General features: G+C 51.0%; 1 protein-coding gene, 1 long non-coding RNA gene and 1 pseudogene across 7 annotated transcripts; 1 reads left to right on the top strand and 2 right to left on the bottom strand.

Annotated features, from left to right (window-relative positions):
• The first annotated feature begins 17,800 nt into the window (after positions 1–17,800).
• CHIT1 (chitinase 1) lies at positions 17,801–53,343 on the top strand. 6 transcript variants are annotated; one of them, XM_019822012.3, is made up of 13 exons: positions 36,619–36,788; positions 36,880–36,964; positions 40,695–40,771; positions 42,294–42,323; positions 44,855–45,056; positions 45,654–45,710; positions 47,048–47,213; positions 47,442–47,566; positions 48,273–48,396; positions 50,265–50,450; positions 50,768–50,881; positions 52,212–52,338; positions 52,897–53,343. In XM_019822012.3, exons 4-13 carry the CDS (start codon positions 42,311–42,313, stop codon positions 53,130–53,132), a joined length of 1,350 nt encoding a protein of 449 aa, XP_019677571.2. In that variant the 5' UTR covers positions 36,619–36,788; positions 36,880–36,964; positions 40,695–40,771; positions 42,294–42,310; the 3' UTR covers positions 53,133–53,343. The 6 variants fall into 6 exon arrangements, with proteins under 6 accessions (XP_019677567.2, XP_019677571.2, XP_019677569.2 ...); XM_019822010.3 differs by having other exon boundaries at positions 40,695–40,800; XM_019822008.3 differs by lacking the exons at positions 36,619–36,788; positions 36,880–36,964 and adding an exon at positions 17,801–18,551.
• Positions 28,847–29,864, bottom strand: LOC101081949 (annotated as a pseudogene).
• On the bottom strand, positions 51,398–68,280 carry LOC102899274. The gene is made up of 4 exons (XR_442273.4): positions 68,035–68,280; positions 57,968–58,088; positions 57,129–57,850; positions 51,398–51,523 (listed from the first exon to the last, which is right to left on the bottom strand). It is a non-coding gene; the product is annotated as an uncharacterized LOC102899274 (long non-coding RNA).
• Positions 68,281–70,352: the final 2,072 nt, after the last annotated feature.

Here is a 70,352-nt window from a genome sequence, read left to right as displayed (position 1 = left end):
CTGCTGGCTTTTGGCAATGCTGGTTTCCCTCCCCGGTTTAACTGGAAGGGTCATCTCAAGCAAGCTCACTCACCACTTGCTTACTAACCAGACACCCCAAACAGCCGTTCACAGCCTCGGGATCCAGGGAAAACACAGGTGACGCTGTTTACAAAACTTAGACTTTTCAACAGGGTCAAAGGGCCTTCCCAGAGCAGCTGGGTGAGGCCCCAGAGAGGCAGGTTCTAGAGGTTGAGTCAGCATGTGGACCTCCCTCTGCTCCTGCCTTCTTCAGAAGGGGCATCTGAACAGGTTCTTCCAGGGCACAAAGTGACCATCATTTTGCACAAGGCTTCACAGTTTACAAAGCTGTTTTGCACCAACAAGTGGAAGGCTCATCTGATCCATAAGGCAAGTATCCTCTATACTTTATGAGCAAGGAAAGTGAGCTTGGAGGCATCAGGAGGCTGAAGGTCAGCCAGCGGAGGCAAGGAGGTCCTTCCCACTACACACACTGGCCTCCACATCACAGCCTTGGACTTCAGGGACACGGGGAATTCAGGAACTGAGTGCATCCATTAAAGGCCAATTCCTCCTCTGCATTTCAACCTAGCTGTGCCCCTTTCATCTGGAGAAGCCCAAAGAGGGACGATGCAGGGAGCTAACGTCTGGGTGACAAGACTGCCCGCCTGGGCGCTCCTGCTCCGGCTCTGGCTCTAGCTCTCGAAGGAAATAGAAATGCCACGTCCTCTCCCCAAATTGGCTCACCTTTGCCCCAGCCTGGGAGCTGTTTGGAAGCGGAGCGCCTGGCTGGGGATGGGGGCAGCTGTCGCCCGGCCCCTCCGGAGTCTACACCCATATAAGGGCAGAGCTTCCAGTCGGCAGGGGCTGTGACGCGCCAGCGGCCACGTCAGCGGGCGGCTGGTAGGAGCGGGTGCCTCGGCACGGCACGAAAACAAGTGACGCTGAGCAGACTGACGAGGGGCAGGGAGGGGAGGGGGGGGCGGTGGAGGGGGAGCGGGGGGCAGGTTAACCCCTCTAACCCCTGCGGGGCGGCCAACCCGGAGCATCCAGCATCGGTCCTTGGGTGTCGGTGTAAATGTGGGAGCGTGGGTACTTTCTGTCCCCGGGTGGTGCGGGTCCGGGGCCGACCAAGTGCGTTTGCTGATTGTTTTGTCTCCAAGTGCATTTCACTTAGGATGTGTATTTCACTTACGATGATGGTGCCTATTCTTACTCTGGAGACAGAAGAGGAGCTTTGCCGCGTGTTGGGAGACCATCGCATCTCCTTTTTCTCTTAAACAAACAACACGGCTCACACCCCTTGTGCTCCCCGAGACCCCCCCAAAAGCCTCACGAGGGGCGCTGCTGTAAGGGACTGGTTTCCCTTTTTACCAAGCCGCCTCCCTCCCACCCTCGCCAGAGCCAAGTCAAATAAAAAGAGGTCTGGCCTACGGGCTGACGGAGGATAAGCCTTAAAAAGGAAGTTTTCGGGATGCCTAGTGCTAGGCAGAGGCCTGGAAACCACAAGGAGAGAAACTCAGGCCTGGCATTTCCACCAGGTTTCTCGGGGAGCGGTGGGGGGTGGAGGTGCTCCCGTCTGCGTCCGGCTGTGCTCAGGTGAAGCCTGCTGGCGCGTGGCTCTTAGAGACCTGCCTGTGTCACACGAATTTGTGAGGGAGAGGGTGAGGGCAGTGAGGAGTAAGGGTCCCAAGAAGGAGGGGAGGGGCTGGGAGGCAGAGAGGGTGTGAGAGAAGTTGGACACAGGGGAGAGAGCCAGAAACTCAGGCAGAGGCTGAGCTGCGGTTGGGTAACTTGGCTGGCCCTTCTGGGGGAGGATCTCCGCCCAGGGGAAAGTCCCCAGGGCTTCCCAGACTGTCCCTTCCCGCCCACAGTGCTCACCCACCCACCCTCCCGGCCCTGTCTAAGGCCCACTTCCGCTCTTTACTTCCCCCGTGGAGGATTGCTGGTGGAGAAGTGCCCAAGCTGCAGGCGTAGAGAGAGAGAATGGGGGGCAGGGGCAGAGATAGCGGCCCTCCTTTGCGGGGGATCTGCCCAGGATTCGGCCAGTTTGCCTTGACTGTGGACACCATCCTCGATGCCCAGGCTCAGGGTGGTTAGTCGAAAACGGCTTTGAGGCTGGGAATTGAAGACAGTGCAGAACAGAGGCCTTGCTTCCTTCAAGGGCCAGCATCCTGGGGCTGGATAAAAGTGTCCTGCACAGTGGTTATGAAGGTGGACTTTCTTGGCTCTGCCGAACCTCTCTGAACCTCAATCTCCTTGTCTGAAAAATAAGAATACGGGTTCGAGGGGCACCTGAGTGGCTCAGTCGGTGGAGCATCCGACTTCGGCTCAGGTCATGATCTCGCGATTTGTGAGTTCGGGCCCCGCGTCCGGCTCTGTGCTGACAGCTCAGAGCCTGGAGCCCGCTTCAGATTCTGTGTCTCCCCTTCTCTCTGCCCCTCCCCTGCTCATACTCTGCCTCTCTCTGTCTCTCAAAACTAAATAAATGTTAAGAAAAAAAAATTTTTTTAAAAATACGGGTGTCGGGGCGCCTGGGCAGCTCAGTCCGCTGAGCATCCGACTTCGGCTCAGATCACGATCTCCCGGTTCGTGGGTTCAAGCCCCATGTGGGGCTCTGTGTTGACAGCTCGGAGCCTGGAGCCTGCTTCGGATTCTGTGTCTCCCCCTCTGTCTCCCCCTCCCCTGCTTGTGCTCTGTCTCTCTCTCTCTCTCAAAAATAAGTAATCATTTAAAAAAAAATTTTTTTTAAAGAATACAGGTGTCTATCTTACTGGTTCTTCGGAGGATTCAAAGTGATTGTGCTTATAAAATATTCATCTCTTGCACACTATATGTGCAACTGACACGTAGAAGCAACAAGTCGTAGCTGTTACTACCTTTCGTAGCAGCAGCGGTGACTGAACAAGCCCTCTCTAGGACGCCACGGGGAAAGTTAGCCAGCCAGAACTGCCAGGTGTTTGGGGTCCCCCCCGCCCCTAGGCTCTCTTGTTCCCCTAGCGCCTCATCACCTCGGCCACCCCTTCCTCCACCCGGGGCCCAGCCTGGCCTTGATGAAGGAGCAGTGAGTGTGGAAACACCACAGGTGTTCATGTCCCAGCTGTGCCTCAGTTTCCTTACCCCTGAGACGGGGAGTATACTTTCTGGCTGGTTTCTCTTCTCGTGAGAGGCAGGGGAATAAACATGTGTCAAAAGACGCTGGGTGGCTCGGTCGGCCGAGCGTCCGATTTCGGCCCAGGTCATGATTTCACGGTGTGAGTCCGAGCCCCACATTGGGCTCTGCGTTGATCGTGCAGAACCTGCTTGGGATTCTCTCTGTCTCTCTGTCTCTCTCTGTCTCTTTCTCTGCCCCTCCACCACTCATGATGCACACGCTCTCTCTCTCTCTCAAAAGGAGTAAATAAACTCAAGGCCCCCAGCTACCCATTCTCTACTCGATGACTTCTCCCTCCTGTTCCCGTTCTCCTGGACCTGAGTCTGTCTCTTTTCACAGCTGTGGGCATTTTGTGCACGGCTCCGTCGATGGCTTTCCCTTCAGACCTCAGGATTCACGGCTGTTTAATTCTGGCTTCCCTGGTGGACAGCTCCGTAGGGCGGGAAATCTGTCTGCCTCATTTCCCCAGTGTCCAGGGCAGGGCGCCTAGTAGGGGCTCAGTAAAAGCTAGTTTCCTTTTCGTCTATCAGCAAATCCTAGGGACGGAGGCCAAGGCAGGTGGCCCCAACAGAATTTGGGGAGGCGGACTTCTGTCCCCTGGGAGGGAGGGGGTGGGGAAGAGAGGAGGGCAGAGGAGGGAAGGCACCCTTGGGCCTCAGGGACCCCTGCCCTTCCCAAAGCCCAGGATCACCCCCAGCGGTCGTGCTGAGTGGTGTTGCTCTAGGTTCCCAAGGCTGGGAGAAGCCTCTGAAAGCCTCCAGCCTCCGTGCTCCCCTCCTCCTCGGGAAGAGGGCAAACATAAAAGAATAAAAGGGAAGTGCTCGGGCCACATAAAAGGGATGTGCTCTGCTTCCTCCCAGCTGCAGCACTAACCCAAGCCCTCCCGGACCCACACAAGGCCAGGCCACCTGTTCAAGAGGCACAAGGTGCTGGCTCGGGAAACAAAACAGCTGTCCTCCTGCCGATCGGTTTAAAATGAGGCGGGCTGTACCGTGCCCTCACCTCTGGTGACTGAAGACCTTGGCACAGCCCGCCTTCTGTCTGGCTAGCCCCTGCCCCTGGGCTGGCTGGAGCCCCACCCGTCTCCCTGGGGTGCCCCGCCGGCCACTGGGCCAGACCTGTCCTCACCCTCCCTGGGCGATCAGCTCCCGGCTGCTCACAGCTGCCTCTGTGCTGCCTGGACACCAGCCCTCATCAGTGTGGCCCTCTACACACTCACTTCTTACCACCCCAGGTCTGGGGCGGGCCTTGCCCGAGGCCGGGAGGAAGCTGCTTCTGCAGAAGCCAGGCGTTCACCCTCCGGGAGGGCCGGCTTTCCACGTAGGGGAAAGGATGTGAGTCAGCAGCCCTGCCTTCACGGCCACTCAGCAACCTCTCTGAGCCTCAGTTTCCTCCCCTGAGGGTGGTGAAGCCTGCTTGCAGAGTGGCCGTCAGGATCGAGATGAGATGTGGCTTGCGTTATTTCCACCCGCCAGCCCCACCGAGCCCAGGTCACTACGACCTGAACGGCCGACTCTACAAGGGGCCGTCCTTTCCTCAAACCCAAGTAGTCTTCCCTCCTTGGGTAGCTGAGTGCATCTCACTCAGGGCCCATTTACTCAGGCTGTGCCACAGAGAGGTACACCTGTTTCTTGTGGGGTGCGGCACGTATCCTCAAGTGTTTTCCGTGGTTTGTGCACCTGCCTTAACTGCTCCTGCCCGCTCCTAGCGTCATGAGAATAGAAGCTTGTTCCTTGTTGATCCACGGCCGGCCGGTGCCTCTTTGTTGCCCCGCAGCACAGGACAACAATAAGTGTAGGGAATCAAAGTGTGCAGTTTGGAGAGGACCCACCACCAGACAGCTCCTTGGGGCAAAACTTTACCGCTTAGGACTTGATGGACAAATCCCGCTCTGGCTATAGAAGGGTTTTGTGTATCTTCGTCATGAATCGAGCGAATCTGGGATTCACGGGGCTCTCGAGAGGGCAGCTGCCTGCCCGAGGAGCCCAGAAAACCAAGCAGAGCCGGGCCCTCAGGAGAGGGGCTGCAGAAATCTCTCCTTTTAAATTTTTTTTTTTAACGTTTATTTATTTTTGAGACAGAGAGAGACAGAGCACAAACAGGGGAGGGGCAGAGAGAGAGGGAGACACAGAATCTGAAACAGGCTCCAGGCTCTGAGCTGTCAGCACAGAGCCCGACGCGGGGCTCGAACTCACTGACCGTGAGATCACGACCTGAGCCGAAGTCGGACGCTGAACTGACCAAGCCACCCAGGCGCCCCGCGGAAATCTCTCCTTTTAGAGAAGGACAAGGGTCTCAGGTTTTCAGCTCTCAGTGGCTGTCCTGCCCAGCTGGTCTCTTCTCTCGGAGGTGTGGCAAAGGGCAAGCAGCCCAGCACCCGGTGGCTCCCTGTCTGAAAGCTGTCACTGCTGTATCAGTGCGCTGCCCGTGTTGCTGGGGCAGATGAGCCCTTGAGGCGGGAAGCCCTATTCCAATAAACACCCTAACCGCCCCGGGGAGCAGAAGGTTCTAGAAGACACAACATATCTCTATGCCTAGCTTATCAAGCAGACCCGGAACTGGATGGGAGAGAGATTTGAATCTCCCTCCAAAGGTCCAGAGAAGTTTCCTCGGGCCTGATCATTGTAACAAGAGCTCCCCCTCAGGCAGCGGGCTCCCCAGAGTAGTCAAATGGAGACAGCATTGTGTAAGGAGGAGTCAGGGCTTTGGGCTGCTGAGTCAAACTGCCTGGGTTCAAATCTTAGCTTGAACAAGTTCCCTAATAGTCTCTGTGCCTCCGCTTCCTCATCTGTAAGGCGGGAATTACACATATCACACACGATTGTTTGTGACTAATGAGGCCACGGGTCTCAACAACACTTCGGGCTCAATAAATAGTGTCATTATAGGACCTCACTCAAGAGGCCTTCTAATCTATTTCTCTGCTATTATGAAATGAGGCTCTCTCCCTGATTCTGATGCCACTGAAATCAAGCCAGCATGTATACAAGTATTTCTTCTGGCCTCTGAACTCCAGGTCTAGCAAGAGGAGAAGGCTCGTCCCCTGTGGACAGTGAAGGCCGCAGGAGGGTCCACCACCAACAAGGGGGTGATAACAGCTAGTCTGGGGGCCCGGAAGGTGGAAGGCCTGAGAATTTCTTCAGTGTGAGAAACCTGCCTGGCCAAGTGTCTCTGACCTGACTCATTCAGTCCCTTACCAGCCAAATATGTTTTATACTGATAGTGTTTATCTCCCAGAACTTTCGCATTTAACTTTCATGATATGTGATTTAATCTTCACGATGATCCCACAGAATAGGCTGGACTCCTCAGAAAGGCTGGCTGGGCCTGGATCTCCCACTCCTGACCCCTGCTCTGGCAGGCCACTCAGGGCTGAGGAGGGGCCCATCCGGCTTGGCCCCTGGGCCACCCCACTGCTACTAGGTGGCTCCATGGAGGTAGAGTTCAAGGTCCCACAGTGACAGGGCGACTTAATAACAGATTGATTCAGTGGGTGATTTGGGGCAGCGTGTAGGGAAAGGGCTCATCCTCTACCTTCTTCCAAGACTCCCTCCTAACGCCTGACCTCCCAGAGTTCAGAAGTACCGGGTGCAATTTCTAGAACCAAGACTCAAAACGAGCTGAGGACCTTTTTATCCTGCAAACAGGAAACTCTGGGTGCCCCGGGGAGGGGGCGCAGAGGGCACAGTGCTGGCCTGGACATCCAGAGAGAGCTACCTGGCTCCAGGATCACGCTCAGCTGACTCTGTGTGACTCTGTGAGGTCAGTCAAATCACCCCTCCGGGCACTGGGGCAAGGAAGAGAGTCCTGCCCTATTCACAGGCGAGGGCTGAGTGCCTCCTGGCCCCAGCCCCAGCTCTCCAGCCCGGAGCCAGGAGTCGGGGGCCCAGTGAAATGTTGGGCTCCGCGGCTGACTCGCGGGGCCTCAGTCCCCTCCATTATGAAGTAGGGGTGTCGGACCATCCGTGAACTTGGGCAGCCTGTGATGACCTTCCCTGTGCCACAGGATCTCCGTTCCTTCCGTCTTTGGACATGTCGTCAACAAACCTTCAGTTTGTTGGCCTCATTTGGGTCCTTTTAAAGGCTTTTTTTTTTTCTTTCAATTTTTTTCAGTTTCATTCAATTTAACATTCTTCAAGCAACTAGTCTATGCCAGACATTACTGGGAAATCAGCAGTGGTCGAGATAGCTGTTTTTCAAGGTTCTTGCTGTTCGGTGGGGGAGATAGACAAGCACACCTGTCAGGGTCTCTGGAAGGTCCCACCCACTCCGAGAGCAGCTCCCTGAGGACACTTCAGCTTGGGGAGAAAGTCAGCCCCTTCCCGGAGAAAGGAGAGAGGGGGCTCACCTTCAGTAATCATCTCTGTTGGCCAAACACTGTGCCGGATAACTCATATATGCTACTGCAGTCCATCCTTATAAAGACTTTTAGATAAGAAGTAGGTCCATTTTACAGATGAACAAAGTAAGACTCAGGGTGCTGAAAGCCATGCTATGGGGTCAAACTAAGACCCAAACAAGGATGCCTGATGCCAGAGCCAATCCTCTTTCCACCCAACTAATAGAACGGGAAGGGTGGGAACAGCGAGCCTTGGATCTGGGTCCTGCTGGCCTCTCTGGGTCCTCCTGGTCCCTCCGTCTCGGCCAACTGGAGAACTGCCACTTTAAGAGACACAGCCCCTTTGCAAGGGGCTGGTTTCCATCCATTTTTAATGGCCCAGCTGCTGTGGTCTCTCTGCCTCCCTGTGGACTGACCCGGGAGTTTCTCCCTGCAACCGAGCACCACGCTCAGGCCTGTCAATGTTTAATTGCAGCAAGACTCTTATCTTGGTTACCCAAGTCGTTTAGATTACCCCGGCAGGGCCCTGGGCATCGGGGGAGGCGGCAGATGGGAGATTCTGCCCTGCAGAGGGAGGAGGAGGGATTATTGGAGCGAGAAGGGCAGGAAGGCAGGAGGTGTGGAGGATGGTGGGGGAGATACTGTAATGGGAACAGAACATTCGGCTGCACTTGTACGTGGCCCTGGCCGTGTCTTCCTCCACCCCGCCTCTTCTCAGCCACCCCCAGCAGCGAGCACTCGGGGTCTGCCCACTGAACTCTCTCAGAGCCTTCCTGGGAGGCCCAGAACCCAGGGGCAGGAGTGAATGAATATCTGTAGGGCTTACACAGGGACCTCCTTTGGGATCACTGTAGTGACCCCTGAGCATCTGGATTCGGTCCTTTTCAGGGGGAAAACACAACAGTATTTGTCACTCTTACGAACTGTTGAAAACAGGACTTTGAGTGCTCCAGGGACACAGGCCTGGTGCAGAGGTCGCTCTTACCATACCTTCGGCAGAACCCTGCCATAAACCCATGAGCTGGGGGTCCCCATGCCCCCAAGCCCTGTAAAGTACCCTGAGGGGGAGGAACAGGTTCCAGTGCCTCCCCCCAGGGCCCACGGAATGCCTGGAGCACACAGTCAAGGTCTATTTGGGGAGTAGAACGTCATGGTTCAGACATCGCACCACAGGCCACTCAGATGTTATTTACAGACCCTGTCTAATGACCCGGCCTCCAGGCTGGGAGGGAGGGCATGGCCTTGCTGCCATCTCCGATTTCTCCTGCTCTCTGATTTTCTCACACCCTGTCACAATCCCTCACCTTCCCACCTTCTTTTGTAGCCAGGAGCACCCGGTGCCCCTGTATCTGATGTGTCACTCACAGCTGGGAGCCTGGAGAGAGTGGTCTCAGGACAGAGGCAGAGGTCTGGGAGCAGAGCAAAGGCCAGAGGCCCAAGAGAGGTTCCTAGTCTTGGGGTTGGCACCGCAGGGAGGGTGGAGAGGTCTCCCAGAGTGAAATTGACCTGGCCCTGCCCTCTAGGGGAGACCTCTGGGGGAGGCTGTGGGGAACAGGGACAGGGAAGGGAGATTGCATTATTATTTTGCTTCCAATTCAAGCGAGAAGCCGAGTGGTTGAATGGACAAGGAATGGCCAGCGTATCATGTGAATATTCACAAGCCTAGATCCTTGCTTCCCGGGTTCCGTGTTTGAAGGTTGAGCTTGTAGAGACTGGGGAATCTCAAAGGACGCTCCAGAGACCCTGTGGTATCAGGATCGGAGGCATGAGAGACATGGAGTTAGGTCTCTCTGCTCGGAAAAACTCATGGGACTTCGTGTGAACCGGGGGTTTCCCTGCTGGTGGAGTCCCCTCCTCTCCCCCCATCTCTTCCTTTGCCCCCTCGGCGTCCATGCTGGGGCTTCCCCCAACCCCACCAACCACTTCATACCCTCCATCCCCACCACGGCTCAGGCCCTGACTGGCGTGTGATGTGTATAATAATAGTCGCTGCCCCAAAATGGTACGAGAATTAAATGAGATAATCCTTATGGAATGCTTAGAACGGCACTTAGCCCACGGTCAACACTCAATAAATGTTGGCCCTTATTGCCAGAGGTAGTGGTCAGAGGAAATAGGCAGGTGCCTTAGCCCCAACATCAAGGCACGTCGCTGTGACTCCCTTGCTTCACAGTTAACCCCCTGTATGATAGAGCTGCTGTCGGTGGAGGAAACCCCTCTGGTGGGTGCCCACTGGGCCCTAGCATACACAAAGCCCCGGACATGACTGTGTTCCATGGGCTTTTTTTTTCCCCCCAGAGCCACAGACTCATGACTTACTGGGAACCTTCTGGGTTGTAGGTTCTGGCCAACGAAGGTGAATAAGATAAGGTCTGTGCTGTTGGCAAACCCGAAGTCTATTCAGGGAGGCAGGAAGGATCCTGGGAGGGGCCCAGTGACGATACTGCAGCCCCGCTGGCCGCCGACCGTCGAGCGCTGGCCGCTGGTGCTCCTTAGAGCCAGGGGAAGGGGGAGAGCAGCCCAAGGAGGTCTGCTGGCTGGAAGAGGGCCTAAGGAGGGGCGGGAGTGGTAAAGGCAAAAGGGAGGGAGTCTTGGGAGGCGAAAAGCGTGCAGCTCGTCCCCGGCTCCATTGTCCCTACTCTGTGCAAGGTGGCTCAATATTCAGGTAGCAGGTGGAAGCTGACTCAACCCGAGCTCATGTGAGATTGTTGGGTCTTGCTCTGCCTGGGGCCTCGGAGAATCCCGGGAGGGCAGGGACAATCTTACTGATCTTCAAAGGATCGCTGTCTCCCTCCCTGTGCTCCCCCTCCTTCACCATGAGAGCTCATCAAGGAGGGCTTTGTTCATTCAACAACTATTTGCTAAAGCACTTACTGTGTGTTGGGCATTGTGGTAAGCACCGGAGATACAACAGTGACTAAAACAGACAAAACAGCCATTCCTAGCGTGAGGGGTGGGGGTGGGCAGGGGAAGGTCAGATACTACACAGGATAAGTAAGGGAATACACACATACTGTATCAGATTGCATTGTGAGAAGTGCTGAGGAGGAAAATGAAGCAGGGGAGGGGGTGAGATGTGAGATAGGGTGGCTGGAATGTGAGAAGGTCACCGTCTGGGCTCCAGGAGGTCACCTTCGTGGCTCGTTTGAACCTCCAGGGGGAGCTATAGAAGGCAGATGCGGGAGTGGGGGGCTGGGGGGAAGTGTCACCCCCGGGACTCTCATTTAGCAAGCCTGGGGTTGGGGTTGGGCCCAGACATGTGAAGCCATGAGTGTGGTGCTTTCTTAGGAAACCGAGTCTAAGAAAGATGGCACTGGTTTTTCCCCTAGGAAGGCCCTGTGGGAACCCCAGGAAAACTGGACAGGGGTGGCTATGGCAGTGCCCCCCAGGTTTCGAGCTGTGGGGGATCCTCACATGCCCTTTCCTCTTCCTGGGGCCCAGGCCCAATGCCCAGCCTCTCCAGGGAAAAGGATGAGTTTGGAGTTCCCAGCCAGAGCCTCTACCAGATGCAACTGGGTTGGGCTGGAAGAAGGGGAAAATCCAGTTTGAGGACAGAAGCCTCATTTGGGGTTCTGCCTCCTGAGTCAGTTCTGCCGCCCAGGGGCAGTGAGGAGGGGCCCCGGCCCAGCCCAGATGCCGCTGTCCCAGTATTTTACAGCAATACCAGCCCTCAGCGGGGGCAGTCTGGGGGCCCCAAGCTCCGGCGACAGAGGGGGAAACTTCCCCTCTAACGAAAGTTCCTGGGATGATCTGTTTATTCCAGAGAGCACTTACTTTGTGCCAGATCCCGTTCTAGGGGCTGAGCACACAGCGGAGCGCAAAACAGGCAGAGTCCCTGCTTTCTTCGAGCTTACATTCCATTGAGGGAGACAGACCCTGAACAAGATGATAAATGAAATCTAGATTTCCGGTCATGATAAAGGCTAACAAAGAGAGAAGGGAGTTAGAATGTGTTGGTAGCAAGCATATGATTGAGAGGTTCAAGGGAAGGGGGTGACAATGTCCCCCCTCCCCTCCCCCCGCCCCGTCCCAACCAGGGCTGCACGGGGAAGGTGATCTGAGTGAAGGCTCCAAGTAAGCAAGGGAGTCGCGGGAGTAGAATTCCAGGTCGACGAAATGACAAGTTCAAAGGCACTGGGGCCGAGCCGTGTGTGGCAGGGTTGAGTTACAGCACGTTGGCCAGTGTGACCGGAGCGAGCAGCAAAAGAGGGAAGGCAAGGAGATGGAATCAGAGATCGCATTGACTAATCACAGAGGGCCCCACAGGCCCTATCAAGGACTTGGGTTTTTACTCCCAGTGAGGTAGGAAGACCAAAGGAGAATTTGGGCAGAAGAGTGACCAGATGTGACTTACATGTTTAAGGGATCTCCTCTGGCAGCTGTGTAGAAAACAGATGATGTGGGACAAGAGTGGAAGCAAGACCAAGGAGGAGGCCATCATGTCCGTGAGAAATGATGCTAGCTTAGAATGGGCTGTTAGCAAACGGAAGATAAGAAGTGGCTGGATATTTTAAGGGAAGGGCCTACCGGATTTGCTGACAGACAAAACGAGGGTTGTAAGAAAAATTCTACGTTCACACATACCAGGTGCTACGTGAAATCCTTCATGTGCCAATCATTCAGATTTTGCAATGATCGTCTAAGTGAGGTTTGATTGGTATATGCACTTTACAGATCAGGAAACCGAGAGAGAGGCTCAGTACCTTGAAAACCCTCAAGTGCTGTTGCTGGTCTTTAAGCCCCATCTTCCCCCGAAAGCAAACCCTCAGCCCTTAGCAGCTCCGCTGTGACCGTCTTATCCATTCGTCCCCCTGCAACTCTCTGCTGCACCTCTACCCTGCGTCGGGCAGCAGACTCGATGTCGGGGATGCAAAGATGAAGAAGAGACAGTGCTTGACCTTGGAGAGTGCATGGTTTGGAGGAGGAGACAGATAGGAGTGGAAATAACTAGAGTTATAAGAGATGCGTGAGTTATAACTCTCTTATAAGAGTTATAAGAGATGCAGAGTCCTAAGCCCTCAGAGGACCGGGCTGCCATACGAGGGGTAAGACATGTCAGAGGGGAAGGTGTGGGGCCGGGGCTGGAGTAGGGGGAGAAGAGGGGACCAGAAGAATCGGGGATGGAAAAGCATTCCTGGCTGAGGGCCCTGTGTGTGCCAAGGCACAGAGGTAGAAAGTGGTCTGGCACACCCAGAGAAGGACACGAAAGGTGCTTTGGTTTGGGAAGAGTGTAGAGAGGCCCGGGAGGCTGGAGTGGAGCCGTGGCACTTTGCCGGGCCTCAGGCCTGCCCAAGAAAGAGCTCCTCCTGAGAACCAGGGGAAATCACCGCAGGGTCCCCAGGGGCAGAGATTCGGTCAGATCTGTTTGCCAAAGATCATGGTGTGTGTGTGTTGGGGGGGGGGGGGTTGGCGTTGGATGCCCGGGGCAGGAGGACGTGGTTTTCCCTGCTTCGGGATGACGCTGCTCGCCATATCTGGTAAGACCATGAGAACCAGTACGTGTTTCCAGGAAACAAACAGTACTCTCCCGTGCATGTGTATCTCCGCGTGTGGTGCCTATAAATAGACTCCGACACGGTGCTTGGCTCGAGTCTCACGCAGGGCCATGGCAGCGTCTTGCCACAGTCCCCGAGCTGCCTCTGCTGCTTCCTCCCCTCCCCTGGCAAGGCTCAGCCCCATCAAGCACCACCTTTCATCACCCAGAGGGCAGGGCCAGGATCTGACCTATCTTACCATGTTCCCCCTAGGACTCCAAGGCCAGTGTCTGAACTGCCGAGTAAAGGATGTGAGTTTGGCCAAAGGGGGAGATATGGAGACTGTGTGACTCCCCCGTGACAAGGGTGAAAAGGAGAAGTGGGTTTGAAAACCTACCCCCCCCCCCCAGTGGTTCAGGGACCATCCTGGTCAGAGGTAGTGAGTGGATACGATGACCCTCGTCCCATCCATGGGAAGCTCTATGACCTTTATGTTAGATTAATAAGGAGAGAGGAAACAGAGGCAGAGAAAGACAATATATATGTATATGTATATGCATATCTAGAGATACACACGTGTATATGTAGATACAGTATATACAAATATATGTATATAAATATATACATGTATACCCACATATGTGTATATATGGAGAGAAAGACAAAGAAGGCACAGGAAACAGGGACAGAGACAGACAGACAGACAGCTAGAGACAGAGAGATGGGGCAACCAACTGTGGGTTTTAACCATAGCGATTTTCAAAGCCCCAGCTAGAGCAGACCTGCTAAAATAGGGCAGAATCGATGCTGAGGTGCCACGGAGTCCAGCCTAGTTCCCCTTCCACATCCCCAGCTCAGAAATTTACATCGGTTTCTCCCTCTCTTGTCAACTCTGGGGAAAAAAAAGCAAAAAGCAGGGAGACAGCAAAACAGAGAAAACCCAGACTCACAGGGATTCGCAGAGTGAAGCCCCCCACCCCCCAACGGCTTACTAACCCCTTCTGCTCCAGGCTGAGGGGGAGCCCACGTTCTTGGCAGTTCTTTGTGAGGCTGAGCCCTGTCCCAGAGGTCAGGGCCTGGATCGGGGAGGGCACTGGGCACCCGCCTCTCCTCTGGAGCACCAGGACCTGGCATGTCTCACCAGGCAGCCAAGTGGAGCTCAGTGTCAGCCAGGCCGCCCTCCTGAGCCACCCAATTCATCAGGAGCTGCAGGGACCTTGGGAGACTCCCTCACCTTGGGAGACAGCAGAGTCCTGCTCTCCACATGACTTCCGGTGGAGAGATATAGTCCTTTCCCTCTTGGGCCTCAGTCGCCTCATCTGGAAAATGGGAACAAAACTCCTGCTACCGTGTGATCTCCCTTATACATGGAACAACAACAGAACACCAAGCCTGTAAATACAGAGAACAGACTGGTGGTCGCCAGAGGGGAAGAAGGGGGCCGGGGGGAGTGGGCAAAATGGGTGAAGGGAGCCAAAAGGTACTTCCAGTTATAAAAGAGATAAGTTATGGGGATGTGATGTACAGTATGGGGCTGGCTGCAGTTAATGCTACTGCATTGTATATTTGAAAGCCGCTAGGAGAGTGGATTTAAGAGCCTTCATTCTAAGAATAATTTTATTGCAACTACATACGGTGACGATGTTAACTACTCTTATCGTGGTGATCATTTTGGGATATAGACAAATATCAAAATCATTACGTTGTACACCTGAAACTAATACATTGGATGTCAATTGCACCTCGATAAAATTTAGTCTTATTTATTTTTGAGAGAGAGCACAAGCAGGGGAGGGGCGGAGAGAGAGAGGGACAGAGGATCAGAAGTGAGCTCCGCGCTGACAGCGGTGAGCCTGATGCGGGGCTCAAACTCACAAGCCACGAGATCATGACCTGAGCCGAAGTCCAACAGTCAACCGAGTGAGCCACCCTGGCGTCCCCATAAAACATTTTTAATCAAAAAAAAAAAAAAAAAAATCTGCTCTCCCATTTTACAGATGATGCAGCTGAGACACAAAGAGGTTGGGTAACTGGCCCATGGCACTATCTTCCCCAGGATTTGGGCCAGGCAGTCTGGCTCTAGACCCTGTGCCTTTCGCCACATGTCTTTGCTGCCTGTCTGCGTCACCAGCATCGCGGGAGGCCCGCCGCAGCGCGGTGAGAGATATTTGTTCAAGCGTGTGAGGCTACGATATCTGCATAAGATCATCCACTTTGACTCTAAGCTTGAATCCCAGTTCCCACATCGGCACTGAGTTCGGGTTGAACGACGGTGGTGGCCTCTGTGTCGAGGCTGGTGTGGGGCAAGTCTGCAGGTTGCGGGGTCTATACCACGGTACGAACTCCCCTTCCCCGCACCAGAGAAAACGAGGAAGACAGTAAAACTCCCAGCCTTAGCAAAGTGAGACGGTTGAATACGATCTAGAACGTGGCAGGATTCTAACGAAACGCTCAAGAGCTGAATCACTACGCATTGGGCACTTTTCAAAAAACCCCCTGATTCTCGGGGTTTAGGGACTACTAATAAAAGTTTCTGAAATGCCCAACACAAACGAACAAACAAACAAAACCCCAAACCAAGCATCTGCTCTGCTTCCCCCGCAGGCCCGCTGTGAGCAGATATTAAGGTGGCAGCATTGTGGGGATTTTGTAAGCTGCGCATGACTGGCCCGTGTGCTCCAGGCTGATGCATGCTTCCACGGCCCCCCCCCCCGGGGCTCCTAACCGCAGCAGGATGGAGACCCAGCCTGAGTGTGCTTTCTTAGAGGGTGTGTCTGAATCGGGGCTCCCCAGGAAGACCCGTTTGGGGACTGCCTGTCTCCCTCAGGGGTTTGTGTACAGAATGTGGGGTAGGGATCACCCTCGGGAGGGGGCCATCAGAGGACAAGAAAAGACCTTTTTCTTTTCGTGCTCAACCAAGCTACCCACAGCCTCTTTCCTACCCAGCTACCCCAAATCTCCAGACTCCTCAGGGGCCCTCAGATCTTCCGGGAAGGAGCACTCCGGGAAGGAGCACTCTCCAGGCAGGAAGCACTCCGGGGAGTGTCGGGGAGCAGACCACTCTGCGTTGCCCAGCTCCCATACCCGGAGTGCCCAGAGTGGACCCTTGGAAAAGCTCTGTGCACTCAAGCTGGAAACGGGGACCAGCGGGATTTGAGGGAGGACCCGGGAGGGCAGAGGCGCGCGAGGACCTGTTTCCAGCGTCTGTGGGAAGCCTCCCGCCTCGGCCTGTTTGTGAAGTTGGTCTTTGCCGCCCCTGGGCTATAACAGCCATCCATTTATGAGGTCTCGTCATCCTACACCCTCGCTGCGCCATAGTTACATGAATGAGGCCCCTGAATTTGACACTTCTAAAATCCACATCACTATGATAACAAAACAGTTACCATTTACGGAGTCCCGTCTGCACGCCGGGCAAGGCGTCAGTCACCTAACACAGCTCAAGTCTAATCCTCCTCACAGCCTCAACTGAGTTGGGGCCCCAACTGAGAGGTCGGGAAGCCGGGTCCCACAAGGAGAAGTCACGTGGCCGAGGTCACGCCCAGTAGCATCATCCAAGTCCCAGCCTCGGAAGCCTGCGTTCTTGGGTAATGACCTCTCCAGGGAGGGCCTATGATTGGCCCCTCCACCTCCTGTGTGTTTGGTGCTGTAAGCCAGGCCCCCCAGAAGTTAACCGACCCTGGTGCCTGAAAAATCAAACGAAAACGAGTTCTAGGCCTGTCAAGCTAAGTCAGGCCCTGTTGTTCCCACCCAGGTTCTGCCTCGGGCGGTTGGGGCGGTGGCAGGGGCAGAAGCTATCGAAAGAACCAGTCAAGGCTTGGGACGTGCAGTCAGAGCTCCTTGCTGTGTGTCCTGAGGTAAGTTAGTTAACTTATCTGAGCTCCATTTTCTGATCTACCTCACAGAATAAAGGTAGGTGTGCCTGGTCGCCAGCGCCACCAGATGTGCCTGCCTGACCCACTGGTCCTAAGTCCCTCCAGGACAGGAATCACAGTTGGGCCTCGTTCCTGTCACCGGCCTCGACAATTTCTCTGCTTCCTTCAGGTGTCCTTGTAGCTGGCCCTCCCTGGTACCTTTCCCATCAAGGGGCTTCCTCAGGGCCTGTCACTCTGTGGTGATTGTCCAGCGCCAGCCCTGTTCTGTAAGCTCTTTGTGTCCCCAACTTGGGAAGGATGGTCACACAGTGGCTTTTCAGGAAGTGTTTAAAAGGGGACACTCTGAGGAGTCGGGAAAGCAAGAAGAGAGCCGGCCGCTGACTGGGTGGTGGAAAGGCCCTGAACACTTCGTCTACTTGGCAGGCCGAGTTCGCCTTCTCTGCCCCCGTGGGGCCTCAGGCCTTTCTCGAAACAGTCTGACTCGTCTTTGGTAGAATTGCATCCTGCAAGCTGTTCTCTCCTGCATTTCCTGTGGAGCCGACAGCATTTCCCCCTCAGGCCAGAGCCCTGGGGCCCAGGCCATGCTTCTGAACCTGTCCCCGTCAGTCAGACGGGCCCACGCAGGCCGGTCCATTCCCAGGGCTCACCGCTGACAGAGCCCAGGCTGGCTGATTTGACTTGAGCAATTTCTGGCCTCGGGGCAAGACCGTGATCTCGCTGGGCTTTTCGTTTTGTGTTTTGTTTTGTTTTGTTTTGCCTTCTTGTCCGAGAACCTGAGAGCTCTTTTGCAACCTTTAGTCCCTTTCCTCTGGCAAGAGAAGGAAGGGAGACTTCTTCCATCCTGGGCCCATTTATACTGACTGGGGAGCGGGAGCGAAGGTGTATGTGTGTGTGTGTGTGTGTGTGTGTGTGTGTGTGTGTATGTGCCACAGGGGTCACCCGCCGGGCTGCCTCCAGGGGCTTTCTCTAGAGGACATCCGAGCGGGTCCTTCCCATCGTAGGACCTACAGAGTGACTCCTTTCTGGACTGAACACAGAGGCAAGGTGTTCCAGACCCTTGCCCAGCACCGGGGACCCCCTCTCCAAGCCCAGGAAACAGGCTGCCTGGCCACTGCTTGGAACCCGGGACATGGGCTGACGGGAGAAGCCCCTTCCCTCCACTCAGGACAAACCCAGGGCCACACGGAGCCACTGGCCCCGCATTCAGCTTGTCGCACGCCCTGTGCACTCAAGTACTTCCATCTACGCACCCACCCAGGGGAATCAGCCGGTGAGATATGGTGACTGGCTTTAAATAAACACCGTCAGCTATTTTAGGCCCCTGGGACCGGGTGCGTTTTCCTGGCCTGACACGCCTTCCAGGAGCAACACCTGCGGAGACGTGCCCAGCTCCCAGCCTGACGGCGTAGACCAACACGGAGGCCCGGCTCCCCCTGCTGGTGAGTCTGCAGTGTCTTCTCGTCTCCATCGGCCAAGGCCTCCCCCTTGCCATGTTCTCCCTGGCTGCACAGTGGCCAACGCCACACCGCTGACACCATCGGGCTCCACGTGACCTCCCTGAACAGCAGCTCCTCGTACTCAGTGGTGTGAACACGCCTGAGGTGGCTGTGTGACACGGAAACCTTCTTTGAAGGAGGCTGAGGAGCCATTTCTACATCCTAGGCCCACTCGTGAGCATCTAGGCCAAAGGAATTACTGATGTTCAACAGGTAAGTGGTCAGACAGGGGCAGTGGGACAAGGCGGGCACCCAGCACTGTGGAATAAGTGCCTAGAAGGTAGAGGGTCCTGTGGTAGGAACCAGGGGTCCAGGAGAAGGAGCCTGCCATGGCCCTCCTAAGGGGGGAGCTCTCAATCATGGGAAAAGCAGGCCAGATGGACCTACCAAGAGATCGCATCCTCAGGCAGGGAGCCACACGGAATTTACACGCGAAGGTGAAATGGCCCCAAAGGTGAAGGTTGGGGGACTCCTGAGGCTGAGGCCAGGATGGTGTCTCTGGCGGGGAGCCAGGCCTGGATCATTCCCTCCATGTCAGGAGTCTCCTGTATCATCCTCTCCTCGACACCCAGCCTCTCCGGGATTACAAGGGGCACTTACTAGTCTTTCTAGCAAGGGGCCCCTCTTCTGCCTTCTAGAGAGCCTACAGGTTGAGACAGCATCCATGTTCTTTCTGCTTTTCTTGGGCCGGGACCACCTTGGTGTCCCTTCTCCTGGACACCCCTGGATTTCAGGCTGAAATAAATTCCTCATGACTGACTGCAGCTCCCAAAGAAGCTTTTCCTTTTCAGAGTTTCTGCCTAGGGATCCAGGACACTCTCACTTCTCCCTGGTCCTGGCTCTCTGCCCTTGAGGCCAGGGTGATATGAAGAGTGTATGGGTGAGCCCCAAGCTGATCCCATGTTATTAGTCATAGCACCTCTCCAGCCTCCGGACTTCTTGCTAGGTTGATTTGGTGGTAACCACTGGGGTCGATGACCCCACAGTCCCCCAAGCTCGATCTCCTCACCTGCGCCCAAGAGGACTTCCTTCACGGCACACCCTACTTACCCATTCTGCTGTGTGGCCAAGATCCCTTAACAACAAGTTCCAGTATGGGCCGTGGGTTACCCCTGTTTACTGTAGCATAATTACAGGACCAGGATTTGGAACCAGATAGACTGGGATCTGAATCCCAGTTCAACCTGTTACTCTCTGTGTTACCTTGGGCAATCTGCGTAACCTCTCAGAATCTCAGTTTCCAAATCTGGCAGCGAGGATAACACAGTTGACTGGACAGCATGGTGGGGGGGGGGGACGATTAGGCACCAACCCTCCACACAGTCAAAAATTCGAGGGTAACGTTTGACTCCCCAAAACTTAATTACTAAGAGCCTACTGTTGGCCAAAAGTCTTACCGAGAACATGAACACTCGACTAGCCATTATTCTGTATCCTATATGTGTTACATACCGGATTCTTACAAGAAAGCTAGGAAAAAGAAAATATTACACGGACCGGTGCAATGCAAAACCCATGTTGTTCAAAGACCAAGACGCCATGGTTATATGGCATGAGGATGTGCAGGAAGGGAAGAGGATAATGCAGCGACTCCAAGAAATACGTACGCTGGGCCAAGGCCAGATGAATCTGAAGGAAAAACATGGTATATCTTGCTGGAGAGTTAATTTAACCGGAAAAAATTTAGGGAAATATATTCTGAAGGAACCCAGCAAAATGTACGCCTCGAGTGCATTTCAAAGAAGCAAGAGGAGGCTGGAAGAAATGCTTTTACTTATGGCCACTTGCTTTGGGTTACGCTCTAAACTTGGGGGTCGGGGGAGCATCTGGTTAAGGGTCACGCTCTCAGCCTTTGGGAGTCTTTTGATAGAAGAGTCTGATGCGTGTGAGGAGCGGGTCCCTGCTTGTGCACAGGGAGACCTCGTCAGGGGAGCTGCCCCAGACTTTGTACAGGCTTTTGCACCTCTGAGATCTTTCCTTGAATAATCCTGACTCTCCCGGGCTTCAGCCACCAGCACCAGGACACGAATCTGAGGCTCCAGTGAAGGAGCTGCGACCAGTGTTCTCTTGCGCAAAATCGCTAGCTGATTAAGAAAGGTGGGTGGGGAGAATCTCTTTTCACAGATTCCAGGGGGGTAGGCGGGAGGATGAGGCAAGTCACTATTGGCTTATTCTAGTACTCTGAGGCCCGACCGCAGAAGCCCTGGGAAATTTTTGGGCTGACCCTGGGAGTCAGGTTGGGGATAACACTCAGAAACTGGTTACAGGAGCCCTGGCCACATTTGAGAGGAATTCCAGAAACCACACATTCCAGAACCCTGGAATCAGAGAGGAGAAAAAAAGGAGGTTGTGCGCAGCATGCTCCGGGCTCTGGGCTGGATGGTTTGCACGTGAGGTTTCAGTTACTAGCAACAGCTTGTATGAGGTAAGATAGCATTATCTCCGTGCCCAGAGAGGTCGTGAGACTTGTCCAAGGTCACACACCTTCCGTGGTAGAAGCTACTAGTAGTTCCCCAATAGTTGTCTACTACTTGTCTAGGCAGTTAGAGCTGCCTAGAAAGGAGACTACATTTCCCAGCCTCCTGTGTGGTTAGGAGTGGTCATGTGACTGAGTTCTGACCAGTGAGAAGTAAAAGTCTTGTGGAAGTTTCTGGGAACCTTCCTTAAAGCACAGTTTGTTTTGTGCCCTCGGCCCCTTCCTCTTGGTTCCTACTTCTATTTTGCTGCTTGGCAGCTAGGTGCCACCTTGAACCGTGAGGACAAGGGCCTCCCACTAAGAACAGCAGAACAGTGATCTGGAAGAAGACTACCTCTAGGCTTTTACGCGGGAGAAACATGAACCACCTTGTTAAGGCCACATTGGTGCAGGTTTTCTGTTACCTTCATTTGTACTTCACCCTGACCGAGATACCTAGTAAGTGATGGAGTGGGAGTGTGGACCTGAGTCAATGAGATCTTAAACCCACATTCTTCTACCACAATATGATGTTTCTGGGGCCCCCATGTGTGTTCCAGCTGTACTGCTATAAGGTCTTGGGTGTGAAGCATTCTTTGGAACCATGATGGCATGGGAGGAGGTGGAGGGGGAAGCTTATCTAATGCAACTCTTCATGCTCATTTATTCGAGGCAGCCCAGGGGTCTTTGATGGATCCAGAGGCACCTTGAGGCCAAAGTCCACGCCCCTGAGAGGGTCGTGGAGGCAATATTCCCCCTAAGATCCAGGAAACTCCATCTTTCTGCCATGGGACTTGCTACACGGCCAACCTCTTGGGGTAGGTGAAGGCTGCATTTAGGTAGCCCCCTAACCCCACCCCAGTCTCCTCTGACAGACTGTGGCCACTTGGGATGCCTCTAAGGAAACTTTGCTAAGGAAGCCTGCTAAAACAGGTGAGCAATGCTCTTTCCATTGAGGAGTGTTGTAGGAGTTTTGTGAGCCCAGAACAATCTCACGTAGGCAAGGCATGGCCCCGTTTGGGGAAGGAAGTAGGTTTTCTCTTACCCAATCTCAGAAGGGGTGGTTGGCAGCTTCATTAGAACTTAGTCTGAGTTAAAAGGGCTTTACGATCCTACTGTAGACCACTAGAACCTTCACATCACTGAGGAGAATCTGAAGTAGGAGTCACAACGGCTGGCTCTATATCTGAGAAGATGCTATTCACAAACAGAGAAGACAGTTATCTGGCTGGGTGATCTGGAGGAACTCTCCTACCTTGTCACTTCCCTGGTTCCTATAAGGGGCATTATAATCACTACCTCTCAAGGTTACTGCAACATTGAATGAGATGAAATTGAATTGATGAAAACACGCTAAATTCTGCAAAGCACTTACCGATGTGAAAGATTACGATTCCACATTTGCATAGTAGAAATAAAAACACTGTTGCTGACACTTTGTGCCCAGCCAGATCCTCTTTCCTGGGCTAGTTGACCCGCAGTTGTGTGAAGACTGGTGCTAACAGTTCACAGGTCTTCCTTTCCAGAGAGTTCCCTTGGCTGAATGGAAGCTGCCTTGCCTGGGGGCCTGCAGCCAGTGACTGGCTGACTCAGGGGCAGGAAAGGCCAGCCCCCTTACCTTAAGATGGGATTATCTCTGGTACAATCCCTGCTCTGGAGCTCCCCTGCAGGATCAGGCTGATGCTGGTCCACAGCTGAGACCATAGCCTCACTTAGCTCCATCCCCTGCCCTATCCTGCTTCTTTTTCTTTCTCCTGAAAGTTCTTCCTCAGTAGACCACATGTGCTGAAATCTGCTTTTAGGGAACCTGACCCAAGTGTTTACCTCATAAAACTGCTCTGAAGATACAATGATATAATATAAAGAAGTTAGTCCCATACCTGATGTACAGCAAATGTTCAAAAAAATGTTAGACATTGTTACCCAGGAGACCAGAGCATCAGAAACCTTCTAGTGTCATAGTAAGGGATAGAAATCCGGTGGGTTGGTCAGTGGATTGAATTTCACCTGCTAGGGCAATGGGATGAGCGGAGAGTGGTGGCTGAATTTTTCTTGGCTATCACTGGTTCTCTCTGCTTTGGGCAGTCAACGAAGATCATCCAGCAGCTGATGAAAAAAATTTCAGTCATTATATACATTTACCAACAGAGGGCGCCATTTCCACACAAATAAGTGCATTTCCTGGGCTGATCTGAACTAGGTTTCAAGGCAGCTCAGGTTGGTAGGGATGATCAGTTACATGGCAAAGCAGATTTAGGAAAATGTCTTTAAGACCAGCACAGATCATTGGAGAGGAAAGAACAGGGAGAAACAATGGGTGAAGCTGGTGGGGAAGCTTCCCAGGAGGTGAAGCTTAAGCTGGGCACTCAGGAACGAATGGGGTGATGGGACATCACATCCCCAGAGGAAGCTACCAGCCTAGGCTAGGTGATCAGGGCCTGGGCAGGGCAATGGCAGGGAGGATGGCTAAGGGCAGGTGTGAAGGACCTCAAAGAGGGAAACAGGACTATGATTCCAACCAACAGATTATAAGAGAACAATAGGCTCAGTGACCCAGGAGCAGACGTCAGGAAGGACTGGTTTTTTTTTGTTTTTTTTTTTAAATTTTTTTTTAAATTTTTTTTTTAACGTTTATTTTTGAGACAGAGACAGAGCATGAACGGGGGAGGGTCAGAGAGAGAGGGAGACACAGAATCGGAAGCAGGCTCCAGGCTCTGGGCCATCATCAGCCCAGAGTCCGACGCGGGGCTCGAACTCACGGACCGTGAGATCGTGACCTGAGCTGAAGTCAGACGCTTAACCGACTGAGCCACCCAGGCGCCCCAGGAAGGACTGTTTTTATGGAACACTGACAGCACTTTCTCCAACTGGTTTGACTGCCTTGTTATGGTGTGTACAATGACCTCGCCCTACATAGCACCTTTCCAGCAAGCCATAATTCTGCAGGATTCCTGCTCTGTGAAGATTCTAGAAACCAGTGCAATATTCAGAGATGTTAATAGCATTAGGATTCCATTGGTTCTTTCTATTCAGAGTAGAGAAGGCAAAAAATGACCCACAGTTTTCCCTAGCCTCTGTTCTAGGAGAAAGGAATCATATAGTTATTTGAACAGGGAAGGTTTGATAGAAGAAATATCAACTATTTTCAGGGAATTAACTACACAGTGGGAATAGAAGGGAAGATTAAAGAATCTCCTAGGACTGACGGAGAACACACAAAGAAGAAACACACTTGGAAGGGGAGGGAGCACCCAAGGCTGGGGTTCAGCTCTTGTTGGAGAAAGCATGGTTACAGCTCCCTGGGTGGCAGAGAAATTGTCTGGGTTGTTTCTGGACAAAGCTGGTCCATACTCAGAGAGCCAAGATTGATGAGCAGAGAATGGCAGGTTGGGGCTGTTGGCTGGAAGCCTTCTGTTGGGTGCCCAAGTAATTTCCCCAGGAAGTTGCTTTTGGGGGATGCTGATGAACTCATGGCAAAGCCACCTAGGGCTCACTCAGAAACCTTTGGGAAGCTGCTCCTGGGAGAGCACTGAGTGCTGCACTTTACCGGAAACTGGCCCAGTCACCTCTCCTTTGGGAATCACCCTTGTGAAGGTGCAGCAGAATCTTGGAAAACAGGTGGGGCACCCGCAGAACTGGCCACGAAGATGCCAGCAAGGAGAGATGCCAAAACTTGCTGGGTATGAAGGCCCCCAGGGTTCCCCCCTGGGGTCCTGGAACCCTGAACAGAAATTTCCTCTCCCCACTACCTTGTTCCTCTAGCGCCCTCTACCGACAAAGTTTAACATGTACCAACTGGCAAGGGAGAACTGTTCCAGGCTCATATGAAGGGTGGATTTAGAGCTGAAAGGCAATAAATTGTTAATTGCTACAGATGTTAGTGGGTTCCTCTGGGGGCGAGGGCGTAGTGGGAGGGCTCTTCCATAAAACCTTTTTGAAAAATACTACATTAGGAAATATCCCTGCCAGCTAAGAAGTGAATCAAAATGAAGAACTCAAAAAATGAAGTTCTAAAACAAAAGGCAAAGAACAATTAAATCAGTAGAACCAAATAAAACTACACAAACTAAATAATTGTGATTCACATGATGCAAAAGTCCAGGAAAAAATGAGATAAAGATAATTCTTACAATTATATACTGTATAATAAAGATTTCATCATTATGAACTGGGGTTTTAGATAACAATTCACTTTGACAAAAACTGGGAAGTAGCAAAGTTAAATTTTTCATCTAGCGAAGGAGACGTCAATAGGTATGGGAGCATGTGAATTTGAAGACAGGTCAAAAGAAGTCTTCCAGCGGAGCAGAACAGAGTTCTGAAATAGACCCACACACATATGGTCAAGTGATGTCCTACACAGAATTAAAAAAAAAAAAAAAGCTAACCATAAAAGAAATGCTTCTTTTATGAAGTCTTATAATATGATTCACTCAAAATTAAAGACCGCTGTTCATCAAAAGACTCAACTGAGAAAAGAAATAGACAAAACCAAAGATCAGTAGAAGACAGTCACGACACATGTATCTGAACATGCACTTCTGTCCAGAATATATTTAAAAAACTCGCATAACACAGTAACAAAACCAAACAACTCAAGAAAAATATGGATGACAGACTCAAACAGACACTTTACATAAGAAGACATACAAATGGACAGTAAACACAGGAAAGAGTGCTCAACATCATTAGTCAGCAGGAAAAAGTAAAAACCACAGTGAGCTGTCACTACACGCCCACCAGAATATTTAAAATTTCTGAAACCGGCAACAACACATGTTGGCAAGTATTTGGCATAACTGGAACTCTCACACATTGCTTTTGGATGTGTCAAATGGTACAACTACTTTGCAAAGCTGCTTGGAGGTTCTTATAAAGTTAAACACACATCTACTCAATGATCCTGTAATTCCACACCTATATATTTATCCAGATGTTACGGCCTGAATGTGTGTGTCTTCTCTCCCCCCCCCCCAATTCATGAAAACCTCACCTCCAATATGATGGAGACTTTGGGGAGTAATTAATGAAGCCTTTGGGAAGGAGAGTGGAGCCCTCATGAATAGGATTAGTATCTTTATAAAAGGAGACAAGAGAGACATCCGTCTCTCTGCCATGTTAGGGTACCATGAGAAGATGGTCAGATGTAAATCAGGAAAAGTGCTGTCACCAAAAACCCAACCATGCTGGCATCCTGAGTTTGGACTTCCAGCCTCCAGAATTGTGAGAAGTAAATGCTAATTGTCTTAGCCAGCCAGTCTATGGTATTTTGTTATAGCAGCCCGAACTGATGAACGCACCAAAGAAAATAAAAACATATGTCCACAAAGAGACTTATACATGAATATTCATGGAAGATTTACATTCATAACAAGCCCAAAATAGAAACAACCCAAAGTCAATTAACAGGAGGAATGTATACACAAACTGTAGTATAATTATACAATGAAATACTTCTCAGCAATTGAAGGAAACAAATATTGATAAACACAATACTATGGATGAATCTCAAAACGTTATGCTGACTGAAATATGCCAGATGCTAAAGGGTATATACTTTGTGATTCTATTTATATGATACTCCAACAGACAAAACTAAATCTATGACCATAGAATACAATCAGTGGTTTTGGTGTGAGGGGTTACAGATTGACTGGGAAAGGCACAAGAGAACTTTCTGGAGTGATAAAGTTGTTCTCCACCATAATAGAAATATAGGTTATACAGATGTGCACATTATAATAATTCATTTAACTGTACATGTAAGATGTATACATTGTAGTGTACATACGTTATACTTCAACACAAAGGAAAAGTAAATAAGATAAATAGGTATAAAATTTAACTGGGCAAAGGAGAAGGCAAAACTACATGAATGAAAACCAGTAGAAACAACTAAGAAATAGACACAGACCCAAAAGGGATGTTGGAGTTATCGGACACATACTTTAAAATAACTGTGCTTACTATGTTCAAGGAGATAGAAAATAGATGAATATTTGCGGAGAACTGGAAACTAAATAATGTGACATAACCGACTCGAAAAAGATCCAAATATAAATTATAAAACTGAAAAAAAAAATTTAAACTGAACATAAGAACTCAAAAAAGGAATTTTACAGCAGACTAGATGCAGTTAAAGAGAGAATTAGTAAACTGTATGATAGATCCAAAGGAAATATCCAGAACAAAGCATCACACAAATCTTGGTGTTGTATTTTCACTTTCATCTGGCTTGAAGTATTTTTTCATTTCTCTTGAGACTTTTTTGACCCGTGTATTACTTAGAAGTGTGTTGTTTAACCTTCAAATATCTTATGATTTTTCAGCCATCTTTCTGCTACTGATTTCTAGTTTAAGTCCATTGTGACCTAAGAGCATACTTTGCATGACTATTATTCTTTTAAATAGGTTAAGATATGTTTTATGGCCCAGAATGTGTTCCATCTTGGTGACTGTTCCATGTAAGCTTGTGGGGAATGTGGATTATGCTGTTGTCGGGTGAAGTGTTCTATAAATGTCAATTAGATCCAGCTGACTAATAGTGTTGCTCAGTTCAATTATATTCTAACTGATCTTATACCCACTGGATCTGTTAGTTCCTGGATGGGTGTTGAAGTCTCCAAATATAATAGTAGGTTTGTCTGTTTCTCCTTGAAGTTCTCAGCTTTTTCCTCAATATTTTGATGTCTTATTGTATACACACATTAAGAATTACCATGCATTCTTGGAGAATTAACACTTTTATGTTTATGTAATGTCCCTCTTTGTCTCTGATCATTTTTCTTGTTCTTGTTTTCTTGTCGTGAAGTCTGCTTTGTCTGAAGTTAACATCTGCTTCAGATTCATTTTGATTAGTTTCAGCATAGGATATCTTTCTCCATCCTTTTACTTTTTCTTTTTAAAGTTTATGTATTTATTTTGAGAGAGAGAGAGAGAGACTCTTCCCCCCCCCCACAACCTTAATGGGTTTAATAAGTTTACCCCTTCAGGGGCTCCTGGGTAGCTAAGTCCGTTAAGCATCCAACTTCAGCTCAGGTCATGATCTCATGGTTCCTGGGTTCAAGCCCTGTGTTGGGCTCTGTGCTGACAGCTCAGAGCCTGGAGCTTGCTTCAGATTCTGTGGCTCCCTCTGTCTCTGACCCTCCCCTGCTCGTTCTCTCCCTCTCTTCTCTGTCTCTCTCTCTCAAATAAACATTAAAAAAATAAGTTTACCCCTTCAGGTCCTATTTGCAGCAACCAATATTTCTTTGAAATGCCAGACAGACCCAGCAGTAGCCAACAGTACATTTCAGATCTCGAGTTAAAAGTTCAGGTTCTCTGAGCATTTGGTGTTGCAGTGGCACTTGCCCCAAACTGGTACCTCCCTACAGCTGGATAACTTTAAATGCACCGGTGAAAAAAGGCTTTTTTTCCCCATCAAGGGGAAGAAAGAAAATCACTCCTCAAAACCCGCAGACCTGGCTGTGAGGTCTTTCCTCCTGTCCCATCTCTTCGAGTTTGCGTTTTGCAGTGGAGCAAGAGAGACTAAAATCTAACCTGACTTACAAGAAACAAGACAGTGATGGCTATAAAGGGAGTGACCAGGAGCAAATGAGACATTCCTTCACCTCCCACATCCAATATACGTGCCTCTCAGAAAAACAACAAAAAATAACAGGTCCACAAAATACAACAGCTAAAATTACAAAATCCATTCATCCAAGGATGGTGGAAGGCAGGAAGGGGAGTTGCAAGGATAAATAGCACAGGGAGAAAAAAGAAAAAAGTATTCACATCGCTCCAGGCACGGGGGCCGACAAGTGCTAGAAGAGCTGCAGAAAAACCTGTGGTCCATCCAGAATCACCGGTGTTAAAAATCCACGTCCTGGGGTCGGGAAGATTCTGCCTTATGTGCACCAGTGACAAAGATCCCAGTTCCTCAGAGAGAAGGGAATATGCAGTGGGCCCTTGGCAGAGTGGGTCCTGCCTTCCCAGGTGGAGGAAGGGACAAGGAAAAGAGATCCTACAGCCTCCTTCCGATCCCACCCATCCCCTTTGGATGGCAGGTGACTCAGTGGCCGGCAGCAGCCTTCAGTTTGGCAGGAGAGCGATGGCGGTGAAGGGAATTTCTCGGCAGAGGTTGAGCTACTCAGGGCAGACTGCAGGTAGACCGTCTTGTGGAAAATTCTGTTGCTTGAGAAAACCACCAAGGAGAAGAGGCGCAACTGGAAAAGGCGTGCTGTGCCAGGGGTCTTTGCTTCATTGCCGCCCATAATGAACAGAGGAACAAGGATGGGGAAGAGGCATCCACTGAGAATGGACCAGGATGGCGTTGCTGTGAGGAAAGCCAAGGGCAACCCAAATCCAAAGTGGTGAGGCCAGTTCCTTTCTATGCTTGACAACTGCTGGTGCCCTTCAATTCCTCTATTGAACCAATGATATTCAAAGCAGTACAGTGAGTAGAGGAGGGACATACACAGAAGACTAACGAGCTGACCAGCAAGGTGGTTGAGAAGGAGACTCACAAACATCCCCTGGATGAGAAAAAGAGCCTGCCGCAAAAGGTTGAAGAGCGAGTCAGTAATTATTTGGCTGAGACTAGGGAATGGGTGAGGCTTCCTCCCTGATACCTCAGATGCTAGATCAGCTATGTCTTGAAAACAAGTGGCGTTGACAACTTTGCTAAGCACAGACAGAGGAAGCATGCAAAGAGCATTGAAAATGGACGGAAGGAAGAAACATCTCCACGTAGCGATGGATCACCGACAATTTGGGCTGTTACGGAGTGGAGTACAGAAATGAACACCTGATAAAACACGAGGAGACTCAACCAGAATGCTCCGCCACCCCAAGTGCAGCACTGGAAAATTCCACTAAGGCTATGCGGCTCAGTCTCCTGCTTCCTTTCTGTACGTTGGGCTGTCCTCGGCGTCAGCACACCTGCTTGCCCTTCTTTGACGCTGCTCCTCTCTCTTTTGCTGAATCTGAGCATGTAGCTTTGAGATGGCACAAATTCCCTACAGGGAGTCTTTGATTTCCCTGGCAAAGTCCTGGAAAAAGGTTTGACACCTGTCAGCCATCTCTTCACCACCCAAAACTTACCAACTACGCAGAGGAGACAGAAGCATCTCAAAATCTCTCATCATGAAGGACCTTCTCTTCAAGAAAGAGGATACTCCGAGTGGAAACTAACAAGATCAGAGAAAGGAACGAAGCATTCAGAATGGAAGCCTGAGAGAGAAAGAATCTTAAGCAGTCTCCATGCTCGGTGTGAAGTTAACATGGGGCTCGATCACATGATCCTGGGATCATGGCCTGAGCCGAAATCAAGAGTTGGATGCTCAAACAACTGAGCCACCCGGGTGCCCCTCCATCCTTTTACTTTTAATCTGTCTGTGTCTTTATATTTATTATTTTTTTAAAGTTTATTTATTTATTTTTAGAGAAAGAGAACGGGGGGAGGGCAGAGACAAAGAGAGAGAGAATCCCAAGCAGGACCAGCACTGTCAACAGGGCTCAAACTCACAAACCATGAGATCATGACCTGAGCCGAAGTCAAACGTTTAATTGACTGAGCCACCCAGAACACCCCTGTGTCTTTATAGTTAAAGTCGACTTACTATAAACAACATAACTGGGCCTTGTTCTTTAATCCATTCTGATAGTCTATATCTTTTGATTTGTGTTAATTAGTCCATTCACATTTATTTTTTTTTATTTTTTTTTAACGTTTATTTATTTTTGAGACAGAGAGAGACAGAGCATGAACGGGGGAGGGCCAGAGAGAGGGAGACACAGAATCTGAAACAGGCTCCAGGCTCTGAGCCGTCAGCACAGAGCCTGATGCGGGGCTCGAACTCACAGACCGCGAGATCGTGACCTGAGCTGAGGTCGGCTGCTTAACCGACTGAGCCACCCAGGCGCCCCAGTCCATTCACATTTAAAAGCTATTGGGGCGCCTGGGTGGCGCAGTCGGTTAAGCGTCCGACTTCAGCCAGGTCACGATCTCGCGGTCCGTGAGTTCGAGCCCCGCGTCGGGCTCTGGGCTGATGGCTCGGAGCCTGGAGCCTGTTTCCGATTCTGTGTCTCCCTCTCTCTCTGCCCCTCCCCCGTTCATGCTCTGTCTTTCTCTGTCCCAAAAATAAATAAAGGTTGAAAAAAAATTTAAAAAAAAAAAAAAGCTATTATTGGGGCGCCTGGGTGGCACAGTCGGTTAAGCGTCTGACTTCAGCCAGGTCACGATCTCGCGGTCCGGGAGTTCGAGCCCCGCGTCGGGCTCTGGGCTGACGGCTCAGAGCCTGGAGCCTGTTTCCGATTCTGTGTCTCCCTCTCTCTCTGCCCCTCCCCTGTTCATGCTCTGTCTCTCTCTGTCCCAAAAATAAATAAACGTTGAAAAAAAAATTTTTTTTTAAAGATAAAAGCGATTATTGATATAATTGGATTACTATCTACCATGTTGGTAACTGTTTTCTATTAGTTATGCTTTTTTTTTTAATCTTCCCCTCTTTTTCCTCCTTCTCTAGTTTTATTTTATTTTATTTTTAAAGTTTACCTATTGTAGAGAGAGAGAGTGTGTGAGCAGGGAAGGGACAGTGAGGGGGACAAAGTATCCAAAGCAGGCTCTGTGCTGAGAGCAGCCTCAAACTCACAAACCCTGAGATCATGACCTGAGTGGAACTCAGGTGCTCAACCTCCTGAGCCACTCAGGTGCTCCTGCCTTCTCTAGTTTTAATTCAACCTTTCACAAGATTGCACTTTCTCTTTTCTTTCAGCATATCGGCATACCGTGTACTTCTTTTAAACCGTTCTTAGTGGTTGTCCTAGTATTTGCAATATACATTTACAACTAACATTACTCCAGCTTCTTTTTTTTTTTTTAATGTTTATTTATTTTTGGGACAGAGAGAGACAGAGCATGAACGGGGGAGGGTCAGAGAGAGAGGGAGACACAGAATCGGAAACAGGCTCCAGGCTCCGAGCCATCAGCCCAGAGCCTGACGCGGGGCTCGAACTCCCGGACCTCGAGATCGTGACCTGGCTGAAGTCCGATGCTTAACCGACTGCGCCACCCAGGCGCCCCACATTACTCCAGCTTCTATACCATTTCACGAGTGTGCAGCTACCTTACAACAGAATATTCCCGATTCCTCCCTCTGTCCCTCATAACATTGCTGTCATTCATTTCACTTATCCATATGCTATAATCCCCTAACACGTTGTTACTATTATTACTTTGAAGACTTATCTATCAGATCCATTAAGAATAAGAAACATGAAAGATTTTATTGTATCTTTATTCCTTCTCTGGCGCTCTTTGTTATACAGATCTGAGTTTGTGACCTGTGTCATGTTCCTTCTCTCTGAAGAATTTCTTTAACATTTTTTTAAAGTTTATTTACTTATTTTGAGAGAGAGAGAGAGCACAGAAGCAGGGGGAGGGGCAGGGAGGGAGGGAGAGAGGGAGTCCCGAACAGGCTCCCCACTGTCAGAGCCCGATGCAGGGCTTGATCTCACAAACCGCGAGGTCATGCAAATGGGGGTGGGGCGGAGAGAGAGGAAGAGAGAGAGAGAGAGAGAGAGAGAGAGAAAATCCCAAACTCGACTTGGGGCTCAATCCCACGAACTATGAGATCATGACCTGAGCCGAAGTCAAGACTCGGACACTTAACCGACTGAACCATCCGGGCGCCCCTGAAGAGATCTTTCTCTAAACTGCAACGTGAGGAGGAAGTGGGGCTTCTGGAGGGAAGATCTATAACGCCTGACACCACTCCTCAGACTGGACCCCCAGCGGCTAATTCTCAAGCTAGCCCGCCCTCAGCCTCCAGCAATTCATCACAATCACTATTTAAGGGTTCCTCCCAGCTTATTAAACTTGTAGAATCAAGGAGTAAACATATGAGAGTGTTTTCCTTCAAAAGATGAGTGAAATACACAAAGCTTGGGCACGCTAGTTTTTTTTTTTAAAAAAAGGAAAAACTCAAAGGCCCAGAATTGAGAGTGAGAATCATAAACGAGTGTACGAGGCCACGATGTATGACGTGTCCCGCCGGGCCCTGCCCAGGGCATGTGACAAAGCACCCCATGATGGCCTTGGGGGGCCCACAGGAGAGGAAGCGCGTCCTCGGAGTCACTCGCAGGCGGGGAGTGTGGATGGAAGTGCCTGAAATAGAAGCCTGTGCACAACCTCTGAGTGGGAGCTGAGGGAACCCTTCTAGGGCTGAGATGTTCCCACAAGAAGCGGGGTTTTGTGTGTGTGTGTGTGTGTGTGTGTGTGTGTGTGTGTGTGTGTGTTTTGGCCGATCCTGTCTGCCTGGCTCCCCAGAGGCTGAGTGGAAGTCATCCCAGGAGGAGTCCCGGTCCAAGGTCCCGAGCTAAAGGCCACCACCGCTGCACGCGTTTAAAACCTTGAGTGATGGGGCGCCTGGGTGGCGCAGTCGGTTAAGCGTCCGACTTCAGCCAGGTCACGATCTCACGGTCCGTGAGTTCGAGCCCCGCGTCGGGCTCTGGGCTGATGGCTCGGAGCCTGGAGCCTGTTTCCGATTCTGTGTCTCCCTCTCTCTCTGACCCTCCCCCGTTCATGCTCTGTCTCTCTCTGTCCCAAAAATAAATAAACGTTGAAAAGAAAAAAAAAATTAAAAAAAGAAAAAAAAACCTTGAGTGATAAGGAGTCTCAGCTTCAAGTTTGGGGGAAGATAAGAAAAGCTTCAAAGCCTGAGGTTGGGACCAAAAATGCTCCCTCCAAAGGGCCAAAGCGTGAGTTACTCAGAAGGCTGCGCCTCCCCGAGGGATTTGCCTTGAGTAATGACCTCAGCCCAGAGCAGTGCTAACCCTGCAGGCTATTAGCTCCACAGAGACAGCGGCTGTGAGTGGATCTCGGGGTGCCCAACGCCTGGCACAGTAGTTGCGAGCTAGAAGATATACAGCCAACAGGCACATCAGCCATTTTTTTGTGTGTAAATAATGAAAGCGATGTTTGCTCATTGTGAATAGTCAGAACGTAATTGCCCGAGGTTGAAAATCCGAAGCCCTGCCTGACACCTGCTCTGGTTTCTTGAAGTTCCTTTTTTTTTTCTGTTTGTTTTGGTCCATCCTTCACGCGGGGACTCTTTCATCAAGCGTCTGGTGATCCTGGCTTTTCTTCCGCATGCAATCGTGAATCATCACCATCGGAAGCTCTGGGGCTTGGGCGGTTTCTCATCTGAGGCCCCATCTTGGGGTGATGGGACCAGGACACGGGTATTCCTCTGGGGGCCCCCACACGGCGTTTGAGTGTTGGTGGTCAGAGCTTCAGTCACTTTCCCTTGGCAGTTTTCCCTGAGAATAACTTTTCAATGCCCGGCTTGGGGCTCTAGTGGAGCGAAGGGCTGGGGTCTGAACGCCCCACATGCAGACTGTCACGTAATTCTCCGGTCATCCGTCTCTGTCTTCAGTCTGGCGTCCACACCCCCATCCTCACTCCCCTCTGTGCTGAGCAAGGTGCTCCCAAGTCTACAGTCGCTCTGGTCCTTCCCTGCATTTTCTGGCTGGCTCCCGAGACGCTGGGCAGAACCCATTTGGACAGGCAAGGCCACTGGAAAAAGTGCATCTGGGGGTGTAACAGTTCACCCAGACCTATAATTGTCAGCCTCGCCCCACTTCATGACATTCTGCCAACTCCTGCGGCTTTCCAGGGTGCCTTGGCATGAGTCCCCTGCTTCCTGTGGGCTCGTCACCTGCAGTCTGAGGTCTCGGCTTCTCCAGGTCTGCTGAGTTAGGTCCACTTGTTCATTCTGTGTTCATCATCAAAGGTGAACGTTTGAACACGTGGTCGAACATTTGTTGACCTCGCTCATCTATTTTGGTCCCCTCTCCCATTTGCTTCGTCTTATGTCATTTTATTCCTTTAACTGCTATTTTGGGGGAGCTTGAGAAGAGTGGAGATAAATACCTTAGTTCAATCTGTCAAGTGCTATGGGTACACCTTGCTTTTCTCCTTTAACAATGTATTAAGGAAGGTCTTTCTTTCTTTCTTTCTTTCTTTCTTTCTTTCTTTCTTCCTATTTCTTTTTTAAAGTTTATTTATTTTGAGAGAGACGGAGAGCAGGGGAGGGGCAGAGAGAGGGTGAGAGAGAGAGAATCTCAAGCGGGCTCTGCAATGTCAGCCCGAAGTGTGATTCGGGGCTCAAAGTCACGAACATGACATCGTGACCTGAGCCAAAATCAAGAGTCAAATGCTTAACTGACTGAGCCACCCGGGCGACCCCCCCTCCCCGTCCTTTATTTCTTTTGTGGAAGATTTTATTTTTAAGTAATCTCTACACCCAACATAGGGCTCAAGAGTCAAGAGTCACATATACCACCAACTGAGCAAGACAACCATTTCCTGTATTCTTTTTTTTTTTTTAATGTTTATTTATTTATTTTGAGAGAGAGAGAGAGAGGGCAAGAGAGCTCTGCACCATCAGCAAAGAGCCTGGCGCGGGGCCTGAACTCACAAACTGTGAGATCATGACCTGAACTGAAATCAGGACTTGGATGCCCAACCGACTGAGCCACCCAGGATCCACCCCCCCCCCACTTTATTCCTTTTTAATGGGATATAGAATTCCAGGCTCAAGAGGGAACACCTAAGCCTGTTTTAGGTTTATGTTACATTCTTGAATGTTGCAAGGAGCGTAATGGACATTGTTGTACATCAATAATTATGTGTAGAAATATATAAGGGAGGGAAGAAGAGAGGGAGAGAGAGAAAGAGAAAAGGAAAGAGGAGGAAAGGAGTCTGTGTGGAATGTCAGGCGTCTGAACCAGACAGGTGGGGGAGAGCCTTGGGGGTGAGTACGCTGTGTTTCCCATCCTGACCCACTCTGCCCGGACCGCATCCTTCCCTCTCAGTTCTGGTACCCATGGCCTGCCCACCGCCTCAGGCTCAAACCTGTTACTGGTAAGAGAAGCAACTTCCCCTTGGGTTATGGTCCACCAGGATCTGGAGACAAGCTGACGCTTGGACGGGCAAGGCCACAGTCTTCATGGCCAGAGTGGACTCTGTGTGCCCTTTGTCCCCAAAGGATGCCCTGACTCCCAGACCTGAGTTTCAGCATGACTGAAGGAACATCAGCCAGCCATCATGAGCTCTACCCTCGCCTGAGACTCAGGCTCATCCGAAGGTGCCTGGATAGGAAAGGGAAGAGCCCAGGAGTCTCCAACTCGGCTCTGGCTCCTCTCGTATCTGGCTTTGGTCGAGTTTGCAAATTCTCTGGCTTCTCCTTCCCCACCTACTCTTGGGGGAGAATGGCTTCTGCTAATATATTAAGGAGATTTGATTTGTGTATTTAGATCATACAAGTATATTTGTATATTTAGGGGAGGTTTGCATGTCTCACATCAAGCAGCTACTTCCTGAGCACTTGACATTGATTATTGAAGGATACTGAGGAATAACGTCCAACAATCAGCTCACTCAACAGATATTAACTGAGGCCTCCTGTTGTATGTACCAGCCCCCGGGGCTGTCGGTGCATAGTAGCAGGCAAACAGACACGGTCCTTTCTCTTATTCTGAGTTCAGAGGGGTCTTAGCAGGAGGATCTGATCTAAGTTTCTCAAAGATCGGCCGGGCTGCTGTGGGGAGAATGACGAGCAGGGGGCAAGAGAAGGACGAAGGAAGGGCAGTTACGAGGCTCCCTCAGTGGATGGGGCGAGAGCTAATGGTGGTTGCTGGTGGCGGAGGAGGTGGAAGAGGAGGGAGGACTTCTTGTAGCATCTGGGCACGTGAGGGTGGGGGAAAGCGTCATGTGACTGCAGGAACAGGGTGGACGGTGATGCCTTTTACCGTGATGGGGAAGAACTGGCTGGAATGTGGGAAGGAGCAGTTAACGGACGCATCTGAAGGCTCGGCACAGGCTCAGCACTGGGAGGCATGGAGAGGCGTGTGGGGAGAGGCCCAGGCAGCTCCAGGGATGTGGTGCCTGTGTGCAGCAAGGGAAGAGGAGCGTCACGCCAGCCACTGTGATCGTGGTCTCCTCATAAGACCTGGTTGGTGCTCCGTCACTTTTAAGCCCTTTCACACACTATCTACTCGATCCACGTCGCAAGTAAGACAGGTAGTGTTATCTCCATTCTGCAGATGAGGAAACTGAGACTTGGAGAGGTTGTCACTAACCCCAGCTCGGACAACCGGGATGGATGTGACCCGGAGGAGGCTCTAAAACGTCTGTATAGGAGTCTGCTCTGGGGTGGGCTGGGCTGGGGCTTTATCTTGAAGTTTCATTGTATATCAGTCCCACCAGTCTTACTTGAATTTGTGTTTTTGGGTGGGGGGCACTGGGAGAGGGTGGGAGAAACCAATGGGCATGGAACGAAGGGTATAAAGCCCCTCAGGTCATTGGTTGGGAGAGCCACTGAGGCATACCCAGCTCTGTCTTGGGCACACCCAAGCAGGGAGTGCTTTCCTGTTCTGGATGGAAGGAATTGTTCCCAGATCACAGGAGATGGTGTGGACCAGCATGGCTGGGGAGGAGGCAAAGCCTGACTCAGTTGGATCCCTGTAAGATTTGAGGGGCCGGGAAGGCTGCCCCAGGAGGGAGGGGGTCAAGGAGCAAAGGGCTGGTGTGCTATCAATTAGAAGATACCAGGACCTTTCAGCTCTAGACATGGGCCACCTGCACTGGGGGGCTGAGACTTTCGTACTTGAGTTAGAAATTGGGGCGCGGGTGTTCTGGGTCGGTGCCCGCAAAAGGTTCAACCCTAGCTTCACAGGACATGGGCCTGCCTTCTCCTCCCCAGGCCCCCACCTCCAGGCAGCAGCTTTGTATTCCTTGATATTTTGCGGTTTTGGTCTGCCTATCAGGTCAGCCTCGAATGCGCCCCACCTGGCCTGAGACATAATTGTAGAAGTCCAAGTTGGTAAAGCAACGCACCCCTCTCCTCTCCTGCCGGCATGTCCAGTGCCCTCCCACCCAGACCCCCTTAGCAGACATCACCCCACCCCGCTGTCCTCAATCAGTGGTTCTCAACTGATGGGATGCATGCAGGGTTTTTAACCATCTCGCTGTCCCTGCAGTCTGATGGGAGGTTTTGTCTGAGACGATCCGTGAGTGAATATCTGGCCAGAACCATCCTGCCGTTCTCCCTCTGTCTCCTCAAGCACCACCTCCCCCGTCTTCTCCCCCACTCGGGCTGGGTTCTGGCCACCCCCCCCCCTTTACTCCCAGGGCACCCCTTCATCCTGCCCCTTGTCTTTGCTACTATTTACGGTGCAAGTGGTACAACCTTGATTTTTTTCCCATTTCGGTAGACAGTTAAGTCATTGACATTGATGAAACATCCTTTTCCTACTCAGTTGAAACATTGCTTTTTGTTGAACATGTTTTCCACATATGCTCAAATCTACCTCTGTCTGTCTGTTCCATGCTTTGATCTCAACGAGTTTATAGTAAGTTTTGAATAGTATGCCCCTGGTCATTGCTATGTTTTTGTTTGAACTCGAGGAGAACTGACATGTTTTATGATATTGCTTCCATATGCGGGAACATGTTCGGATCTTGTTTATGTCCTGCACTAGGTTTTGTAGATTTTACTATCTAATTTATTGTGATTAAATTTGGTCCTAAGTATTTTATAGCTTTTGACACTCCTGTGGATTCATTTGCCCCTGTTTCTATTTCTAATTGGTTTCTGCTAACGTAGAGAAAAGCTATTAATTTTTGTATATTCACCTTAAATCCAGCAAATTCTATTTTATTCCTGGTCTATTTTTTTTTTTAGAGTCTAGAAAACTGAAGGCTTTTGTAGATATCCAAACATATCTACAACTATTGGCAGTTATATTATAATCATATATATATATATATATACACACACACACACACACATATGTATTTTTCCCCTTTTCTTAGTATAATAGCCAAAATTTTTAAGACAATGCCGAGCAACATGGTGGTACCCTTCATGCTTTTTTTTTTATTACTTATTTTAATGGCAACACCTTTAGCATTTCAAAGTTTATGGTGTTTATGGTTGGTTTTTAGGAAATAGGGCATGTATGTGCGTTTGCCCGGGTACCCGACTGAAATCTCTCCCCCACAGGGGTGCCCGTGGGAGCTGATGTTGACGAGGTGTTGATTTTAGCATCGAAGAGACAAGTCAGAGCTCCTGACCATCACAAGATTTTTTTAGCAGAGCAACTTAGAGGATCTTATTTCATATGTTAGGTTTCTACTTATTTTTCTTTGGAGAAATGGTCTGGGACAAAAATTAAAAGAAGACAATATAAGAATAATCAAAAGGAGAAGGAGGAGAAGAAAAGAAAAAGAAAGAGAAGGAGGAGGAGGAGGAGGAAGGGGAGGAGGAAGGGGAGGAGAATCAGCTCCATTAATCAAGGTAGTGATGTTAATGTTGGGCTATTGGGTGCCCTAGAGACCCCAGATGAGTCGGGACAGGTCAGTATTTGGAGCAGCTCAGAACCCTGGGCCCCTGCAGTGCAGGGTCCTCTTGGGGACAGGAAGCTGAGTCAGAAAAGCTCAAAGCTGACAAGTATACGTGTATGGGGGTGGCAGGCAAGTGAAGGAGGCAACCGGCCTCTCTGGTGAAGCAATCTTTACTCCCACATTCCCCCTCCCCTTCTCGTTCACATCCCCGGAGCTGAGGCACCTCTGTAGATCTCAGGGGACCCTGAGCAGACTCCTTTGCAGGACCCCCATATGAAGGGAACAGAAATGACCAAAACAAGGGGCCGGGGCTGCCACAGAGAAAGCAAGGACACAGGGCCCGGGGACACTGGGCATGGGGGTCCCACCCTCAGATCTCTGACACACACAGAGACTGGGCAGAACCAGGAATAATAACTACCAACATGTAGCGCCTTTACAGCAATTCTCTGGGCATTTCATTTTACGGATGAAGAAACTGGAACTCAGAGAAGTTAAGGAACTTGCTCGACGTTGCACAGAGAGTAAATGGCAGAGCTGGGATTCACATCCAGGCAAACTGACCCCAGAGCCTGTTGCCCCAGAATGTTCGCACTCAGCCATCCAGGCCACTCGTGCTAAGGTCAAGGACCAAAGATCAGATCATCTAAAAGCTGCCAAGTTTTGCCTGGGACCCTGGAGTTCATGCACATACCAGACTTTGTCTGCAGACGGAATAAGTAACGTGAACATGGTTAGGTCCCAGAGTGGGTTGTATGGTACTCCTCCCCACCCTGCTCCCCAAAGATATCTCCACCAGAATCTCAGAATGTGATCTTATTTGGCATAAGGGTCTTTGCAGATGTAACTGAGGTAAGAATCTCAAGATGAGATCATCCTGGATTAAGGTGGGCCCTAAATCCAGTAACAAGTGTCTTACTAAGAGGCAACAGAAAACACACTGAGACACAGGGGAAAGACCATGAGACAGAGATTGACTTAATGTCACCACGAGCCAAAGAATACCAGGAGCCTTCGGAGGCTGGAAGGCACAAGGAAAGTTTCTTCCTTAGAAACTTCAGAGGACAGATGGCCTTGCCAACACCTTGATTTCAGACTTCTGGCCTCCAGAACTGAGAGAGAATGAATTTCTGTCATTTTAAGCCCCCCAGTTTGTGGGAATATGTTGCAGCAGCCGTAGGAAACTAATACAGCTCCCTAGGACTTGTAAGAAACAGGGCATTTCAGGGGCACCCGTCTGACTCAGTTGGTAGAGCGTATGACTCTTGATCTCCAGGTCATGTGTTCAAGCCCCAGGTTGGGCGTGGAACTTAGTTAAAAAAAAAAAAAAAAGGCAAAAAACCAAAGGCATTTAAAACTACTACTAAGCTCATCCTTGCTATTTGCCATTATGTACTTTTCTCAATCACTGGATATAAAATACGTCCATTGTGTCCATATGCCTCATGTGGATAGTGATGAAATTTGACTTTTATGAAATATATATTACATTTGCAACCCCACCGTCTTACAGAGAGGGCACGTGGATTCCAGAGGGGGCGGTGAAGAAACAAGCGAGCAGGCTGGGATGGAGCCCAGCTCCCCTGACTTGTGAGTCATCCCTCTTCCTCCAGAGCCCAGTAAGTTATAGATCACTCATAGGTCTTCACCAACTGACTCCAAGGAAATCAGAACCCTCCTTGTCCAGCAGGGGGCTTAGAAACACTTCCTGCTTCCCTCTCTTTGCCTCCCGGTTTGGTCATGTTAAGGGTCCGGTTTACCCACCGCGATTGTTCCAGAAAACCAAGAATTGCTAAAGGCCATTGTGTCAGGTTTGCCCAACCCACGCTGTGTGACCTAGCCCTGCACGCCCCACCTCAACCCCTCTCGCCCGCCTCTGCCACCCCCTGATTTCACCACTCCGGGTTAGGATGGAACAGGGCAGCCTGATAAAAGGAGACCAGGGTCTAGAGAGTCAGTTGCACAGGCTGGAGTCTGGTGCCGAGCCAGCGCCATGGCATGGTCCGTGGCCCGGGCAGGTGAGTAGGCTGTCAGGGACAATGGGCGGGGCCCTGGGGGCTGTAAGGCAGGGAGGTGGCTTCTGCCTCGTGGCGCTGTTTGCGAGGGTACCGAAGCATTCAGGAGAGCCTCAGAGAGCCATCCTGTTCCTTCCTCTGCCTCTATTCCTGTGGGCCCCCTTTGGCTCTTTCAATTCAAGAGCCTTTGTGTTGCAAGGAAAGGCTTTTCTCAACAGGCTGAAATGGACTTTTCCTGTGCCCCCTCGCCCCCTCCGGGTCCTGGAAGCCCAGAGTCGGTGAACACCACCGCGGTGGGTGGTTTTGTCTTTCCCACGTTCTTAGGCTTCTGCTTTTGGTCCTTATGCAAGAGATGCCCCCTGCCAGCAGCTTCCCCAGCCCCGTGCTGGTTGTCTTGCAAGAAAGCGGGCAGCGTGGGGGCCACGACCTTGGGTGCCCTTGCAAGTTCTCTTGCCCTCGCAAGCCCTTGCAAGGCTTTCTTAGGTGAATGGGAAAATTCAAGGTCATCAGAAAGGTGAAATAAATCTTTCTAAAGGAGTCCTGCCGAGCCTAGGTCTCCAAGCATGTTGGGAACTCAGCTAACCTCCTGCAAGGCGTGGCGGGAAAGCCACAGAATGTGGTAAATACTGGCTGTGAGCAGAGGCACAGAGGCCTCCCTGAGAGATGGGCTCGCTGGCCTAACCTTTCCAAATTGGCTCTTTCCAGCCCCAGGACAGCCCCAGGTTTCCTGCCTGTTCGAAAAGGGAAACTTTCTCTCTGAAAACCTCACAAGTTAGTGGTTTTCCTAGATCTTTCTCAATACACACCGTCCTCCACTGGCGCTCTAAGGAGGGACAACCTCAACTCACGGAAACTTCCATCAGCTCTAGGACTAGTCTAGGCCAGGGAGGGGCCCCTGCCGTCTGGCCTGGGGGTGAAGGGATGGACACAGTGCCCTCCTGGGTCCCTTTTGGACAGAGGAAGGTTGATTTGCGGGAAGCCATCCTGGGTTTACCCCCCTCTGACCACCTCTACCCACTGTGTTTCAATAGGCATACAGGGCCCGGAAAAATGCAAATAACCTCGTAACCTCTGCCTTCTCTCCTGTGCTGTTACAGGTTTGATAGTTCTACTGATGATCCAATGGGGTAAGTGGTGCCTTTCCTTTGTCGTTTAAATGTTGATTTTATTTTTGAAAGAGAGAGAGAGAGAGAGAGGCAGAGAGAGAGGGAGATGGAGAATCCCACATGGGCTCCTTGCTGTCGGCGCAGAGCCTCATGCGGGGCTCGAACCCACGAACCGTGAGATCATGACCAGAGCCGAAATCAAAAGCTGGACTCCTAACCGACTAAGCCACCCAGGCGCCCCCATAAGGGGTGCCTTTCTTGAGGCTAGCCGTGGGTTCCTCGTGGGTTCCTGGGCTCTGCCACCCTCCCCACCCACTCCCCCAGCCCCGCCCCCAACCCCACGCCAAGAGTTCTTGCCATGTTTCCGGTGAGGCCTCTCCTCCAAAGCTCAGCCCCCTGCAGGTGTCCTCATGCCCCACACCTTCTTCCAGGAAGATTCTTGCCTCCTCATCCACTAGCTGGACCACATGTCCATGGGGCCAGCTTCAATGTCAGCCTCGTTCAGGTCTTTCCTGAGGTCACTCGCTCCAACCTCTGTGCTCTCATATCTCTGAACACATTTTCCAGTATGTATGTCAGTGCTGCTAATTATTGGCATAGATGTCTCCCCGACCAGGCTGTGAGCTGCTGGAGGTGAGGAACCTAGGTCTTACCCAGCTCCGTGTCCCAACCCCGTAACTCATACTCCCGTTTCTGTTGAACTGATGGCATGTAGGGCCTGCAGGAGCCAGGAGAGCTCTTCCTGTATCAGATGGGAGAGAGATCTCTGGGGGACGTTCAGCAACTTGGACGCTGGAGTTCCCTTCCCTCCCCACCCCGCTCCCTGTGTGTCAGTGGCCCCAAGAATGTTGGCTCCTCGGACCCTCACCCTGAGGCTGGGCTGTGACATTAGGCAACTATTTCCCCTCCTGGCCTCACAGGAGGCAACAGCCAGAGGCCACAGAAATAACAAACATGGGGAAGAAAGGTGGAAGGTTCCCAAAAAGTTTAAGTCCAAGCTGCTTCTGGGCATATGGTGTGGTATGATATATATATTAACGGAGTTGTATGTGAATGAAGGGTCAATATATGCAAAGCGCTTAGAATAGAGTTTACTATCTGTTAGCACTGTTTAGAGTATTTAACATACTAACTCGCTGTCCATACAACAGTCCTTTGAGGTAGGAATGACGGTCATTGTCATGGTATGGAGGAGGAAGCTGAATTGCCTGACTACAGAGCAGCAGAGTTGGGATTTCAAGCCAGGCATGAAAATTCAGAGACCCTGTTCTTAACCACCGTACTTCATTGCCCCTATAGTACAAAAATCCATGCATAACTTTTTTTAACGTTTTATTTTTTTAATTTATTTGAGAGAGAGAGAGAGAGAGAGCGCACAAGCAGGGGAGGGGCAGAGAAAGAGGGAGAGAGAGAATCCCAAGTAGGCTCTCTGTTGTCAGCACAGAGCCAAACGTGAGGCTCGACCTCACGAACCATGAGATCATGACCTGAGCCAAAATCAAGTCACTGGCCCAACCGAATGAGGCACCCGGGCACCGCAGGATATTTGATATGATACGACAGGATATGATGTAAGAAGAGACTCCGGGCTTCTTCCTAGACGGTCCTACGATGTGTTCCCTGGGTTAACCCTTTGCTTTGGGGAGTTCACCAACCCTCCTCCTGTATCACTACAGGCTGTACTCTCAGCCCCCACTGGCAAGTTCTGGCAAGTTCTACTCCTAAGTGGCCTTTGGCTAGAGCCAGTGATGACCCAAGAACTCCAGCTTCCCCTTCGGGAGCCACCGATCTGCCCAGGGGGGGTCCCAGATAGTCCTGCATGTGCTGGGTTCCCACACAGCCTCCTGTAGCCATTTTGCACCTTCTTCCCCCTCCCCTGATCTCTCAGTGGCCAAATGGAGGCTGGAGAGGACTGTGGAGAGATCCTGTTGGGACAAAAAGAAGTCCTAGAGTTTAGACACTGGCCATAGATGTGCTCCAGTACAAACTCCCCATTCTGCCAAGTCCTTGGCATACAATGTTGGCTTGTGCAAACCATACCCTCACAGACGACAAGTTCTAGAAGAGCCCTCAGAGACTACACAATCACTTTCAGATGGGGACCCTGGGCCAGGGCTGAAGGGGCAATTGGCCCAAAGTACATTTCTGGCAGATACAGGAGTGAAAACCAGCATTCTTGCTTTCTGGTTATCTGGTCAACCTAACATAGCACCGACCTCAGTGGAGGCCCTTGCTGCTAGATCAACCCCCTGGGAACAGACCCTCCCACCCACCCACCCAACGAAAGTCCCCAAACTTTCTGAGGACTCCAGAAACAAGCTGCCTTTGAGTCGGACAAGTCGGACGCTTAACCGGCTGAGCCAGCCAGGCGCCCCTGTATTTGCATTTTAATGAACATTCTGAAGTATTCCAAGCAACATGTTGAAAGTCCTGCCTCTCCGCTGTCAGCCGATCAAGTGTCATGTTTAACACCCTCTGGCATTAGGTAGAGGGGGTCAGTCCTCAGCAGACCCTTCTGACCACCATTTCTTTTCTTGGCCCCGAATGGCCAGGCTCTGCTGCAAAGCTGGTCTGCTACTTCACCAACTGGGCCCAGTACAGACAGGGAGCTGCTCGCTTCTTGCCCAAGGATGTGAACCCCAATCTGTGCACCCACCTCATCTATGCCTTTGCGGGCATGACCAATCACCAGCTCAGCTCCATAGAGTGGGATGATGAGGTTTTCTACCAGGAGTTCAACGGCCTGAAGAAGATGTGAGTTGCACTGGACGGGGTTGGGGGTTGGTGGAGGCAGGAACCTCTTTCCAGAGCCAAAAACCTTCCCCAGCACTGCAATCCTGCTATAGACCTGCTGTGTGGCTTTGGGCAAGTCACATCACCTCTCTGGACTTTCCTGTGCTTATACGGGAGGAGTAGGGGTAGATAGGGACTCCTGAAGGGCCCTTCCATTTAGGTCTAGGTGGGATCTGGCTTGGGAAACTGTTTTCTCTGCTGCGAATGTATGCCCTTCTTCCTCCTACAATCTATGCGTTTTTTCAGCTCCCGTGTTATCACCCTCTTGACAAAGCCGCTCTGCGGATACGCCCTGATCTCTCTTCCTGAGTTCTTCATGTGTATGTCTCCCCAGCCAGACAGGTGGCCCCTGAAGACAAGAGCATGCTGTTTCTTTCCCAATCTAGAGCTCCCCTCACCCAGGATCTATGCATAGGGACTTACACCTTCCCCCCCCCACCCCATCAGTGCCCATCAGGGCACCCATAACCCCTTGCTTTGCCAGTCAGTGAGGTGAGCCTGGGGAACTGGCTGGGCATTAAAACCTGCAAATTTTGGCATTTGTCTTATCTTTCCCAGGAATCCCAAGCTGAAGACACTGCTTTCCATCGGGGGCTGGAACTTTGGCACTCAGAAGTGAGTTGGCCACGGCGCCTGTATGGCAGACCCACTGGGTGGTGACCTGACTCACTGGCAAGAGAGAACCCGGCCAGTGGGTTCTGGGAATCAGGCCAGGTGGAATATAGTCAGGGTGGGGGATCAGGAGGGCGGTCTGGACTCTGGGGGCTGACCTTCCTCCTGGGCTCGTGGTGCCTCATCAGGAGGGCTATGGAGGGGGCTTAGTTCTGACTGTTACACATCCGGTCTTGCCGGGAGCACAGGAGAGATCCTGGCCTCTTTCCAGGCCTCAGTGTCTTCCTCCATGAAATGGGTACAGGGAGAGTCCCAACTAACCTCAGACAACATACAGTGACGATATTTCCTGAGCTCTGAGACAGGATATCTTGTTTGAGAATTTTTGTTCCACTTCTGGGTGTCAAAGGCAGTCTGTGAGAACGAGCTCGGATGCCAAACTGTGGGCATTTTTGAGGAATAGGACGTTTTTGAGGAATTCGGGAGATGATGGAATGGGACATATGAAACTAGACTTTTCCTAGAAAGTCCACAATATATGGTTCCCAAAGTTCTCAACTACTCTTTCTAAAACTTTTTGGATCACGAGCCCTTTTGAAAACCTGATACAATTTATGACCCACCTTCCCCAATCTTTTATTGGAATGAGGGGATTCTTAGCCTGGGGTTCCCAGGCACATGGACCCCACTTAAGTGCTGCTATTAATTAAATCAGTAAATGGATAGAAAACCAATTCAAGTAGGATCCGTCTATAAATACCTCGAGACACTTATAGGGATCTTGGGAATCAGGAGATGTGGGGAGGGGGTTCCTGGGGCAGCTTGGGATTTTAAGGGGCTCCAGACTAGTCACAGTGATGGCACAAAGCATTTTACAAGTGTGAGTTTGAAGAAAATGACCACATTGACCCACCAGAGAACAAAAGCAGCAGGTTTCCAGGTTACTCAGCGCCTTCTACTTCCCTTTGTGCTCATATTAGAAACTGTTCCCTCCTTTCTAAACCTCTACCCTGGGGTGACAGCCGGCTCTGATTCAGGGGACCACAATTCCCTGAGCAGGGACAAGGCAGTAGGCGTGGGGAGGGAGTCTGGGGAGGCAGAGCTCCTGGCAAGTCACTGTGCCCCGGGGGCCGGACACCCTTCTAGACGGTCCCTTTCCTTAGGCCTGGCTGGTAAGTCAACAGCAAATATCCCAGCAGCATCTGAAGCAGCCCTCCCAGCATCCTCCTGGCCTGAACAGCTAGCCACAAATATCCTGCGTAGTTTCTCCTCTGCCTGTGAGGGAGAGAGTGGCCTCCTGTCAGCAAGACAGGCCCATACTGCCCTTCATCACCTCGCAGATTCACAGATATGGTGGCTACGGCCAACAACCGTCAGACCTTCGTCAACTCAGCCGTTAAGTTTCTGCGCAAATATGATTTTGATGGCCTTGACCTTGACTGGGAGTACCCAGGGAGCCGGGGGAGCCCTCCTTCGGACAAGCAGCGCTTCACAGTCCTGGTGCAGGTATGGTTGGGGGTCACCCAGTTGGCCTGGGGCGGGGGGACCCAGATTGGTGGCCTCACCGGACAGGCCGGTGCTGTTCTGTCCCCAAGGTCTGTTGCTTCGGGTATGTGCAGAGCCCAGACGAGCCCTGCGGTCAGTTTTCAGACTCCTGAGAGTGAACATCTGCCTGGGGCCCACAGGGGCCAGCCTGGCCCCTGCCTTTGTATTCACTGTGAGCCACCTCTGCAGGACCTGGCCGCTGCCTTCCAGCGGGAAGCCCAGACGTCAGGGAAGGAACGCCTCCTTCTGAGCGCAGCCGTCCCGGCCGGGAGAAAGAACATAGAGGCTGGATACGAGGTGGACAAAATTGCTCGGTGAGTCTCAGGCCGATGGCGTGGAACGTGTGTTCTCTGAGGTGGGAGAGACCGAGGTCGGGCTGAGTCGCCTCAGGAGTAGAGCAGATGGTCACCTGCAAGGTACCGTCTGGGGAAAGCCCTACCCCTCCACCAGCAGATCCAGGAAGGCTTTGCTCACGCTGTCTGCTTACTCCAGTGTCCTGGAGTCTCTCTTTCGGAACCCTTGCCCTTTTCCTTGGGAACTCGGTCTTAACATCAAGCACCCTGGGAGCGCAAGAGTGAAACCAAGAGGACAAGTCGTCTGGCTCTCTGCACCCCAAGGTGTTGAGCGTTAGAAATGCGGAATCTCGGGCCCTACGCCAGGCCTCCTAAAATTAGACCCCGCGCTTTAATGGTGTTCCCGGGTGATTCACGTGCACACGAAAGTTTTAACAACACTGAGCTAGATTTCCCTCCCAAAAGGTAAGAGTACAAGGCGTCCTGAGGGTGCTGTGGGGAGGATGCCAAAGACAGGAGCTGCCAACCCCCCGGTCTGAATGACGATGACTTCAATCTTGGCAGGTTGGGGGGAACTAGGGAGTGCTGTCTAATCCCCTCTCCCGGGACCAGGCAGGAGCGCTGCCTCTTACCGCGAGGGCCCTTCCCAGGCCACACACTGAGGGCAGGCGGGAGCAGGGAGGGACTGCTCACTAGCCCGTCACCCCTCTCTCCATGCCTCCTGCAGGAGCCTGGATTTCATCAGCCTTATGGCCTACGACTTCCATGGCTCTTATGAGAAGACCACAGGACATAACAGCCCCCTCTACAAGAGGCAGGGAGAGAACGGGGCAGCGGCCGAACTCAACGTGGTGAGTGGCTGCAGAGGTGAGGCGGATCCCCCCATTCGCAGGCCCTGTCAGGTGGCCTCTTTTGAGCCTCGAGGCCCTAGTGGAAAAGAAAGGCAGGATAACCAAGCAGGGCACAGAGGAGCCCGGACTTTTCCTTTCTTTGCTTGTTTATTTCCTGTCCTGTGCCAGTGCTGAGGGGAAGCCTTACTTCTCTGTAGCCTCCTGGCTGATGTTCAACACAGCAAACCAACTGAATGACATCAAATAATGCAGTGGCTACTTGGGAAGCCGTCTTTGAGCTTGAATGTCCAGCAAAAATGACCTCTTGCTTCCTTCACCTCCTCTACCCCATTTCCTTCAAAACAATGGGTAACCATTCACTCCTCGTCACTGATTCACCTTCAGTGACGAGCCGCCTCCACCCCGTACCCCAGCACGTGGAAAGGGCAGGTTGGGTTTCAGACTGGGGTGAGTGGTGGTTTCCTGCCCAACTCGCCCTCGCCAAGCAGCCTGGAGGGCTTTTATAAGCCCACTCAACACTTTGAAAGTTAAGAACAACCATATTATTTCTTCTTTTAAAACAAACCAAAACAGCCCTAAATTAAAGTGCTTTTTAATTTTGGGGAGCCCACATCTTGGTGTATCGGCTGGGGTAGAACAATCTAGGCTTCTGTGGCTCTTTCACAAATAAGGGAGCCATCTCTGAGTGTTTGAGTCAGGAATCCATAATTCACACTGAGCCCAGACCCCTCCACCCCCATCAGGAAAACTGTATGGGTCCTGGGGGAAGCCAGCCCAGCTCGGCGGCTCGACACCCAAAGACATTCGGCTGACAGGTGAGGGCCCCGAAATCCCACCAGCACCCTGTTCCCCCAGCTGTATACTCTGGATCCACGCAGGGGGAGGGAGGCCTTTCTCTTCTTACAAGGAGACCTTCTACTCTGTATACTGTATGCCCGGGACTGCCTCCGGCCAGAGGGGGACTTTTCTGAACTTACACAAGGTGCCATAGAGCGGAGCAGGGGGCCTTGACCTCTGCCTTTGAATAAGCTCCCATCTGATCAGAGATAAATCACGTAGACCAGCAAAAAGAAATAAATACGAATACACGTAGTGAAAAATGTTCCTGACTTAAGTGCCAAGAGGGTGCAGAGTAACAGGAGGACTTGTACTTGAACAGAGGGGCTTCCTGGGGGAAGGGAGCCTGTAATCCTGGCTTAAGGGAAGAATCTTCATTATTCATTTATTTCACATACGTATGTTGGGTACCTCCCCATGTCACAGGCTGGGGATGTTACGTGAAGTAATACACGATGGGGTCGGTCCCGTCCAGAGGCAAATGAGGCAGCCGTGTGCTCATTTGTTCTTTCTATTTGAGCATCTAAGTGTCAGGCATTGTTCGAGGCACGAGGGATACAGAGATAAATAAAACGGACCCCATTCCCTGCTCTTGTACTCTGGGTGAGACCTAGCACAACAATAATGTGTATGATGAGCATGATCGCAGGTTTCCTTCACTGCACTATGCTGGGCCTTCCACGTGCATTACATCTTTTCATTCTTGCCATTTCTATCGCTTCCATTTTACACACAGGAAGCCCGAGGCTCAGCAAGGTTAAGTTGTTGAGTGAGGAAGGGATCTCGGCCGCTTTGCTCACTGAGGTATCCCAAGCATAGAGCCTGGCCACAATGGGCCATCAATAAATATTTGCCCCGTGAATGGTTGTCTGACTCCAATGGTTGTCTGGGGTCGAGGGTCTAAGACAAGACCTAAAGAAGACGGGACGGTGTTGGAACACTAAAGCCCATCGGAAGCCCGCAGCCTTAGATGACCAGAACCAGGCCGAAGGCAAAGTAAATTAACCCTGCCCCTCCTTCTCCATCACCAGGACTTTGCTGTGCAGCTCTGGGTGCAGAAGGGGACCCCTGCCAACAAACTGATCCTTGGCATGCCTGCCTATGGACGATCCTTCACCCTGGCCTCCCCATCAAACACTGGAGTGGGGGCCCCAGCCACAGGGCCTGGAACCCCTAGCCCCTTCACCAAAGAGGGAGGGCTGCTGGCTTACTATGAGGTGGGAAAACCCCACGGGGCCCCGAGTATGGGCTGGGGTGGGGGGTGCTCCTACTCCCATAGTTTCTGAGTGAGGATGCCAAGAGCAGCAAATTCTGGCCAAGTGAAGCCCAACCCCTTTATGCCATCTTGGATTATCCTTAAACCCCAGTGCCTCATTGAATCCAGGGTTCTAGGTCACTCAATCTAGAACCTCCTATGTTCTCCAGACTTCTTCAGATAGGAATTTTCCAATCTCTAGTCTCCTCTGGGCAAAGAGGCACAGATGTCTGTGGTGCCCCCTGCCTCTGCCCCAGCTCTACCCTCTGCTCCTAACAGGTCTGCTCCTGGAAGGGGGCCACTAAGCCCAGAATCATGGACCAGAAGGTGCCCTATGCCTTCAAGGGCAACCAGTGGGTGGGTTTTGATGATGTGGAGAGCTTCAAAACCAAGGTGAGGCCCAGCCCTGCTGGGAGGGGGGTGGTCCTGGATGGGTCCAGGTCAATAACATTGAATGATGGCATCCAGAACCTCTCCAAAGAGGAATCTCCTCTGAAACATTTCACAAGTCTTCGTGTGATAGCATTTTGTATTTTTACCAACTATTGATTAAGAAAAGGCATGATCACAAAAAATTGCCCTACGTTAAGTACCACTCTTGAAAGAATTTGTATTTTATTACGTATATGTTTGCATTTAATAAAATACAAATTCTACAGACGTACGAAGAGGAGAAATACATACAGTGAGATGTATCATTTTATTCAGCTCAATGACAACATTTGTGCATGCTCAGATTACAGACCTTTTGATTTACTTATATGACTCCCCACTCCTGCCCAGTATCAGCGGCTCAAAACAAGTGTATTTGTGTGCTTCCATGCCTCTCTCCCCCATGAGATCACGAACTCCTGCAGAGGCACCTGCTCTGGTTTGTCTATCCGGACATCTCACGTCAGCTGTGATGCAGGGCAGACAGTGGCCGGTCCTTCTAGAGGTGTAGACAAAGCGCTCTGGGAGAATTGCGAAGGGAGTGTGATCCTGGCGGCGGGGAGATGGGAGAAGGGATCACGGTGGAAGGGTCTTCGAGAAGGTCTGAAAACAGAAGGGCGAGGAAACTGAGAAGCAAAGACATGTGGGGAGGAGAGGCCAGGCTGGACTCCGAAAACAAGCTGTCGGCCCTCACCGCTGGAGGGAAAGTAGCCAGAATGGGAGACTGGGGCCAGCAAGGGCTCCAGACCAGCCCTACTCTCCAACTCCCCGCATGGCGTGTTAGGCTTAGGGGATAGGGAAACCCACTTGCGGGAACACACAGCCATTCACTGGGGAAACCTCAGGGATCTGGTGGAGGAAAGAAGGCCCTCAGGGAGGACAAAGACTTAAAGACAGGAAATCGTTCAGATCTCTGGGGAAGCTTTGTCATCCCTATGGGAACGGGACTGGTCACAACCCGCAGGCCGTGCCCCCAAACACAGCAGCTCAGCACAGAAAAGACGGAGTTGTCAAAGCTTGCAACCTAGGAAAGTTCAGACGCCCATCTACTCCCCAAACCCCCACCCTCACCCTCACCCAGGCCATGCTCCTGTTGAGACGGGCGGATTCCAGAGGGATCAGGACTCAGTCGCCTAGGCTTCCCGCCCAGGGCTGTGTCCAGAAGCCTTGACCACTCATGACCTGGGGGTGCTGGAAAAAGAGCCCTATCCAGATGAGGAAGCGGGTTCTGGGCCGGGCCGGGCCGGGTTCCCCCGGGTTCCTCCACCTGTGCCTTGCTCCTTGTGCACAGGCCAGCTACCTGAAGCAGAAGGGACTGGGTGGCGCCATGGTGTGGGCGCTGGACATGGACGACTTCGCTGGCTTCTTCTGTAACCAGGGCCCATATCCCCTCATCAAGACACTGCAGCTGGAGCTGAGTGAGTGAGGGGCCAGGGACCAGAGGCGGAATTCGCGGGTAGAGTAGGAACACCCCCTCCCTGAACTACAGGTCCTGGCTCCTTCTGGGGAAATACCCTTATTCCAATCCTGTGATTTCCCAAATTTCATGCACCCCCAGGGGCCAAGGAAACTTTGGAAGCCATTCTCTTTTCAGGCTCTTCTTCCCCTTTCTGACAACAGCAACGCCTGTCCAGGGCTTGCCTCTGGGGGCCCTCAGCCAGGGAGCTGCAGCTTTGCTCCTCTCTTTCCAAAGAGAAAGCCTGCGCTCACCTGGAGCGCAAGACCCCCGGAGGCCCTCGCCAGTGTGTGGCTGGTCTTTGCAGATGATAGATGGCCACTGGCACCCCCGTGTTTTCTGTTGAGCTGCGCTGCAGCTCTAAGTGGGGCTGTGGGGCACCTGGCTGTCCTCTGCCTTTGGGTGGGGGGAGTGGTGAGGTATTGAGCCACAGCCTGCCTGTGGTGGTTGCCCGTGTGCTTGGCCTGTGGGTTTGGGATCTCTTGGGGGAGGCTTGGCTGAATGTTCGCTGTCTCCCCAGGTCTTCCTTTAGGCCCACCAGGACCTGAAGTCCCCGCACCAGACCAGCCTTCTGAACCTGAGCGTGGCCCCAGCCTCGAACAAGACACCTTCTGCCGGGGCAAAGCTGACGGGCTCTACCCCAACCCTGGGGACCAGTCCAGCTACTATAGCTGTGCAGGGGGGCGGCTATTCCAGCAAAGCTGCCCAGCGAGCCTGGTGTTCAGCTCCTCCTGCAAATGCTGCACTTGGAGTTGAGTGCCCAGGGCCCCTGCAGCCCCAGCCACCGGGCCAGGCGCTGGGGTCACTCCACAGTCTGCCTCTGCAGCTCTCCCTGGGGGCTACAATCCTAGAGACCTCCCTGTGGCTTTTCTGTATCCAAGCTTTCTGCTCTCAGCCTTGAGTTCCTTTTCCTATGGTCCTTCTGGACCTGTTACTTGCAAAATAAATCTATGGTTTGCTCCCCACAGTCCCCGGGTGTGGTGACTTATAGAACCTCTCTAAGCACACTGTCAGTTCAAAACTGGGAAGGTGGGGAAGCCAAGAGGCAAGGGTGGCCTAAGGCATGCATAGGTCTCAGCCAGGCGGGAAGGCAGGCCCTTCAGCGTGCCCACATTCCAGTGGGCAGCTCTCAAGGCACTGGTGACCTCGCCGGAGAGCTTTTCCTCCTGGCCTCCACTCGGGTGTTATTCCCAAGATTCACACTAGATGGCAGCAGAAAAGAGCTTTTCCTTGCCTTAGGGCTCTGCAATGGCCACCCAGCATTAAAATAAGAATCCAAACCCCAGGTAGGTATTCAGGGCTCGCTTTGAGATAGATCCTGTTTTAGGCCTTCTATCACCTACTGCTCCTATATGCCAGACAAAGGAGGGACAATTATTATCCTCATCTTACAGGTATTTAAACAGAAGGCTAACTAACTAACCCAGAACTGAGTCCTAAATGGGCCACGTTGCACACACAGTATCCCGGATAACCGAGCAATGCAAATGGTCCCTGCAGCTTTGGGTTGAAGCCTGGTCGTTCCATTGGAAGAAAAGCTGCACGTAACCTAATGGTCCATCTTGCCATGCACTCACCCAAGCTGGGTTTTGGGGTGGGACTCAGGCAGGCAGCAGGAGATGGGGACACGTAGGAGAGAGGAGGTGACCTGGCCCTTTACCCTAGTACAGCCAGTACCAGATCCCCATAAAAATGACCTCCCCGCTTCTACGCCCCGCCTGTCCTTGGGCCTTTACAAATCTGTTCTTCTTCGACCCTGAGCACAGGTCTGCTCACCACACATGCCCTTCCTTTGAGGTCTCAACTCGAAGGGGACGCGCCACATCCAGGCCTGACAAGAGCCTCCTAACTGCTCAGAATGGCGTCCAGGGCGGCGGTTTCCTTTTGGGGGGTGCAGAGCTGGCTTCTGGCTCTGTCATCTGCTAGCGGTGTGACTTGAGGCCAAGAAACAAAACCTCATCACCTCATCTGTTGGGTGGAGTTAAGCCTCGTCGTCATGATCAGCACTCACTCTTCCCTCCCTCTTCCCATCTCTGTCCTTTCTTTACCTTCTGCGGGCTGGGTAAGTCGAGAATCTAGCAGAGAGTCTCCTTGTAGCAGAATTTATGGGTCCCCAAACAGCCCAAGTCCCCCTACATCGTCACTGTGACATTGGTGCTACCTTCATATTGAGGACAGTTTTAAGCAGGGCTTCTCTCTGATCTTCTCTAAACCCGTGGTCCCTGTGTCACCTCAGGCCAGTGCCACTTGTCACCCTGCCTCCTGCCCCTCCCTTGTCCAGGCCAACCTCCATCGAGCCCCCAGCTCAACGTTTCTAAATTTTGGATCAAATCCTAACACTTCCCTTACTTAAGAGATGCCAACAGCTTCCGGTGGACAGAGTCAAGTCTCCATCAGCAGCATAGAGTCAAAACCCTCCATTAGGCCCCAGCCTCATCCCTTGGTCTCATTTCCTTTCATCCCACCCCAGTTTGGTGGCCGGGTCCCCAGACCACCTTGCTCAGCCATGCTGGCTTCTCATGAGAAACCTCCCATAGTCTGTCATCACCCCTGTGAGGTTTGAGCCCCAGCCCCAAAGCAAATACTACTTTTAAACTAAACTTTCTCCCTTGACCTATCAGACTGCCCCACCAGCCCCACACAATCCACTTATAGCCTAGGGGACGCACCCCTGTACAGAGCCGGCCTTTTGAGTCAGGTGCAAATGCTGCTTGAATTGTTGGGGGGATCAGCTTTGAGTAATAGCGTTTGAAAAGGATTTTTGTGTCACTCATGTCTTGGTGGCTTAACCCATGAATGTCTGGCCGCTCTCCCTAACAGCGATGACCACTCTCAGCCCCATGAAGGACAGGTCCCTCTGACCTTCTCTCTGAGGACGTTCATAGCGTTCACCACCATGTCTAATACACCTGCCGGAACCCAGGCAAACAGTTAAGCCCCATCCCTTCTCCCAACTGGGACCAAGCTCTCCTGGGGGGCCGGCAGGCCCCCACCGCCACAGGTACCCACTTCCAAATGTACCACACCCTACGTGAGCAGTGAAACTCTATTGTTTTTAATGTGGTTTAATTTTGAAATCTACCATATAGACCAAAGAGTGTTTCAAATATGTATGCTCAGTATCTCGCATGAGTCTGTCACCCAGGTAAGGAAACAGAACATTGCCAGTACCTTCAAAACTACTGATGCGCTTCTCCCTAATCCTACACCCTTCTATCTCGATTTCGATTATTCATTCCCTCGTCTTCTTATAGCTTTATCAACTGTGCGTATATTCCTAGACTAGAAGTTGTTTGTTCTAGACTCTTTTGAACCTTATATAAATAGAAACGTACTGTGTGGTGCTTTCTCTGGCTCACTTCTTATCTTCACTTAGCCAGAGCTCACCCTATTCACTGCTGCATAATTTTCTACCACATGCCATGCCAAAATCTCTACTTTCTGCTCTCAGGACACATGGGTGTTGTTTCCAGTTTGGGGCTAACGTGGACCACATTGCTACAAACACTTTTGAGCCTGTCTAATGGTACCCATGTGTACGATTTGGGACACATGCGAGTTCAACTTTCCTAGGTGCGGGCAGAGGTTTTCCCAAAGTGGACATACAACTACTCCCTACCATTGCAGCGTTCCTAGTGAACCCCATCCTCACCATTCCTACACCCTACTTTATGCTGATCTGTGAGGTGTAAAAACGGCATCTCACTCGCATTGCCTTAATTACTTACATTTCAGGATCTTCTTACGTCTACAAGCTATTTGTGTTTCTTCTTTTGTGAATAATCTGTTGTGTCACTTGCCCATGTTTCTATTGTATTGTCTCTTATTGAAATGTAGCAGTTCTTTACATATTCTGAACACAGATCTTTGATGTAGGTTTGACCATATCTTTTCCCAGTTTGAGGTGTGGCTTTTCATTTTTTGAGTATTGTTTAAGGTAGTTACCTTTGCCAATCCTATCCCTTATGGTTTGTGCTTCCTGCATTTTGTTTAAGAAGTCTTCTTCTAGAGGCGTCTGGCTGGCTCAGACAGAAAAGCATGTGACTCTTGATCATAGGGTTGTGAGTTCAAGCCCCACGCTGGTTGCAGAGATTACTTAAATTAAAAAAAAACAACAACAAAACAGGGCACCTGGGTGGCTTAGTCGTCGGTTAAGTGTCTGAATCTGAATCTTGATTTCAGCTCAGGTCATGATCCTCTGATTCGTGGGATCAAATCCCACATCAGGCTCTACACTGACAGCACAGAGCCTGCTTGGGATTCTCTCTCTCCGCCTGTCCCTGCCCCCTTGTGCCCCCCCCAAATAAATAAGTAAACTTAAAAAAAAAGAAAGAAAGAAATCTCACGATTCATCGGTTCCAGCCCCGCCTCAGGCTCTATGCTGACAGTGCAGAGCCTTCTTAGGATTCTCTCTCTGCCCCTCCCCCACTTGTACTGTCTCTGTCTCTCTCAAAATAAATAAACTTTAAAAAATAAATTAAATTAGATTTTCTGGCTAATTGTTGCTAACCTATAATAACATCACTGACATTTGGAAACTGATGCTGTGTCCAGGAAACTTTTCAAACCCTCTTACTAACTTTAATGATCATTCTGCAGAGTGTTCTATATAGACAATCGTATTATCTACACGAATAAGTTTTGTTTCCTTCCATTCCAAGCCTTATGCCTTTGTTTATTTTTCTAGTTGACTGTGCTAGCTGAGGCCTCCAATACAGTGGTGAATAAAAGCAGTGATAATGGGCATCTTACCTTCTTCCTGGCCTGAAAGGGGATGTTTGCAACATCTCACCGTTAAGTATGCGATTTATCGTAGGTTTTTCGCAAACATCTTCTATGAGACTAAGGAAGTTTGCTTCTACTCTTGGTTTCCCGAGAGTTTCCATAAGAAGGGCTGTGAATTTTTTCAGGAAGCTTTTATTTTCAGTAGATTTTTGCTTTTATTCTGTTCATAAAGCAAATTACATTCATCAGCTTTCCCCCGGTTACATTCATCTTGCATTCCTAGGAGTAATCCAACATGGCCCTGATGGGTTGTCTTTCCCGTGCATCGCCGGATCTGGCCAATACTGTGTTTCACATTTTTGTGTTTATATATTAATAACAAGATGGGCTTGCGTGTTTTCTTTCTCACACACTAGGATGCCCTTGCCATCACTCCTACCGGCCAGGTTAATAATAAACCGACTTAGGGTATCGATGTTTTGCTGGCCTCATTAAGCGAGTTGGGGAGCTTCCCTCTTCCCACTCTCCAGATGAGTTGTGTCCCAGGACTTCTCTGTTCCTTGAAGGGCAGCTGTCACCAGGAAAGCCATCTCAGCTCCATGCTTTCTTGAGGCTCATTCGTAAGTGCTGATTCGATGTCCTGTGGTGGTCGCAGAACCGTCGCATTTCTGATTTTGTCTTGAGCAGGCCGAGAGCTGAACTCACTAAGAGTCGAGAGGCCTGCGGTCCCCTGGTTAAAGAGCCCTAATCTGAAATAAAGTCAGGGAGGTTGCTGGTTGTCTCTCCCTTCCATCTGTCCCTCCCAAGTGGCCCTTGACAGGGAGCAGCTAGAGGCCGCCCGGGCACCCCCTTGCCAGGTCACGCACCTGCTCCGAGGCCAGGCCCTGGTCCAGTGCGGAATTACCACCGTGGAGCGCTCCTTATGCTCATCCCACTGTCTGCTGTTGTGTTCAGAGCTTGGTGCAAAGAGAAAACAGCCAGATTCTTCTTCATTAATTCAGCGATTTGGGCAAAAAAAAAAAAAAAAAAAAAAAAATGTGTTTAAAAACTTGTCGCAGGGAGACAAAGGGAGAGAAAGATGGCTTCCAAAGGCCCACTGTTGAATTCCTTTTGGGCGTTGCCATTCTATTCAGCATGGGAGTGGAGAGAAGGGAACAGACATTCCTGCCAGGCCCCTGCCCCTCGGCCCCTACCATATGGCATGTGAGATCTGGTCCCAGCACCACCCGCTCCCTCCTCAGTGTTCCCTTGCCATTCCAGCTGTTGCCCAGGCCAGTGATAAACTGATGAGACCAGGCAGCCAGGAGGCCAGGCTTAGCTAAGGACACCCTCCCAGTCCTCCCACCCCCTTGGGCCCTTCATTCCAAGAAGGGACACTGAAGTGGCCACCTGAGAATGGGAGGCATCAAAGGAAAATGGCAGGAGGACCCAGTGCCTATAACTTCTGCCATCACTACAACTTGCCCTTGATCTTCTGGAGCAGAGCCTCTAAGGCACCAAGGAGCCAGACCCCTCCAAATCAGACCAGCCCCACGGGCTGGGGGTCTTGTTTCCCCTAAGCGCCTTCCTGGCATCTAATTTGAGATCCTTGATCGCTTCTCAGCCTTTTGGGCAAGATCAAGTGTAATTTGAGATCCTTGAGCTGTAGTAATAGTTCATGTGACCTTATTTCGGCCTCTGTGGGGATGAAAATCTCTACCTTATTCATTTTTAAAGTTAGCTCTCTGTTTGTCCCACGTGGCTTCTCTGTGTCCATGGATAAGTCTTGGACCGCCTTCCAGTGCACAACCCAGGGCTCCCCTCAGCCCTGCCCCACTGAAAGGCAGACCTTGAGCATAAGGGGCTCAGACTCTGGAGCATGAGCCAGGGCAGGACTTGAAGCTAGACATCTGGGATCCCTAAAGTCAGAGTACAGAGAGACTGTCCCTCTACCGTGTTCTTACCGCCATCACCCAGACTCAAAGATGACTTGGTATGGAGGGAAGTACACTAGGCCTTTATCTCTGCCTCTCTGTGTGAGAGAGGACTTGGGCAAGTCACTTAGCTTGGGTCCTCAGTGTCCCACCAGTGGGCAGTTGGACTAGATGACCTACCAGCCACAGCGAGCCACCACCAGCTACTGGATTGTCCCTTCCCAGAAAGTAGAAAAGCAAGGGAGAGATAGAGCCTCCATTTGGCTTACGTATTGGCCCCTCACCTTATTCTCCCAACCACTAGGCCCCTTTCAGTACAAGCCTTGAACAGCATGTGGGGGTCTCTCTCTGTGGCTCCCTCTTCCACCTGACGCGCACGCGCGCGCGCGCACACACACACACACACACACACACTCACGCCCACGAAACCTGTCCTTTCCTGACCTTTGTTTACAGGCAGCCGCAAGAATGGGAAAAGGACATGTCACATTACCCTTTATGCCAGAGCCTGTCTTTACACATCTCCCCTGCAGACTCCAGCCAGGCTGCCCTTGCCCTCCCGTCTGCCCTGTTCCACATCTGCAGGGAAGCCACAGATCTGAAGCCAGCCAGCGGCTGAACATGATGTCCAGGCTATGTTCCAGAGCATCCCTGGAGTGACTCAGTGGTTACTGGCCTGTGGAGGGCGTCCAGATCTCCACTCTTCAGCCAGTGGAGAGACCTTCTCCTGGGGCACCAGTCCCCGAATGCCTTGAGACAATCTCTTTCTAATCCTTTAATCCAGTGGTAGGAGCCATTTTCTATTAAGAGACAGTGATCTCAGTGGAAAAAAATCATCATCCGAGGGCCATACGATCATAGAAAATTACTTAATTTAGGTGCGGAGGCTGCTGCTAGTTTTCCATTAACAGGGACGTAACAGCATTCAACACACCTGACTTTTTTTTTTTTTTTTAATTTACATCCAAGTTAGTTAGCATATAGTGTAACAATGATTTCAGGAGTAGATTCCTTAATGCCCCTGACCCATTGGGCCCATCCCCCCTCCCACACCCCCTCCAGTAACCCTCTGTTTGTTCTCCATATTTAAGAGTCTCTTGTGCTTTGTCCCCCTCCCTGGTTTTATATCATTTTTGCTTCCCTTCCCTTATGTTCATCTGTTTGGTATCTCAACGTTCTCTTATGAGTGAAGTCATATGATATCTGTCTTTCTCTGACTGACTAATCTCGCTTGGCATAATACCCTCTAGTTCCAGCCACGTGGCTGCAAATGGCAAGATTTCATTCTTTTTGATTGCCGCGTAATACTCCATTGTATATATATACCACATCGTCTTTATCCGTTCATCCATCGATGGACATTTGGGCTCTTTCCATACTTTGGCTATTGTGGATAGTGTTGCTATAAACATCGGGGTGCGTGTGTCCCTTCGAAACAGCACACCTGTATGCCGTGGATAAACACCTAGCAGTGCAATTTCTGGGCCATAAGGTAGTTCTATTTTTAATTTTTTGAGGAACTTCCATACCAACACACCTGATTTCTAAAGGAAGACAAAACCATACTCAACAATCGGTACTTAAAAAATACGTCTTGATTCTAAATTTGGGGCAGTCGAGCTGCTGGGATTTGAAATAATGTGAAGGAAAGTGGAGAGTAAGAAACTGTGGTGAGAATAAAAAGAAATGTAATCAGGTAAGAAAAAGATGGAAGGAGAGAGATCGGGTGGTGGAGAGGAAGAGAAGGAGGACAGAGCCAGGAAGCCTCCGCGGGACAAGGGCTAACTCGTCCCTGCTTAGCTCTGGGCTCCCGGTCGTCCCTCATCCTGTAATGCCTGGTGTCTAGGTTACTACCTGGATTTCAGGTTACCATTTATTGTCAACAGCATGGGTGCTTATTTCCTTTACACCATCTGCTTCACAAAAAGTCCACAAATGAGATATTTTACAAAGGAAGAAGCTAAGACTCAGAAAAGTTGCCCAAGTTCACACATCGGTAATAATTAGAGTGAGGACCAAATCCATACCTTGGCCAGAAGCCCACGCTGTATGTATGCACTCTGCCGGCACATATGACTGTGTCACCACCATCTCCCTACTGAACTGTGGGTCACTTGTGTCCATCACCTCCTGTTCCCCAGGATCCGGCCACTCTTGCTTTCCTTCTGTTCCTGGTACCCATTAAACTCATCCCATCTCGGTCCCCACCTTCCCCGACCTCAAAGCTTTGTCCCATCCGTTCCCCTGTCTGGGGCAGCTCATGCCCACACCTCCCCCTGCCACCTCAACCCCACTTCAGGTCTCTCCTTAGCGTCGCTTCTTCAGAGACCCCCTCCCCAACCACTTGACGGTCACACGAGCACATCACTGACTTATTTTGATCAGTGACGCTTACCACTACGTGATGTTTTCTTTGTTTATGATCTATGTCCCTGGGCTAGGACAGAATCTCTGTGTGAGCAAGAACTGATCCAGACTTAGGACTAGATCTCCAGTATCTAACATTACTTCTGGCATAGATGCTTAATAAGTATTTGTTGAATGGATGGATGGGTGGATGGATGGGTGGATGGATGGACAAACTACTCTCTATCCCTTCATAGATTCTCTTAGCAGAGGTGGGTTTTCCCAGGGAGCCAATCACAGCAAGCCCTAGACTGTATTTCCCACATCAGCACACATCCCCTCTGCAACTTTAACCAAACCTCATCCACTCCACAAGCATGCCCAAGCTCTTTGCCGAAGCTGTGGATGGAGATAAATGAGACTTGACCCCAGACACGAGGCTTGATCTTCTGTAGTTTACAGAGTCCATGAGGGGAGATAAAGCATGCCCACAAAGCATTATAATTAAAGATTAAATGAGCCATAAGCGATGAAATAGGAACACACTAAACATGTTCAAAGGAAGAAGAAATCCTCTCTGAACGACGGAGCAGTGAGAGCTTTAACAAATAGAGGCACCAACACAGAGACTGAGCCTGAAGGCAGGTTCAGAGCCTCCTCAGTCTCCAAGGCAGAGTATTAACCAGGCAAGTGTTGAGAGCCAGGATCCCCAGGGCTTGTCCAGACTGGACCGGGTACGGGGCACAGGAAGGAGGCAGCGCGGGGTGAGGACGGAGGGAGAGGTTGGAGCCAGGCTATGCGGGTTTGTGGACTCAACATAACCACAGGAGAGTGAGCCACGCGGGCACCGTGAGCCAGGCAGCCCAGGGCCCAAGAGGCGCCCAGTCCGTGGCATTCAGCAGCTGCCAGGAGTGGGGGGTTGTTGGTGGAGGGCTCTGGCCTGCAGTGACGGGGGGCGGGGGGTGGTTACTGACCTCGTTTCTCTCTGAAAAGCTCAGTGAGACAGATTTCTCTTTTCCTCAAGCAGTGTGAAATACGAGCTGGTCAACATGCATGATTTCTCAACAGCAGGATTCATTTCCTGTTGCTTCATTGCAGCAGTTTGGGGGACGACATCCCGCTAATATGGGGGGCAAGGCTCCAGGCTACAGCCATTCTGCTGTCCAGCTAATCCTGTTTCAGAACACAGTTCTCTTCCTAAGGGAGCGAGCCGGTCAGGACAGAGGAGGGGACCTAGAGGGCTGGAGGTGGGGTGGAAATGAGGAAGGAGCAGGGCTCCCTAGCGACGCTCATGGCCTGTGGGGGCTCTGGAAGGAAGAGGCCGGTGGGTCCAGGGGATTTAGGGAGTCTCAAGGAAGGACGCCAGATCCCAAAGAATTCTCAGTCCCTGCATCCTTTCTCTCCACCTTCCTGAGGTCCACGGCCCCTTCCATAGACTCAGCCATACCTGTTTCTGGCACCTGAGACTACAGACGGATCTTCCAGTGCCTTCTTCTGGGCCCATCTCTATAAATACTATACCACACTGTAATGTAAATATTGGCTCTTAAGGCTGCTCCTGCATAAACTGTGAACCCCTTGAGGGCAAGGGCCTTGTCCTAATGCCTTGGGGTCCCCAGCCTCTGCTGCACATGCCCCAGGCCACCCCCTGTGGGTTTGCTAACTGGGTGAATGGGGTGGTTGCCCCCTACATCTTCTGGGTCTATTCCACCTCTGCGGGATCTCTACCCATCTGAATGCCTCAGGGCTTGCCCAGGACTTTCTGCCCTTCTCTCCTTAGATCATCTCTTCCATTTCCAGGGCTTTAAATAGCATGGTTATGCTAATGGTTCCCGCACTTGCGTATCTCCAGCCCAGACCGCCCCTCTGAGCTCCAGATGCATACATCCACCGGCCTACTTGCTCTCTCCACTCCGATGAGGTGTAAACAGCTCATCTTTGCCCGAAATAGAGTCCCTTATTATAAAACCTGTCTGCACCTCCAGGGTGCCTCACTTTAGAAAATTACCCAGCGCCTCTCCACGTGGCTGAGGTGGAACGCCAAGGTGATTCCTGCTTCTTCCTTTTCCCTCAGCTCTTACATTCACCTCCTCAGTAAGGTTGATTTTCCCCTCCAATAAATGTCTAGAGTCGGCCCTCTTCTCCCCATGTCCCCCCCCCCCCCCACCAGCCTAGTCCAGGTGGCCACACGTCTTGCCTGGACCTCTCTGATGGCTGTTCACGCTCTCACTTCTTCCATTCCAGTCCCCCTCCAAAGCTGGTCTCGGCAGACAGCAAGAGTGACTTTTCAAAACACAAATCCTGTGGCGTACCCCCTGCTTAAAAGTTCAATGGCATCTGACAACACTGAGGGCCAAACCCCTTCATGGTTTACAAGGGTCCCTGACCAGACCCTTCTCTCTCATCACCATTTTATCTCTCTTTTTTTTTTCTCTCACCCCTGGGACCTTGCATATAGTGTTCTCTATCTAGATCATTCTCCCTGCTTCTGGACATGGCCAACTCCCCTCTCATCCCTCAGATTCCAGCTTAAGGCCACCTCCCCCGAGACGACTCTCCGACCATCCAAACTAAACCCCACTCTACACCCCACCCAGCTTAGCCCTGGACCTGGCACCTCATGGGGCTCAGTAACTATTCCAGAAAGAAAAGGTAGGTAGTCTCCATCCCAGGCCATCCCCTGCAAGCTCCCGTCTTCCTCCTTCTCGGCTACCCAGGATTCAGCGCCCGCTCCCTTTATTTTTACATTTCTCGAAACTACCCACACAAACACCATATTGTAGGGTTTCTTTCTCCTCCAAAATTAGCTGCAGAACTGGACAAAGACTCCTTGGCTGCTAGCTTCCTGGCTGTCTCTTTCGGTTTCAGAGTTTAAAAGCTAGTCCTGCAGGGGAACAGTGGGAGAATGGAAAATCACCAACAGGGAGAAGTGACGGAGTCCGGAGACCAGCCGAGTTCTGACAGTCATGGCCATGCTCTATAGTTAGCTCCTGACTTCCTTTCTTGGCAAGATCTTACCGGTTATCTAGGGCAGTCCCCGTTTCAACTGTTCCGTTCCATTGTCTGACTATGTATCATGAGTTTTCTTACAATATGGTCCCTCTACCCCCTCTCCACCTGCTCTCCCCACAACCAGGGTGGCCTTTCCTAAACGACCCGCACACTCAAAAGGTGAAAGGCCATAGGTTCCAAGTTCAAGCCCTTGATCCACCACATAAAAGTCTGTGTGACTTTGGGGAAAGTATCCTCTCCGAGACTCAGTTTGCTCAGCTGTAAAGTAGGGATAGACTAGTACCTTCCTCCCAGGATTTGGCAGGGGATGACTGGCATACAATGTGTTGAGCATTTGGCACTCATACAAAGCCCCCTTCCCTCTCAGGATGGATAAATGGCATGAAATTTTCAACCAAAAGACTCTTGGGGCCTGGTGAGCAATTTAGTGCTTTAACCGAAAGTGTAGGATAATTAACATGCTGTTGAGTGACGGGTGCTTTCTCTCAGTTCTCCTGCGGCCTGACTGGGGAGCCAGGTCATGTCCATAGGTGGGGAGCGCAGGCTTCCTGATGAGGAAAAGTGATCAGTTGCAGCCACCAGGGAAAGGACAAGTATTTATTGGAAACCAGAGCTCAGAAGATTGGCCTTAGGCAGACCAGAAAGGGTTCGTCTCTCGGGCCTGGTTCTCCTGGGCCCCAGCTTGCGAGCCACGGTGCATCCCCAAACAGGGGATGAAAGATGGCCTCTCCACGTGGAACAAGGAGAGAAGATGGCACCAGTCACTCAGGGTGCACGTCCCCTTGGTACCCTGGAGCCTCCCCTGAAGTCTGTCTGAACACCTGGTTCGGATTCAGTTCTGCAGACGGACAGTGTGCCACCTCCTAGGCCAGAGTGTGAAGGGATGACCAGTGTCTCCAAGGCCCCCTTGTGACAACCTTTCAAGGGGAAGGTGCATGCAGGTGATTCCTGGGGACAGAGGAGGGATCGTGCACCCCGTTGCCCCTGCCCACGTGGCAATTCTCTTTCCGGGGCTAACCCACGTGGTCCTGCCTGGAGTTTGTTCTTTTTTTTTAATTTTTTTATTTTTTATTTTTTATTTTTTTTTTCAACGTTTATTTTATTTTTGGGACAGAGAGAGACAGAGCATGAACGGGCGAGGGGCAGAGAGAGAGGGAGACACAGAATCAGAAACAGGCTCCAGGCTCTGAGCCATCAGCCCAGAGCCCGACGCGGGGCTCGAACTCACGGACCGCGAGATCGTGACCTGGCTGAAGTCGGACGCCTAACCGACTGCGCCACCCAGGCGCCCCTGGAGTTTGTTCTTATTAAGGAAGCTGGCACTTCCTTTCAACGTGTCAGGGGCACCAGGTGCACACCATTGTTCACATCACCTCCCGGAGGGGCCCCCTTAGCAGGAAAAAGGGCACTTTGTGCTTCGGGCCACGTCTGTTGAAACAAAACCGCAGGCCGGGCCCTGGGGCGGGCTGCTGGGAGACCTGGAAACAAAGTCACCTACTCTTGGCTTCCTTGTTTGACAAAGAAAACCACCTCTGTACTCTTTTCCTGGGGCTGCTGAAGCAAATCCCACAAACCTTCGTGGCCGAACACAACGCATATCTGTTATCTGACAGTCAGAAATCCAAAATAAGTTTACGAGGCTAAAGTCAAGGAGTCAGCTGGGCTCGTTCCTTCTGGCCCTAGGGCAGAATCGATTTTCTTTCCTTTTTTTCACCTTCTAGAAGCCTCCTGCATTCCTTGCCTTCCATCACCACATCCCTCTTCTGTGTCTGAAGGACTCTTGTGATTACCTTGGGCCCCCTGGGTAATCCAAAATAATTTCCCCTCTCTCAGCTCTCCTTAACTTAGACACATCCTCCAAGCCCCCTTTGCCATGTAAGGTGATACGTTCCCAGGTGCTGGGGGAGTGGGACAGGGGTGTCTTTGGGGAGCCATCATTCTGTTGACCACAATCTTCTTACCATGTAAAGGTGTTCTCTTCCAAACCTCACTCATTTCCCAGGCTCCAGAAGGGACCTTATGTCATCTCAAGCCAAAGGGCCCGGGCTTAAAATTCCTAAGACAGAGGGTCTGCAGAAACTTCTAGCTGCAGAAACCTACTAGCACTTGCTGTACCTCTGCTAGTGTGCCAAAGCCTTACATACGACGTCTCCTTTAACCCTTACGACAATCCTGGGGAGATACTGAGGCTCGCAGGGGTGGAATAATGTTCCCAAGGTCAGCAGGTGGCAGAGCTGAATGGGAATGAGAGGTTTCTTTCTGCACCTGCCACAGCGTAGCGCAGGGTTCAGCTCACTGGGGCCCTGGCTCGGTACATTACCAGCGTTGCTTCTCTCCTGGCATTAGAAACAGCCCCAGAGAGGGGACCATCGCTTATGGTGACAAGGGCTGTTTAGACAGGTCAGAGCCACACACTAGTAGCTGAGGTTTAGAGCTTCTGGAAGTGAGAGGGTGTGTGTGTGTGTGTGTGTGTGTGTGCATTCCATTAACTCGTACTTTTTTTTTTAATGTTTTTTTTTATTTTTGAGGGAGAGAGAGAGTGCAAGCGGGGCAGGGGCAGAGAGAGAGGGAGACACAGCATTCAGAGCAGGCTCACGATGTCAGCGCAAAGTCTCATGTGGGGTCCGAACTCATGAACCGTGAGCTCATGACCTGAGCCAAAGTCGGATGCTCAGCCGACTGAGCCACCCAAGTGCCCCACATTAACTCGTACTTTGAATGGAGAGGAGAAGGGGAAGACTGTCCTAGTGGATGGGAGGGTACGATTATTAGCTGGACAGGAAGGGAGGCCCAGTAAAGGGTCACTAAAAACACTGTCTGTATTCAAAACATTCCTCGACACGGTGGCTTGAAATCACCATCATCATCATCCAAAGACATTTACCAGAGACCTTTGTCCTTGGGCTGACGAGATCTGTGGAGAGGCGGACCCCTGCACAAATATGGCCGTGGAGAAGTTCAGTGGAAAGAGACACAGACTCTGCTCCCAGGAGGCACCAGATCCGAAGAGGAAAGGAGGAAAGAGATCCTATCTTCAGGGAGATCCATGTGCGGCAGATGCAAAAGAGAGTGCTCAGTTTAGAAGGAAAGCTGGAACACACAGGAGCCAAGCACACCTCCACACAGGCAGGTGTTCCCAAATCCCCACAATCCAATGGTTGTGAAGCCAGAGCCAGAGGAAAGAACCCTTAGAAGTGAGCTTGGTGAAAGAAGAAGGTTCCAGGAGGAGGTGAGTCTGGAAGCAGGAGGGAAAAGTGAAGTGGAGAGTTGAGAGCAGAGCGCTGGGGAGGGAGAGGAAGTCACTCATCTGAGGGGTCCGTGGAGGTAAGAGAGGTGGGCGCGAGTAAGCCTGACCACCGGCAGGGAGCTGCCCGGATGAGCCAGAGTGGTCATCCCTTCTTTAACAAGACGGGCAAGGGCAGGGGTTTTATAAAAAAAAATAAACACACACGTCTCTGATCTAGGGGCTCCGGGATGGGCGAGGAATCCCGGCCCCGAGTTTTGAGTGGTGCCTCACCCAGCTTTCTCCTCCTAGTCTGCTGCCCAGAGAACTCAGACCCGCAAGGGTCCCTGGCTCCCTTACAGAGGAGGCCCCCCACATGGCTGTCCCACCCGTCCAGGCAGAAATGGTGTCCGGATCATTCCCCACCCTGTCTACTTACCAAAAAACTGATGACAGGTCAGCTGAAGGGACCAGTACGATCACGTGTCCATTATCTTCATGTGGCTTCTCTAGAGAGACCCGTTTTCATGATCCTCTGACTTTAGTTAATGTACCAAACGTATGTGAACACTGCAGGAACAAAAGGTGAAGCTGTGCCTTGTTTGTTTGTTTGTTTGTTTTTAAGATCTTATTTTTTTAAGTAATGTCTACTCCCAACACGGGGCTCAAACCCACTACCTCAAGAGTGGCACCACCGACTGAGCCAGCCAAGTCCCCCCCCCCCCCAACCTTCCTTGTTTCCAGTGACTAAGCACTTCATATGCCACAGTCAAGGGAAGAAAAAAAAAAAAAAGGAAAAAAACCGACAGGGCTGTCGTAACTGGCTCTGTTTCCCCAAACAATAAGCCTTGAATACCTCCCAGAAATGTGGACTCTCTAACAAAAACAACACTTGATCCCTGAGTTTTGCTGTGCCGAAATCTGAGGGCATGTTCTGAATATGACAGCCATGTGAGAAAGCTGCTATTTTCCACCACGAATAGACCACTATAAACACGGTCATCTTGGTCATTTTTGATTTTTCCCTTTAAATACTCGTGCTTTGTATTTGACCTGCTGGCCGTCAGAAAAGCAGCCCCCTCACACTTTTCACGAGTGATTGTTTTCTTCCCTTTCCTAAAAGCACTGGTCTCTGGTTCTCCCCTGACAGCTTACTCCTGGGATTCCCACCGATGGCGTCAAGGTCACGCACACCTCGTCCAGACCCAGGGCCGTGGAGCCCTCACCCTCCCCTGGCTCCTCCGGGGACTCTCCTGTGAGCTGACGGAGCTGCATCGGGTTCTCGGCCAAGTTCGTTTCTGGTTCTGAGGGAGCTACAGCCGGGTGTGCCCACACTGGTGGCAGGAGCAGTGCCGACCACCGTGCGATTAGCCTGGCCACGGAGCGGTTTCTGTCACGGGGCAACCCACGGGCGTTCTGGAATCGGATGCCCCTGGTACGCTTTTGCTTTGGTGAGGGGAATGTGTTTGAGGATTCTGGGAGGAATGTGGTTGAGGATTCTGATGGTTTCCGGCATTTGAGAATACAGAGGTTGAAAAGGGGTTGTGTGTTCATTTCTGTAACTCTTGATTGGGTTCTGTGTTTGCATATTTCGTGTTGGTATCAGTAGAAGTTCTGTTCTCATTTCAGAAGCTCTTCCTTATCCTGGAGTTCTGGCTTTTTTTTTTTTTAATGTTTATTTTTGAGAGCGAGAACGTGAGGAGGGGAGAGGCAGAGAGAGAGAAGGGGACAGAGGATCCGAAGCAGGCTCTGCACTACAGCAGAGAGCCTGATGCAGGACCCGACCGAGCTCACGAACCGTGAGATCACGATCTGAGCTGAAGTCAGATGCTCAACCAACGGAGCCACCCAGATGCCTCCCAAAGTTCTGGTTTGTATCGTGTACTCATCATGGTCCCAATAGCTGTTGATAGTGACAAAGGTGAACACCCTATACCAAAGATGAAAGGAAATGAAAAGCTCTCTTGAATGTCCCTAAGTAATGACTGATTCAAAATTAACCTCTCTTCGGAAATTTATATATGAGGTTAAAAGGAGGTTATTATTGTGAGGGATGTAGGCATTATAAGAGAGAGAACGTACGCTGCTAAATTCAAAAGGAGATCCCCAAATTACTCGGACTTTCAAAAACGCGTCCTCCCAATGACCTGATGGTGCTTAATTATAGGACTTAATTGATCAACTTTCTTAAAAGACGCTGGTAGTGTCTGTTTCTATCTTAGATTCTCTTAGCTCCTCCAACTTGTACAGGAGTTGATAAAATGATCTATTTTACATAAAGGAAAACATTTTGAGCAAACAAATTGATACAGTTTATTCACTCCTGGAGGAAGTTAATAGGTCAGACTATGGTTAAGATCTTTTCAACGTTATTATTTATTTTTGGGACAGAGAGAGACAGAGCGTGAACGGGGAGGGGCAGAGAGAGAGGGAGACACAGAATCGGAAACAGGCTCCAGGCTCTGAGCCATCAGCCCAGAGCCTGACGCGGGGCTCGAACTCACGGACCGCGAGATCGTGACCTGGCTGAAGTCGGATGCTTAACCGACTGCGCCACCCAGGCGCCCCAAGATCTTTTCAAATCTAATGGACTAAGCACCTATTGCAAACTTCTTTTTCCTAAAAGAAATATTACCATATCAAGCACTCACATAAATGTGAAGAATCCAAAGATTTCTAAAATATTTTTCTACTTTCATGCTTTAAATCTGTTGACTCTTTGAGAATTTTTTTCTTGCTAAAACTATTTAAGTTTTC

Source organism: Felis catus, chromosome F1, assembly GCF_018350175.1.
Source record: "Felis catus isolate Fca126 chromosome F1, F.catus_Fca126_mat1.0, whole genome shotgun sequence".
Lineage (NCBI taxonomy): Eukaryota > Metazoa > Chordata > Mammalia > Carnivora > Felidae > Felis > Felis catus.
The sequence above is the reverse complement of the archived record's forward strand: the minus strand, read 5'-3'. Positions and strand labels throughout refer to the sequence as shown.

Coding starts and splice junctions, on each gene's coding strand:
- CHIT1 (XM_019822008.3), top strand. Junction 45,057..45,653: donor TTCAACGGCCTGAAGAAGAT/GTGAGTTGCACT, acceptor TATCTTTCCCAG/GAATCCCAAGCTGAAGACAC. Junction 50,882..52,211: donor TGGAGAGCTTCAAAACCAAG/GTGAGGCCCAGC, acceptor CCTTGTGCACAG/GCCAGCTACCTGAAGCAGAA.